This window comes from Hakea prostrata, chromosome 1, assembly GCF_041222555.1.
Source record: "Hakea prostrata isolate BN-2017 chromosome 1, UWA_Hpros_2, whole genome shotgun sequence".
NCBI classification, from domain to species: domain Eukaryota; kingdom Viridiplantae; phylum Streptophyta; class Magnoliopsida; order Proteales; family Proteaceae; genus Hakea; species Hakea prostrata.
This window is the reverse complement of record NC_142600.1, coordinates 72793493-72865414: the sequence shown is the minus strand read 5'-3', so window position 1 is coordinate 72865414 and position 71922 is coordinate 72793493. Positions and strand designations below refer to the sequence as shown.

Here is a 71922-nt window from a genome sequence, read left to right as displayed (position 1 = left end):
AAAATTCATTTGTCATCTATTGAAGAACTAGAAAATTCTTCAATTAAGTAGATTTTCTTGTATTGCTTGTTCTCAAGGGAATCTATTATTAGATATTCACTAGCTAAAGTTGATAATGAACATTCTGTGTTTTTGAAACATATACAGGGTGAAATATATTAGCCTATTCACCCATCATGTGGATCATTCATATAATATATGGTTTAGTAGATGCATCTATTAAATTGTCACATGTATGTTCATTATGAACTCGTATTTGATATTTGTGATATTGTTTGCTCAAATAATTAGATTAAGAGCACAATTTATGGATCATAAGATAAAGACAATTTGTCTTGATAATGCTGGTGAATTTAAATCTCAGGCTTTATAATTCTTATATAACAACTAAGATTACAGTTGAATAGTATGGTTTGGCAAAATCATTTATTAAATGTCTCCAATTAATAGTTAAATCATTGTTTATGAGAACAAAGCATTATTTATACGAATCAAGCCAAAAGGTTGTCATGAATTCTCCCTATTATAATTGACTTATGGTCAAAAGCCAAATATTTCTCATCTTAGAATTTTTTGATGTGCAGTTTATGTTCCAATTGCTCCACCACAACGCACAAAGATGAGTCCGAAAATAAAGTTGGGAATATATGTTAGATATAAATCTCCTTATAGGAAATTTATTTAAATCAAGACTTATTGATTATTATTTTGATGAATTAGTTTTTCTAACATGAGAGATAGAGAATAAAACAGTTGGAAAAAGAGATTAATTGGAATGCATTATCATTATCTCATTTAGATTCTCGCACAGAGTAATGTGAACTTGAAGTTCAAAAGATAATACATTTACAAAATATTAATGAATCAACTGCCAGATTTGCTGATTTGCTAAGAGTTACTAAATCTCATATTCCATCTGCAAATGCTCCAATTAGGATTGATGTCCCAGCAGGAGAATCTATCAATGCAGATGAAATTAAATCACGTTTAAGACGTGAAAAATCAATCGATTCTAAGGATAAAATCCTAGAAAAAAATAAGAAAGGAGTAATTGATCAAGATAAAGTCATAATATGGAGACAATTGATCATGAAAATCTTGAAGACATAACTTTTCATAAAACCCCAGAAGAGGTTCAAGTACCTGAAAATAATGAAGAGATCTCGATTAGTTATGTAATTACAGGAAAAAGACGAAACCGAAAATATAAAGTTGTCAACAACATTTTTGCATATTATGTTATTGTTGAAATAATGCAATAAGACGAGAATCTTGAAAACAAATTCGTTGATGAATATAAATGAAGAAATGATTGGCCAAAACATAAAGACGTAATTCAAGCAATATTGAATTCGCTTGAAAAATTAAAGTTTTTGGACATGTAGTCTAACATATGAAGGTATAAAGCCAGTTGGGGTACAAATGAGTTTTCGTGGAAAAATGAAATTAGAAGAATAATGAAATTGTAATATATAAAGCATGAATTATGGTACAAGAATTTTCGCAGAGGCTTGGCATTGATTACATGGAAACATGTTTCCTTGTGGTGGATGCAATCACATTCATATATTTTATTAGTCTGGCCGTATATGAAAATTTTGGCATGCGTCTAATAGATATTATTACAGCCTATTTATATGGCTCACTCAAGTGTGAAATATATATGAAAATTCCTGAAGAATTCAAAATGCCTGAAGCACATAAAAATTCCTAGAAAATTTGTTCAATAAGACTTCAGAGATGATCAGGGCATATATAGTATAATTTCCTTAGTGGATATTTACTAAATGAAAGGTATAAAAATGATCCAATTTATTATTTTGTATTTATTAAAGGATATGGGTTTAATTTTAATAAGTGTATATGCTAATATCATCGAAATTCCTGAAGAGTTTTCAAAAGCATTAAATTATTTTAAGAAAGTTGAAACGGAAAAATTTGAAAAGACAATTTATTATCTTGACTTATAAATTAAGCATTTGAAGGATGAAATATTCGTTCATCAATCAATTTATATAGAGAATATTTTGAAATGATTTTACACAGATAAAGTACATCTATTGAGTACCTTAATGGTTGTATTCATTTTGACCCCAAGAAAACAATGAAGAATTTCTTGATTCTAAAGTATCATATCTCAATGCAATTGACATTATGTATATATTTCAGTACATTCGAGGAATAATTGACATTAGTTATTTTATAAATATAAACATCAACTCACTTGTTATGCAGATGCAGGATATTTATCTGATCTACATAAAAATAGATCTCAAATATGCTATTTATTCACAAGTGAAGATTAGCTATTCCATAGCGTTCAACAAAACAAACTATACTATCACTTCTTCAAATAATGCAGAGATAATAGTGATTCATGAAGTAAATCGACAATATATTTGGTTAAAATCAATGATACAATACATTCAGGAAGCATGTAATCTTCTACTAGAAAAATGGTTTTCAACAATATTATATGAAGATTATGCTGCATGTATAGCTCAATTGAAGATATGATACATCAAAAGAGATAGAACGAAATATATTTCACCAAAATTCTTCTTCCCTCATGATCTTCAACAAAATGGTGAAATCGATGTTCATTGAATTTGTGCAATTGATAATTTGACAGACTTATTTACTGAGGCATTGCTTACTTCAAAGTTTGAGAAGTTGGTACATGATATTGGAATGTGCGTATTCAAAGATACTCAATGATGTTATCATCGGGGGAGTAAAATACATGCTGCACTCTTTTTCCCTTCATCAAGGTTTTGTCCCACTGGGTTTTCCTAGTAAGGTTTTTAATGAGGCAGCTACCAATACGTATTATTTAGATATATATACTATTTTTCTTTCACTAAGATTTTTTCTCACATGGTTTTTTCTTAGTAAGGTTTTAATGAGGTACATTATCTATTGATAGACATCTAAGGGGAAGTGTTATAAATAATATTTATTTATGGATGTTCATTACACCAAAGAGATTGTACTTTCAATTGAAGATCTCAATTACCTCAGGATGCAATCTTGGTGATTTATATTCCCATATTATTGAAGATCACAGACATCTCATTACACAATATTAGCAATCAAGGTCTGTGCACCTTCTATCTTGGGCGACAATCTATCATTCCATATCGAGATTATCTTATTGTGTGTAAGAACCATATATTGTATTTCTTTGTATACTCTTCTATTACCATATCAGAGAAGATGATAGTTATATATAACTATGTAATGACTAACTCAATAGATGAGTTGAATTCATCTTGTCTTTCTTCTTTGTATTCAATATATCTATTTATTTTATAACAATAACAAGATTTATGATTATTTTAGAGTTTTAATAAATTACCAAAGGTAACATGATTAGTTAACTAAACTATAACATAAAAACAATAAATATTCTTATATTTTTCTTGACAATCTTGAGCAAATTACTTTGAATAATAAAAATATAATTCACTAAAAAATTGAGCTGTCACACGCAGTTGACTTCTTAATTACACATGCTCAAAAGGAGTTGGATGACAACTATCTTTTCAGAAACTGAAATAAAAAAGGCCATCAGAGAGTTAACAACTCAGCAACAAATCTGAAAATAATAAGATTAAAAGATTACTTTAACTTAAGAGGTATCCTAGGAAAAAAAAAAAGATGTGATCTTTGTCCACCACGACTCATGAACACCATTGACTCAAAGAATCACTTATTTTGAGTCTTACTAAAAAAAAAACATCACTTCTTTTGAATAAAATTCGACAATGAAATAATGTGCAGTTGGCGAGGACTTTGGTGATTATTTTGTATATCACATTACACAAGCTAATGGGTCGGTAGTCTGACAATTTTTTTTATAGAAACCGATAGTAAATCAACTTTTATTTTATTTTTTACATTATTATTATTATTATTTTTTTGTAAATTAAAATTTCTAATTAACTTTAACGAATCTCTCAAAATAAAATGTAAAATTAAATCAAACAATTGGGGAAGTAATCATAGCAAGACTAAAGGCTTGACTTCAGCGAATCAACAGTGGAGTGTGGATCATCTCCCACATAGAACACTCTGACAACATTACAATCACAAATTACGTAGAACCTATAAGTAAAAAATAATATAATATTAAAAAAAATTCAATGGGGGAGCAAAACGATTCGGACACATATATAAATTGGGAGAAATTTCCACACGCTACCCTTCCCAACTGATGACTTCACATTAATCATAAACAAAATTAAATTAAATTGAAGATAAGTACTGAACTGACTTGACTTCAACATTTTGTCCCCACTAACTCAGATTGTTGTATAAATTCGGAATGAAGATCTTCATGTCTAAATCACAAAGAAACATTGCTTAGTTCTCAATTCTCTTTCTTGGCGTCTCTTTGTACTTTCTTCATCTTGTTTTCCTTGTTTTCCCGGTTAGAAATCTGAAATCTGGCCGGATGGAAACTAAGGTTAGTGTTTCTTTTGCCTTTTAATTCGCCATAAAATTTTCTGTTCAGATCCTTATTCCTTTGATTAATTCCTTTTAGATACATTCCTTTCTCTGTTTTTAATTAAGTGAATTTGTTACTTCGTTTTCCCTTTTCTGCTTCTATTATTTCAATCTTCTCAATTCTGCTTGTATTTTGTTACAGAAAGTGGTGGTGAAGCTTTGCGTACATGATGGCAGGGATAAGAAAAAGGCCATGAAAGCAGTCACTGCTCTTCCAGGTATCCATTAGGTTTTCCAAAATTCAACTTCTATGCATGAACTGAAATAAGGAAAAACTGGTTTTATTTAATAAGTTTTGGTCTATTTAATTTCTTGTAGGAATCGATTCCATCTCCATGGATATGAAGGAGCAGCAAATGACAGTGATCGGAGATATGGATCCTCTGGCTGTGGTTGAGAAGTTGCGGAAGTTTTTGCGAGCAGAAATGGTCTTTGTTGGGCCACCAAAAGAGCCTGAGCCGGAGAAGGAAGAAGAAGCCAAGAAACCAGAAGAGAAAGCCGATGGCGTTAATGTATGTGAGCTTTATCAAAAACCAGAGTGGATACATTACTTACCACCACCGAGGTTTTTCGTTGAATACGAAGAGCACCCCAGCTCTTGTGTGATATGTTAACATGGAGATCCTCCGTACGCTCTGGTTCCTGAAGATGTTAGGTTTGTCAGATTTGTTCTTCACTGTTGTTCCATGTTTTAGGGTTTGTGACGTGATGCATGGGAAAGACAGACTATTTGAATTGGAAGAAAGAGAAAGGGACACATTTGATTGCATTGTCACAAGTTCTCACACTTTTTGGAAGAAATTTTTTCACTAGTGGGATCCATTGGTTTTGTGGGGGGGGGGGGGGGGCCCCCCGCGGGGGGGTTGGTTTCTTTCTTTGGTGGGTTGGTGGCTGTGGGTCGGAATCTCGGCCGTGATTTCGATCTCGACCGCTCTCAACAGGAGATGATCCGGATTCCATTCTGGGCCCGCCCCCCCCGGCGGCGCCGCCGACCCCCATGGGGGTGGGGTAGGAATTTTGCTTCGAGTCAGCATAATAAATATGTTAAATTATTCAGCGAGACATTGTGGATCATTAGATCGAGATCACCATTGAGATTTTGATCTCAACCACTCGTTTCACAATGGTGGAGATCAAAATCTCAACGGTCGTGGCGATCTGACAGCCCACAATGTCTTGTTGAATGATTTTAGTGCATTTATTACAACCTAAGCAAAATCATTCATAGGATATGGTAGTTATTTAATATAGTCCTTTGTCTTAGACTTGAGTAATTTTTAAATAATAGTCACCGAAAAGTTAATAAAATAATCCGGTGAATATGGGGTTCAGATACATTATACATGTGCATGCTAAAACGAAGGCCTTTCTTGCATTTGTTGGCCATAGTTTTTTTTTGGGTGGTAATATGCAAATTTGTAGGCCATAGTCAAAATCGAGTAAACTACTCGATAGACAAGTTAGCTGTCCAGCCAGTTTTTAATACCGGATTGAACTTGATATAAGTTCTGTAATACCCATTTCCCATCAAAATTGTCTGATTAATCGAAAAACTCAAAGGTAGGGTTTGCCTTTGTCATATGAATTCGATTTTTCTTTTCTTTTTTCTTTGGGTAAATTCAAAATTTTTTTTTGAGGCTATCGATTTCTAAAAGGGCGGTTGGTTTCCTTTGTTTTTATTCAAGGGTCTTTTCAATATTTCCATTCTATACATATGTTAAATATCATGGATGGTTTTGGTTTCTAGGCTTAATTAATTGCCACCCTTGAACTTGGGTGACAAGTCTAGTAGAAAACAAATAAACTTTGATATGATTACTTGAAAAAGACAAAATAAATAATAAATAGTCTCCACATGAATTTGGATTTTTCCACCCTTACCCTAATTTTTTGAAAATTTTTTTTGGTGAAAATGTGCTTTATATTAAATGGGGAAAGAAAAGAAAAAAATTACAAACGTTGGTAGCGTTTCCCACCAGCATCCTAGTGAACAAGTAGATCCATTTGATGGAAGATCGCTAGTGCACAAGTGAGTTTCCCCAAGGGAGTTCGCATAGCTTGCTAAAAAATCAGCACAAAAGTTGGATTCTCTTACATGATGCATGAATACACACCAATGAAATCCCAATTTGATATCAAGAATATCTTCTACAATACCTCTTGCTACCTATGGGCTTTGCATGCTCCCAATGAGGATTTGAATTACAAGCTGTGAATCAGATTGGACCTGTATTTGGGGTATGAGGGTATCTATGATATGCTGCCCTTTGTAGCCCACATAATATTGCATTTAGCTCCATGCGTAGAACATTAAAATCCTCACATTTCCCTGCCGTAGCAAATAGGAGTTGACCATCAATATTTCTTCCAATCACACTATATCCACCATAGGTTCCCACAACTGAACCATCGCAATTTATTGAGATCCAATTATCTGGAGGTTTAGTACACTTATGCATCTTTCTCCTCTTTAATTTTTTGAAATCTTCCCTTTGATCCTTTTTCAATATATGAACTATTAGGATTCTCCTTCTTAATTTTTGGGAAAATTACATGATTAACTACTTTTGAATTTTTCTTTACAAAAGTAATCACTCAATGTTTTTACTTAACAAAATTAGCTAAAATTGTGTTTGCATTTACAAAACTAATCAAAATAGTGATTTTTCATTTTTTTTGACATTTTTAACCTCTAAATTTATTCACATAGAAGAGAAAATCACTATTTTATCCAAAAGAAAAAAAAAATCAATAATTTTCTTTATCCCTTGATATTTTCACCCCATACTGGTGTGGTCAATTTAAAGGGTAAAAATGTTCAAAAAGAAAAACATTACTGGTTAGTTTTGTAAATGCAAAATCAATTTTAGCTTGTTTTGTTAAATAAAATATTAAGTGGTTATTTTTGTAATGAAAAATTCAAAAGTAGCTAATCACGTAATTTTCCCCCAATTTTTTACAATTACTTCTTTAACCCACTTTGGATGTGTGAAATATGAGGTAGTGTATCTAAACTTGCCTGGAATAATTTTTCCTAAAGGTAAAGACAACAAAATAGACAACTGGGTAATAGAAAAATCATTATTTTTATTTAAAATATATATATATATATATATATATATATTTTTTTTTTTTTTTTTTTTTTTTTTTTTTTTTTTTTTTTTTTTTTTTATATATATATATTTTTTTGTAAAGATCCATTCATTCAAAAGACTAGGAAAGGACTTAGCAGGCTGGACATGAAAGACCCAAATATTAACACTTGTTACTATATCAAATCCTGACTCCCACCCATATACAAGATGCATCAAATAAGAAAAACTTCTTGAAGATGACTTATCAAAATTACTCACAAACTTAGGAAAATAGTTGAAAAATTACTACCAGACTACGTGAAAGAGTGAGAAATTCTGACAATACAATCAGAAGTGTCCTTTCCTCTTTCACCCAATTCAAATATCCCTATCTTTCCCATGCATCACAAACCTGTAATACGAGGAAACAACACTGAAGAACTATCTACACACCTAAAATCTTCAGGAACCACTAGAGACTGACTGTACAATTACAAAGGATGTTCGAATTAACATATAATACAACCACCGTTGGGATATTCTTGTTATTCAGTGTAGATCCTCGGGGATGGGTAGTAATTTGGCCAATACTCGGTGGTCACTTTCACTTCTGGTTTCTTGGTTTCTTGTTTCTTCTCAGGCTGTTTTGGTGGCCCAACAGAGACCATGTCTGCATGCCAAAGCTTCCGCAACTTCCCCAACACATCTACAGGATCCACTTCTCCGATTACTGTCATTTTCTGCTCCTTCATATCGATGGAGATGGAGTCGATTCCTACAAGAAATTAAAAAAAGACCAAAAACTTATTAATAAAAATGTACTGACTTGACTTGACTTCGACATTTTGTCCCTATTAACCGAGCTTCTTATATAAATTCGGAATGAAGATCTTCATTTCTAATTGCAGAGAAACGTTGCTTAGTTTTCAATTCCCTTTCTTCGCGTCTCTTTGTATTTTCTTCGTCTTGTTTTCCTTGTTTTCCAGGTCGGAAATCTGAAATCTGAAATCTGACCGGATGGAAACTAAGGTTAGTGTTTCTTTTGCCTCTTAATTCGCCATAAAATTTTCTGTTCAGATCCTTATTCGTTTGATTAATTCCTTTTAGATACATTCCTTTCTCTGTTTTTAATTAAGTGAATTTGTTACTTCGTTTTCCCTTTTCTGCTTCTATTATTTCAGTCTTCTCAACTCTGCTTGTATTTTGTTACAGAAAGTGGTGGTGAAGCTTTGCGTACATAATGACAGGGATAAGAAAAAGGCCATGAAAGCAGTCACTGCTGTTCCAGGTATCAATTAGGTTTTCCAAGATTCAACTTCTATACATGACCTGAAATAAGGAAAAACTGGTTTTATTTAATAAGTTTTGGTCTTTTTAAATTTCTTGTGGGAATCGATTCCATCTCCATGGATATGAAGGAGCAGCAAATGACAGTGATCGGAGATATGGATACTCTGGCTGTGGTTGAGAAGTTGCGGAAGTTTTTGCGAGCAGAAATGGTCTCTGTTGGGCCACCAAAAGAGCCTGAGCCGGAGAAGGAAGAAGAAGCCAAGAAACCAGCTGAAGAGAAAGAGAAAGAGAAAGAGAAAGAGAAAGCCGATGGCGTTAATGTATGTTGGCTTTATCAAAAACCAGAGTGGATACATTACTTACCCCCACGGAGGTCTTTCGCTGAATACGAAGAGCACCCCAGCCCTTGTGTGATATGTTAATATGAAAATCCTCCGTATACTCTGGTTCCTGAAGATGTTAGGTTTGTCAGATTTGTTCTTCACTGTTGTTCCATGTTTTAGGGTTTGTACCGGGGAGAATAATTTCTGATAATATCTTAATGGCTCATGAAGTGTTTCATTTCTTGAAAAAGAAGAAGGGGAAGAAAAAGTTTGTAGCTCTTAAATTGGACATGCAAAAAGCATATGATAGGCTAGAGTAGGTCTTCATCAAAAGAATGTTGAGCAAATTGGGTTTCAGTGATAGGTGGATATCTCTGGTGATGGAATGTATTACTTCAGCTAACTTCAAATTGTTGTTTAACGGTTCAGTTGAAGGAGAGATAGAGCCATCAAGGGGCATCCGGCAAGGAGACCCGTTGTCACCGGCATTATTTATCCTTTACTCTCAAGCCCTATCCGCTGTGATAAAAAAGGCTGAAGATATGCAAGATGTGATTGGGCTACAAATAAGGAATAGAGGTCCTAAAATGACTCACCTGATGTTTGCCTTTTATTCTCAGAAGTGAAGTTGGAGGAGTTGTGCAACTTGAGAACATGTTTGGATGTTTACTGTCATGCAAGTGGACAACACATTAATTTGAAGAAATCCAGATTGACATTTAGTACTAACACTCCGAATAAATTTAGGAAGTGGTTTTCGAGGGTTTCGAAAGTACCTTATGGGGAAGGCCATTCGAAGTATCTTGGGTTGCCATCAGAATTTGGGGATTCAAAGAAGCAGGTGTCAAAGAGGTGATGGAGAGGGTGGAATCAAAGCTACAAAGTTGGAAGAACAAATTACTCTCACAATCCGGTAAAGAGGTCTTACTTAAGTCAGTAGCCTTTGCCATGCCCAATTTTGCTTGCTCTCACTTCAAACTACCAAAGTCAATTCACAAAGAATTAAGGTCAGAGGCTGCAAATTTCTATTGGGGAAGATAGGAATTTAGCGATAGCATTCATTGGACCAGCTGGGAGAGAATGTGCTTGCCTAAATCTAAAGGTGGATTAGGATTTAAAGATCCAGACTTTCAAAATTCTGCATTACTGACCAAAGTAGCTTGGAGAATATGGTCCAATCCCAATTCATTGTGGGCACCATTGATGAAGAGTATCTATTTTTCCAATAGCACATTCATGGAGGCTAAGATGGGGCAAAGCCCTTCGTGGGCATGGAGAAGCTTGATGGAAGGTAGGAATGGTCTAAGAGCTGGTTTGTGTTGGAAGATTGGCACAGGTGAATTGATCAATCCATGGGAAGACAATTGGGTTCCCACACTTCAAACATTCAAATTGGTATCCAAGAGACCTGAAAGCTGTCAAGTTCTCAAAGTGGCAGACCTCATTGATCAAGTGAACAGAGTATGGAAAAAAGACTTGGTTATGTCAATAATGTCAAAAGATGAAGCTGAGGAGGTTTTAAAGATTAATTTGGGTCTGTTCCCACCACAAGACGCTCAATTTTGGGCAGCATCACCTAATGGCAAATTCACAGTCAAATCGGCATATGAAATCCTCTCCAAACTGAAGCTAGAAGAGTTAAAGGAAAAAGACTCCTCCTCTCGACAAAGTGCTTGGCTTCAGGTGGATGATAAAGTCTGGGACTCAATTTGGTCTTGTAAAGCCCCCCCAAAAATGAAGCAACTAATATGGAGAGCTTGTGCAAAAGGATTAGCAACAGCAGAAGGTTTGAGGTTTAGACATGTCGATGTTGATCCTGGTTGTCTCCGGTGTGGTGCAGAGTCTGAATCTGAAAATCACATTTTCCTGGCATGTCCCTTCTCTCGGGTAGTTTGGTTTGGCTCCCCCTTGTCTTTTGTAGTTCCTCCTGGTGAGTCTGTGGAACTACATGATGGATTCAATCTTGGAGTACCATGGAGAATGTAGCAGGGAAGGATTGTGATCAGATTTCCAGTCTCGCAACTTTTCTCATGTGGTAGATCTGGACATCGAGGAATGAGCTCATATTTAATAACAAAGTTATTTCCCCGATGGAGGCCATTGAAAGTGCAGTGCGACAATTTGGGGATTTCTTTGAAGCTAATAAACCGCCAAATAGAGATTTAGTGTTGCATCAGAGGGAGAGAAAGTCAGATTGGAAACCTCCACCTCGTGGTTGGGTAAAACTAAACTCAGATGCTGCAATGAAAGGAAGTAGAGGTAGTTGTGGGTTCGGCTTTATAATCAGAAATGCAGATGGGCAATGTGTAATGGCTGTTTCAAAACCAGCCTAGGCCCAATCCGTCTTAATAGCCGAAGCCCTGGCACTGAGAGATGGTATGCTTTATACTCTGGGGGAAGGTATGATATGGTGATTTTAGATTCAGACTGTGCTGATTTGATCAATGCAGTGAATGACCATGAAACACAAGGTCCAAGTAACAAACTTTCAATTTTAGATGATATCTACTATTTAAAGTCTAAATTTATCAATTGTAAAGCCCAACACATTTATAGGGAAAGCAACTCGTGGGCAGACACCCTATCCCGGAAGGCGCTATCTTTGACGAGTGAGTTAGTCTGGCCTATTTCCTCTCCTTGGATCCTCTCAATGATTGAGTTGGACTCTTCGGCTATAACTCGTTGTTTTCTTGATTGAATGAAGTTTATTACCAAAAAAAAAAAGATGTGATGCATGGGAAAGATAGAATATTTGAATTGGGAGAAAGAGAAAGGGACACTTTTTTTATTGTATTGTCAGAAGTTTTCACTCTTTCATTCATTGGGTGGGGTAGTGTGTGGGGCCGATTGAATCCCCGGCGGCACCCATCTAGCAGCTTGCCGAGGATGAGCGACACGTGGCAAATAAAAGATTATGGCCGTTGGTTGATGTCTATCTTGATATCTTAGTATACAGTGTACCATGTTTTGGATTCCAAATTGAATAGTTTGGAATCCAAGCCAAGAATGCAACAAGACCTCGTCTCACCCGTGACTCACTTTGGAAGGGAAGAAAAACAAAATAGATAGAGACGAGTAGGTGTTTCTCTGTATCTTAACAAGTTCTCTTCACAAGAAAACTAGAAACAAATCGTTCCCAAGGTACTTCTCAGATGACAACATTCTCAACGATGTTAATTTAGCACCACTGTCCCTGCTCAATGGATCATCAAAGCTCAACAGGATTCTACCCAAAACAAAACCAAAAAGATCAACAGGATCAGGACATGTAGGACAGAAAAATCTAGAAAGCAGAGAAATGTTAAGAAAGGATCACAATCCTCACCTTGAATGTTTCAGCTTTAAAGAGCAGCATAAACTGTCAAATTCTATGCCATCATGGAATAAATTCTTACAATGTTCACAGATTAATAGAAAATCGGAGAATCTTATGATCTTCGAAGAAAGGGATGAAATCGACCAAGCAGCATCAAAGCGAAAATTGAAAACCTATTGTTTGTGAAATTTAAAAGTAACCGCAAGCGCACGGTATCATGTAGCTAACAGGTCGATCTCAAGGAGATATGCCACTTAGAATTCAACTTCTTAATCGTAATGCAAGAGTGGAATGATTCAATTTTTGTTAATTAATTAACTAAACTAAACGATCCTAATCTATACATCTAATGCAATCGAATTGAAACGAAAAATAAATTAAACACAATCAATGCATAAATAAAAGATAGGAAAAAAATGCGAACAATAAAAATAAAAGGAAAAGGGAAGTGATCCGAGGGTCAGCTCTGGATCGAGGGAAGGGGAGTATAATAATAATGACTTTAACCGTGGATCATTTGCCATAGCTTATAGTCCACTGATCGGGGGAATGAATATTAAAGAAAAAAAACAGTGCAAAAAGTAAATAACAGAAAGTAAATAACAAAGCAATAAACAAAGCAATAAAAGGAAAATGAAGCCTTAACCAAAGAGAGGCACAACTGTAGACATCTCTGACCAAGGATCCAGAGGAAGGGAGAACAATAAATAAATGCTGAAAGTAAATTGCAGAAAGTAAATAACAGAAAATAAATTGCAGAAAGTAAAATGGAAACCTTAACAAAAGATAGGCATGACTGTAGGCATCTCTGATCAAGGATCCAGGGGAAGGGAGAACAATAAATAAATGCTGAAAGTAAATCCTAAATTAAGAATATAGAGGGGTAGATAGAAGCGGGAATGGAGGGAGGAGAGAAGATTAATAAAGAAGGTTATTTACTTGTGAATCGAACAAACGATTCAAATCTCAACCAACCCTAACAGCAGATCTAGATCTAGAATGATCTAAATTAATCTGCAATTGCTAGACCCAGAGAAAAACGAATCTAAAAACTTGAAACTTGAACTTGAATTGCATTACATAAAAAAAAAATTAAACCTAAACATTCAATCTAGAAATTAAAATCTCACAAATGCAAGCAAAGAAAACTAGAGAAAGCCTAAAAAAACTGAAGAGAGAAGAAATAGTGCTTCTACTAAGCTCTAAAACATGTTCTCCTTTAATGGAGTATGCTCTCCTTTTATAGAGTTTACATGAGATGTGAGGCACGGCTGAATTTGAATAAAAATCAGGGTTCCTATCTGACTCAGCCAATTAGGGTTTTTACGTACTAATTGGACCGACTTAGAGAAATCAGATGCACAATTCCACCGTTGGATTTGAAGATCAAGAAGTCGTGAAGCTCTCCTCCAAAAATCAGCTTCATCGGACATCGTATGATCGTTTGTGAATGGCATGATTGAAACTGGACAGAGACATTCAAAAACGGGATTTTTGCCTCTTCCTTCTCTAAATATAATTCTTTTTTCTATTTTTCTTTCTTTAATCAAATCACAAATAGGAAATAAGATATTGAGGTATGCAAGGACTCTTTTCTCCATTTGGACTCTCTCAATAATATCTCTGCAGTTTTGGTTGATAATTTATAATCTCAGCCATAGATCAAATTTGCCTTCTTTATCTCTTAAATATTTCGGAGTTGGCCCATAATCACATCTCTAGCCCATCATGCTCCAGATCAGTCCCATTTTCACATTTGAGAATTCAAATGGACCTCTTGACATGTAAAATTGCATGATTCATGCCTAAAACTCCAAATATTTGCTTAAATATCGAAAAGTCTTCAAATCTGCAAAAATAACATAAAACTCAAGGTAGCTCCACTCTAAGTGTGTAAAATGCATGCTTCATGCCCTAAGATTTCACACATGAATGTGCTCATCACCTATTACCCACTAGGAATTTCTTTGGAGAGAGAGACAAATGCTTTTTTCTCTTTATCGAGGTGTCAGAGATTCACAAGTTGAAGATGTAGAGAGCCTCGTCTTTGTCGATTTTTTGCTTTTTTTCCCCCCTTCCAAAGTAAGTTGTGGGTGAGAGGTATTGTTACTTTGTTGGTTTAATTCGTTTCGAAATCCGGTTCATTTAACGCGATTTATTGAGAAATCAGGATAGACACAGCCAATGGCCGCGATCTTTTGTTTGCCACGCGTCGCTCATCCTCTGCAAGCCATTGGATGGCCGTTACGAATGGCGCCACCGAAGATTTCAACCTGTGGGTGGAGGATTTTGCTTTGATTCTGCACAATAAATACCCTAAACCATTCAGCGAGACATTGTGGGCCATTAGATTGAGATCACCATTGAGATTTTGATCTCAGCCGCTCGTTTCGCAACAATTGAGATCAAAATCTCGACCTTGATCTCAATTTGACAGCCCACAATGTCTCGTTGAATGGTTTAGCGCATTTATTGCAACCTAAGCAAAATCATTCATAAGATGTGGTAGTTATTTGATATAGTCCTTTGTTTAGAGTCAAGAGTATTTTTGAACTATTGTCCAAAGTATTGTAAGCGATTTTGATATGCAACTTTAAAGAAGCTTCTCTCTCTTCTTCTTCTTCTTCTTTCTTTACTTTTTTTTTTTTAACGTAATAATTTAGTAATACTATTGTGTATAACACTTGGAGGGCAAAATACCCAACAACCAGAGAGTGGAATGTAGTCAAACAGTCATACACAAAATAGACCAGACTCTCCAAACTAGGGAGTCTATTACTCTCCAAACTAGGGAGTCTATTAGACACCTTTGGAACATGATTAGAAACACAAAGATCGAACAGTACAATAACATGTTTTACATGAACTAAATGTTGCACATCCATTGGAAGATAAATTTGAGTAATCACTTTCAACTTATCCTTCATCAAAAACGTTGCTAAAAGTTGGAAAATAATCCCAAATGTCGAGGGAAGTTATAACCACCCCAACTCCAATGACTCCTATTTTTCGAATTTAAATTAAAAAATTGAACAATCATTTGACCTTGGGAATCCGCCACGTCAACATCATCATCAACTGAGAGGACCAATGAAGATGTTGTTGCATGCAGTGGTGGTTGAGAGAACTGTTCTGCCATTGCCAGGATCCATGGGTACACAATATTCACCGTCTTTGTTGAAAGTGAGGTCTCGCGTCGCCTATCCTTTTCCAATCCTTGATACCAATATTTAATGATGGAGAACTAGAAGAAACACAAATATAAAGAAATGAACGTAGAAACACTTAAGGCCACTGGTTTCAGAAATTAAGAAGGAACGAGAGAGTCTCATGGAATTAGGGGCCCATAGGCCCAAGGGATGGGTAAAAGGGAAATGGGCCCAAAGGATGGGTAGAAGGGAAAAGTTATGAAGAGATGAATGTTTGAATCTAAAACCTTTTTGGCTTTACTATCTTTGCATAAGAGACTCAACATTATGCTAGAAGCATACCACTTTAATGAGAATTGAATTGCTTGAATATTGCAATGGGACCAAAAGTATACTAGGAGAGTTCTTTTATTAGCGAAAAAAGGATTGTGTTCTTCTTTTAGAGAGAAAAGACTTCCTTGAATGGTGTATCTATACACATTTTTTAGGGGGGGGGTCTATAGATATGCTAGGCAAATTATATCTAGCCAATCAGGAAATGATCTTCTGCACATGGCATGTCATTTTTTTATTTTTTAAATGGTCATTTGTACTAAGAATAGAATAAAGAAAAAATTACATTTGCAAAGCATTGATCCTTGCCCTTGCCATACCCCTTTGAATATAATATTTTCATACAAAATCTTAAAATAGAAAAACCCCTTCCCTACCAGAAGAGTCAATACTTTGTTCAACCCACGTTTTCCTTTTTCCACCAGGAGTCGGCCAATTTTTGCAATTTCCTCAAAAGTAATCTCAATCCGCTCAGTTGATGATATAGTATAGCTTTTGATGTTTGAGATCTCCCTCTCTTCATTTAGATCAGCATACTTTGAGTGAGGCTAATTCCTTCTACCTCTCTCATCACATTGCCATGTTTTTTTTTTTTTTTTTTCACACTGATTAATCCCATAATCTACACTGGAATGCCTCAGCCTCACCCCAACTCCCAAATGAACCATTGGATCAAACCTTAAATCTTGAGACACTTTATCATCCAATAGAGCTTGAGCAACAGACTCAACTACAGGGATCGATCTGACCTCATCAACTGAATCTCTAGAATCACTAGACTAGGCAAACCCTAAAGGTGGGACTCTCAGATTCGTCTGGTCCACCATATTCAAAGTTGAAGGAGTTTTCCAAGTTCAAATGAGAACTCAAATTTTCCACGTTCAAGCAGACTCCTATTTCCCTTTCACTTGCAAACAACTCTTTCAACCCCAACAAGGCAACCTCAAGGGAATTATTCTCCATCATATTCAAATTCTTTACATAAAATCCTACTTCCCTTTCATTCTCCAACATCTCTTTGAACCCCAACATGGCAATCTCATGGGCATTAATGGTGATTAATATTAGGTGTTTGAATTTGAGTTGATTCTATTTCAGGGTTTTGCAAAATGAGTCCAACCCCAACCATCCTTGACAAGTTTCAATCGTCCAAGGGAGACCTACCACATAAAGGAGAAAGAGCATCAGTTGTGGCTGCATCAGAATCCCTTCCCCTTCCCGTTGCACTAAGCAGCAGAATGTCCCTTTCTATAATAGACAAAAGACTTCAAGATACCATCTTAATAAATAATTTGCTGGATGAAACTGTATACCCGAGTAAAGCCAAGTTCTAATCTCTCAATCTGAATCTCTTTCACAAAGTTCATCCCCTTCCTCTAGTTCCATGGGCACTCAAGCATAATGCCCCAGAACACCACTACGAGTGTGTTTGTCTAAAGAGGCCAGCTTACTAATAATCTTTGCATGGATAACAAAACTCTTTCGTGCTAGTTTTCTAACGGCAATTCCTAAAAACGAACCCAAACCAGTTTTAGAGGCTTGATGTGGGTCATTAACATTGAAGTATGCCCGTCAACTCTGAAATATGATGAATTGGGTAGCGACCTTCTACCATCTGCGACACCAGATTTCTGCCATATGACCTTCGCACTTGAACTGAAAGATAATGAACCTGGCCTCTTTCCCTAATGAGTGTGACACCACTCCTTGGATTAACTTTCAGGAATTCCTCGCACGCGACTCATCCATTGATATGGTTATCATTTATATCCTTGTTGGGGTATAACAATAAGCCTGTAAGACCCAACCTAAATCAGACTTGGTAGTGAATCAATTGCCGGCATCGACACCCTACCAACTACATTTTCATATGTGTTCTTGTTCACTTCTGAATATTTAGTGTCATGGATTCAAATGCAAGCTTGTGTACATTTCACCCTTCCAAACCTTGCTAAATCAGTGAGACTTTTTTGGATCAATCATAGCCATCCAAATATCATTGTCACATCTTTAATTAATTTTAGAACATCATAAATATTTTTTGATTGCTTTTACTTATTTTTCATTCTATAATTAATTTGGGACAAAGGTTATCAAGTCATTTTTCATTTTTCACAAAAATAGAATCTTGTATTTGTCCCCAGCCTTTAATATTTTATTTGTTAATTTTTTGTGAAAATTTTAAAACTTTAGTCCAAGTAATTATAATTGTTTCCTAAAGAATCCAATGAGTGAAGGTGATCATAGTCATCTCTATTCAATTCTCCACCATCGCAACAAAACAGTAACACTATGACCAATTGCATCAGCAGCGGCAACAAATGAATTCATTCACTCCTCAGATGAGTCAAGGTATGAAAAGCGACCATATTAAGTAGGTGGTAGTCAACTTTCTCTCCGCCCTCCGGCGTGTTGTTTTGTCCTTTTGTGATGTTGAGTTAATATCCCTACGTCTCCATTGATCCTTATTAGCAAGTGCTCTGATTCTTTTCATTCTTGAAGATGTCTTCAGCTGAACAACACCCTAATCCTCCAGGAACCCTTATTCCGATACAATCTCAGGGGGCAAGACCTGACTCTCCTCCCCCATCCTCCTCCAACACTAGTACGCCAAGAGCAAAGTATATGCTCTGAGGATTCGGATGATGAGGTAACGCTTGATGCTGCGGATGAGCTGAGAGTCGCAAAGTCTTGGGAAAACACTCTAGCAGGGTATGTGTTGGAAGGTAAGGCTTTCAAGAAGCAAGCACTAACTGAAGGGCTCCTTGGTGCTTGGAATATTTGTCATAAAGTAGAAACCACAACTCTTGAAAATAGGAAATTATTCTTGTTCCAATTTCAGCATCCTCTAGACAAAGATAATGTGTTGAAGGAAGGTCCTTGGACGGTCGCTGGTAATCTTCTCATTTTGAGAATTCAAATTCTACGACTTTTGGATCCAAATACACTCGCTAGCTATTGAACTTTTAGACCCTGTGATTATCATGAAGTTAGTCAGGAAGATGGGGGAGACCAGTTCGGTTATGTTGATAGACGGCATGCAGTTTGGCACTAAGATTTCCTACTTAAGAGCAAAAGTGCGAATCAACATAATCAAACCTCTCCGGGTCTGCATCAAAGTCACTAGCTCTCAGGGGCTCTCAGTGGATACATTAGTCAAATATGAACATCTGCCCATGTATTGCGCCTTCTGCAGAAGAATCGGACATGAGGAGGGACATTGCATTAAAAAGTTTGAAGATCTCAAATTGCATCGCAATAGCCATGGTTGTAGTGAGTTTAGTCTCTGCAGGGAAAGACTGAAACCAAAATGTGTGGAGGAGATAACGGGCATGACCACTGAATCAAGGCTAATCAAATCGGCCAAGAACATCTTTTCAAAGCAGTACTCTATTGAAAATGAAGGATCCAACTCTGAAGTTACCCCTGAGAGAGGGTTTCCGGCGACCGGAAATAGTAGGGATGATCGGTTCCCGATGGCCAACTACGAAGAATCAGAGAGAGAAGATGAAGGTACGCTGAGGAGCATACTAGTGTTTACTGCGACCAATGCTAGAAACCAAGTTGCAGTAGGCATGACCTCCAGTAAGACTTCTTAGCCTCTTTTCCATTTTGGTGATAGGCTTGAAAAAGCTATTTCTGAAAGTTCTTCCTGCTACTTTCCTAATCCAAACCCCTAACCCAAAAGCTTCCTTGCTTATGGTGGACAACCAGGACCAGCTACCCTTACCTATTCAGGATTATCTACGCAGCTACCTAGATCATTCTCCAGCTATATTATCCATTTTAAACCACTTGGCAAGTTGCAACCTCACCCAGCAAAGAGATTCAGTCTCTCAAATGTCAACTTTACCTCCATGTGTCGTGGCCCAACAGCACTGAGCTCCATCGCAATTAGCAATCACTTCTTCCCAAAATTGCACTCAATTACAAACTTCACCTTTGTCGAGTTATGGGCCTCTATTGCCTCAAGCCCAATCAATTCTAGTTTGAATAACTGTCCACAAGTCAAGCCCATATGTCTCTCAGCCCATCAGTTATCTCAGCCCACTTTTGATAATCTGAACCCGCCTCCTCAAAGATATTTCAGAAGCCTAGTGAACCTAGAAAACCTCACTTGGATGCTGCATTTCGGATTTTACGCTATTCAAAATCTTGTCCAGGGAAAGGCATTTTGTTATCTTCTGCTAGCGACCTACACATCAATGCCTATTGTGACTTAGATTGGGCAAGTTGTGCCACTTCTCGTCGTTCTACTACTGGGTATTGTGTTTTCATTCTTGGAAGAGTAAAAATTAAGCAGTCAACTGTTTCTCGATCTTCTGCTGAAGTAGAATACAGATCCATGGCCACGACAACTTGTGAATTGACTTGGCTGCGCTATTTACTTAAGAATTTAGGAGTTTTGTATCCAGAACCTATGGATCTATTTTGTGACAATAAAACGGCTATACACATTGCTGCAAATCCAGTCTTCCATGAGCGAACAAAGCATATTGGGATCGATTGTCATGTGATTCGTGAAAAACTTTAGGCTCGGCAAATTCAAACAATTTATGTTTCTTATAAGCATCAAGTGGTAGATATTTTTACTAAAGCTTTGAGTCAAGAATAATATCATTTTCTTCTTATCAAGTTGGGCATTCATGATGTCCATGCTCCAACTTGAGGGGGAGTGTTAAATTGTATTGAGTAGGGTCATAACCTGTATCCAGGAAGAGAGGGTAAGGCGGTGGGAATAAACCTATAAATTGTGAATCATTGTAAAACCCTAGTATTAATGAAAACTAAAGCAGCCTCATTTCTCCCGTGGACGTAGGCCTCTAGCCGAACCACGTTATCTCCTCTTGTTTTTTTTAGATCTTACATATTTTTCCTTGATTATACAATTAACATAAAATAGATTTCATTTCGAAGAAAACCTTATCACTTTAATCCTATGGGCTCCCTATAATTCGTGGTCGACTGCGGTCCGAGGATGACTTCACATTTATCATAAAGAAAATAAAATTATAAATTGAAGAAAAGTACCGACTTGACTTGACTTCAACATTTTGTCCCTACTAACTCAGTCTCTTATATAAATTCGGAATGAAGATCTTCATTTCTTATTGCAGAGAAACATTGCTTAGTTCTCAATTCCCTTTCTTCGTGTTTCTTTCTATTTTCTTCATCTTGTTTTCCTTGTTTTCCCGGTCGGAAATCTGAAATCTGGCCGGATGGAAACTAAGGTTAGTGTTTCTTTTGCCTCTTAATTCGCCGTAAAATTTTCTGTTCAGATGCTTCGTTTGATTAATTCCTGTTAGATACATTCCTTTCTCTGTTTTTAATTGAGTGGATTTTGTTACTTCTTTTCTCGGTTTTCCTTTTGCTGCTTCTCTTATTCCAATCTTCTCAACTCTGCTTGTACGTATTTTGTTACAGAAAGTGGTGGTGAAGCTTGGCGTACATAATGACAGGGATAAGAAAAAGGCCATGAAAGCAGTCACTGCTCTTCGAGGTATTAATTACGTTTTCCAAGATTCAACTTCTATACATGACCTGGAATAAGGAAAAACTGGTTTTATTTAATAAGTTTTGGTCTTTTTAAATTTCTTGTAGGAATCGATTCCATCTCCATGAATATGAAGGAGCAGCAAATGACAGTGATCGGAGATATGGATCCTCTGGCTGTGGTTGAGAAGTTGCGGAAGTTTTTGCGAGCAGAAATGGTCTCTGTTGGGCCACCAAAAGAGCCTGAGAAGAAAGGAGAAGCCAGGAAATCAGCTGAAGAGAAAGTGAATGTATGTGAGCTTTATCCAAAACCAGAATGGACATATTACTTACCCCCACCGAGGATTTTGGTTGAATGCGAAGAGTACCCCAGCCGATGTGTGATATGTTGATATGGAGATCATCTGTACGCTCTGGTTCCTGAAGATGTTAGGTTTGTCAGATTTGTTCTTCACTGTTGTTCCATGTTTTAGGGTTTGTTATGTGATGCATGGGAAAGATAGAAGATTTGGATTGGGAGAAAGAGAAAGGAACATTTTTTTTTTTATTGTATTATGAGAAACTTTCACTCTTTCATTCATTGGGTGGGGAAGGGGGTGGGGGATTTTGCTTCGATTCACCACAATAAGTATGCTAAACCATTCAATGTGACATCGTGAGCCGTCAGATCAAGATCATCCTTGAGATTTTGATCCCAATCACTCTTTTCGCAATGGTTGATATCAAAATCTTGAAAGTGATCTGAATTTGACAGCCCACAATGTCTCGTTAAATGATTTAGCACATTTATTTGCATTTATTGCAACCTAAGAAAAACCATTTATAAGATGTGGTGTTATTTGATATAGTCCTTTGTTTAGACTAGAGTAATTTTTGAATAATATTCACTGAAAAGCTAATATAATAATTTTGTCTTAGAAAAGAAAAATGGTGGAGATGGGGTACTAATACATGTACATGCTAAAAAAAAAGGCCTTTCTTGCATTTGTAGGCCAATGTCAAAATCGATAAACTACTCGATAGACAGTTTACCCGTTGAGCCAGTTTCCTAATGCTAGATTGAACCTAATAAAAGTTCATGTAATACCCATTTGTCATCAAAAATTGTCTGATTAATTGAAATGATTCTAATGTAACATTTGTGTCATAACTTTATTTTATTAGAAATTATTTGTGCCATGTTTATAAATATAATTTAAAAAACTCAAAGGGTAGGGTGTGTATATAATTTGCACAATAAATAAATAACAACCCAACCACCTTGTACTTTTTCTTAGGTTTTTAGTTGAACCGCCTTGTAGACTAAGTATGCGTTTAGTAACGTTTCTGTTCTGAAAAATCAGTTTTTATGTAAAATCGTTTTTTCATGTTTCTGTGTTAAAAGACCGTTCTTTGCTTGAAATTGGGAGTTTGATAAATCCTTGCTGAAAATATTTTTAAAACACTAATAGAATATGTTAGTTTTTTTTTTTTTTTTTTGAATTGAAAAATAAGTTGGTGTTTGATAAACTTGTTCTAAGGCTTCAATTTGAACAAATTTTTATCACTTTCGTTTCTGTTCTTTGGTAAAAACATCTTTTTTATGTTCTGCAAAAAATATTCTTTAGAACACTTTTCTGACTGGTCCGTTCTTAAAGAACAGAAGAACGAACCGTTTTATCAAACGCCTCTAACCCGTTCTTCCGTTCCCAAAGAACAGAAGAACGCCAGAAACGTTTTTTAAGAATGTTATCAAACGCACCTCTAACCCGTTCTTCCGTTCCCAAAGAACAGAAGAACTCCAGAAACGTTTTTTAAGTAATAACACCTCATTTTTTGAATGAAAAGTTTTTTTTTTTTTTTTAAGGTCTTGGTTGCCTTTGTCATATGAATTGGAAAATTTTCTAAAAGGGCGGCTGGTTTCTTTGTTTTTATGTAAGGGTCTTTTGAATATTCTCATTCTATAGATATTTTAAATATCATGGACGGTTTTTGTCTTGTAGGCTTGATTAATTGCAACCCTTGAACTTGGGGACAAATCTAGTAGAAAACAAATAAACTTCGATAGGACTACTTGAAAAAAACAAATATATATATATAAATAATCTCTACATGACATTGAATTTTTTTCACCATCACCCCAAATTTTTGAAAATTTTCTTTCTCCACCCTAATTTTTTGAGAATTTACCTTTGATCCTCTTTCAATGTATGAACTATTAGAGTACTCCCTCCCAAATTTTGAGAAAATTACATGATTAACTACTATTGGATTTTTCTTTACAAAATAATCACTCAATGCTTCACTTAACAAAACTAATTAAAATAATAAATTTTCATCCTTTTGGACATTTTTAACTTTTAAATCTAGTCACACTAAAGAGAGAAAATCACTATTTTATCAAAAAGAAAAAAAATCATTAATTTTTCTCATCCATTGACATTTTCACCCCATACTAGTGTAGTCAATTTTAAGGGTAAAAATGTTAAAAATGATTGAAATAAAAAAAAATCACTATTTTGATTAGTTTTGTAAATACAGACTCAATTTTAGTTAGTTCTATTAAATAAAGTATTGAATAGTTATTTTTGTAATTAAAAATTTAAAAGTAACTAATCACGTAATCTCCCCCAATTTTGTACGATTACTTCTTTAACCCTATGTAAAATATGAGGTAGCGTGTCTAAACTTGCCTGGAATAATTTTTTCTAAAGGTAAAGACAACAAGTAGACAACTGGGTAATAGACAAATCATTATTTTTATTTGAATATTAACACTTGTGACTATATCAAATCCTGACTCCTACCCATATACAAGATGCATCAAATAAGAAAAACTTCTTGAAGAAGACTTATCAAAATTACTCACAAACTTAGAAAAATAGTTGAAAAATTACTACCAGACTACGTAAAAGAGTGAGAAATTCTGACAATACAATCAGAAGTCTCCTTTAATCTTTCACCCAATTCAAATATTCAATCTTTCCCATGCATCACAAACCTGTAACAAGAGGAAACAACACTGAAGAACTATCTACAGACCTAAAATCTTCAGGAACCACCAGAGACTGTACAGGGGATGTTCGAATTAACATATAATACAACCACCGTTGGGATACTCTTGGTATTCAGTGTAGATCTTCGGGGGTGGGTAGTAATTTGGCCAATACACGGTGGTCACTTCTGGTTTCTTGGTTTCTTCTTTCTTCTCAGGCTGTTTTGGTGGCCCAACAGAGACCATGTCTGCATGCCAAAGCTTCCGCAACTTACCCACCACATCTACAGGATCCACTTCTCCGATTACTGTCATTTTCTGCTCCTTCATATCGATGGAGATGGAGTCGATTCCTACAAGAAATTAAAAAGAACAAAAACTTATTAATAAAAATAACCAATTTTTCCTGTTTCAGGTCAGGAATTTTTGAAAGTTGAATTTTGGAAAACTCAATCGATACCTGTAAGAGTTGAGACTGCTTTCATGGCCTTTCTCTTTTCCCTGTCGTCATGTACGTCGACCTTCACCACAACTTTCTGTAAAAAATAATACCAGCCGTGATCAGAAGAAATTCAATCAATTAAGACTCATCGAAGAAGTGGGTTTGAAGTATATATGAACTGAAATATTGAAAAATTATTAATAAAAAAAAAAGAGGACTAACCTTCATTTCTCTCTGAGGATTTCAGATATCTCACGGGAAAACAAGGAAACAAGCAAGGATTTCAGAATTGGAAATAGAGAAGAAGAAAAACACAGAGAGCGAATTGAGCACTCTCTCTGCAATTAGATATGAAGATCTCTATCCCAATTTATATAAAAAACTGAGAACCCAGCCGTTTACCCCAAAAAAAATAGAGAACCCAGTCAACACGGAGTTAGTGAGGGACAAGAGTTGAGGTCAGTCATTAAAGAAAAAGAAAGAAGGTGAAGTCATCAGGCGGGCTACGGAAGCCCGTAGAAATTTCTGCTTTGGTATCCTTATCTCCATCGTTGAGACGTTGAAGCCCTGTGATGGAAATGTAACAATCCAGATTTTTATTAGCGTCATGATAATTATTTAAAAAATTAAAGAAAGAAAAAAACTTGATAAAATTAAATAAAAACACCCTCTCTCTCTCATACTCTCTCTCCAACACCTTCTTTATGTGATTCTGAGATTCTCTACCATAATTCTAAAAATGTATCACCTTTACATGAAAGAAAGATAAAAAAGACCATGACTTTTTCTTCGGTTTGGGATTTGTTGATCCACCCAATTGGTAGAAGTCACATTTCTTCAGCTTCTTTCCTTCCATAGCTTTTTCACTAAAAGCAGGTGGTTTTATTTTGTGATGTAAAGTTTGGGTAAACTCAAGGGTTTTATTTTGTGAATTTATAAAATATGAAGGACTTTAATGTAAAAATAAAAAATTATATTTATGTATATATATTCTTGTCAATTTATTGGTAAAATAATATGTACTCCCTTCTTTATTGAACAATAATAATAATGTCTTCATCTCTTGCAGGAATACATAATGAATGGCTAGGGAGTGCAGGATGGAGCATGGGGATACATAATAATAGTCATCCTCAGTATTACAGCAATGGAAAAATTGACAATGTAAGGGAGAAATAGAGGTGATTTTGGTAGCAATTCAAAAGGGCGTGGAAAAGACTACCTTAATAAATATAGAGATCAAGAAAATATGGTGCAACATTTCTGAACCGTTAACTTTGTGGTCCAGTTTGCTCTTGTGGGTTGTTAGATTGTTATACACATATAACATTCTAGTCTTAAAGATAATAATTCAAGACAAAGTAACCACAACCACAAAAATCAAAGAAAGTGACGTTTAGGGGACACATTCTAATTCTAAAATTGAGGAATGGGTTGTTGCGATCGTTGAAGTCTTTGATGTGGTTGATGCTACAACGTCATCTAGGACCTCCCCCTTGTCCCCCATCGTTGCCAAATCAAAGGGTAGTAGCAAGCGATACTCTGATGGACGACAATCCTACGCCATGGTCGAGTTTGTTTGTAGCAGGGAGACGAAGTACAGGCTTAATGAACTTGACCTATACTCCTCCGGTGGTGGTAAATGGCATAAATAGGGTCAAGTGCCAAGAAGATGACTATTCTAACGGGATTATGAGGTGGGAAAGCGCTCTTGTTGGTTAAGTATTCGGTGCAAAACCACCCTTCAGTGTGGTGCAACAGTTTGTTCAAGAGTGAACCTACATCATTGGGAGCCTTCAGCTTTAAGCAAGATTGCAAGTAGAATTGGTGCATGTACCCATTTGTATTGATCGATGCACTCAAAACGAGAAAGGAAGGCTTGCCTTTGCTCGGTTTTGTGCGATGGTGGATGCAAAAGATGGACTTCCCAATGCCGTCGAGATAGAGGATGAGGATGGTGATGTCTATACTCAAGAAGTCGAGTATGATTGGGCGCCAGCAATTTGTTCTCATTGTTGCATTTTTGGTCACTTCGACCAATCTTGTCTGAAGAGGTTTCCTACTCCAATAGAAGCAATTAATCAGCCAACGCAGAGTTGTTCTAGTAGTTGAAACCAACACCTCTTAGTGAAGAGGTTGTGGGTTTGAATCTCGCTAACACATATTAATAATATTCTCATCTTTTTTCCAAAAACTCACGAATCCGTAATTGTGTTGTTTTTGGAGAGTTGGACGATTACCAAATTATAACACTATATTTTATAACCGTTGCCCTTGGGCATATTATTATTAATAAATGCCAACAGAACACAATCAAGAAGAAGGATCAGAGAAGTGAAGCAAACCAGACAGCATTGTAAAAGAGAGATGAAGCAAACCAGACAACACTGTCTGTTGCATCCTTGCCCACCTTCTGTCGCTGCCATGTTCTTCCTTTTATTCTCTTGGTAAGAAGGGTGGTAAGCAGCCATGTAATCCTTTTGGTTGCTTACATACTTACTTCCATCTCATTTATCCCTTAACGGAAGTTGCTGAAAAATAAGATTTTTGGGATCAAACTGAGTGCTCTTCGAAATCGACAATCTTTAAAATCGAAGACAACAAAGAGTAAAAAAGAAAAAAAGGAAAACAAAGAAGAGAAGTCAAAGATTGCAACTCTGGTTCTGTCATTTTTTTTTTAAACAGAAAAATGGAATGGGAAAGAATGTCTGAAGTTTTCAGGTGATTAGAGTACGTAAAAATGAATGGAAGGGTTTATTGTTACGAACAGAGGGAGAAAGAAAAAGAGAGATTGATGAAGGGATGAGGCCATGGATAGAGAGGATGGACGATGAGATAGCATGTGATGGTGGTGACGGGTTCGACCATTGCCAGAGTTGAAGAGGAATGAGGCGGTGGTGATGGTGACACCGGTGCTGTCAAAATCGAAGATGGAAAAGATGGAGGAAAGGAGAGTCGAGTGAGGAGAGAGAATCGGTTAAAGAGATAACCTTGGTTAAAGGTGGCTTACTTAGCGTTGAATTATGACCTTAGGATTAGAATATTAGACGTGTCTCTATACACATGAAGAAAGTGGATAGTGGTGAAAGAAACTACTAGTTGCATAATATTAGAAAGGATATATGACAGCCTCCAAGAAAATTATATGATGAGTTGCAATCAGGTTTATTTCTAAGAAATAGCTACTCAATGTTTCAAGTACTAAAACTAGCTAAAATTAATTTTGGGTTTACAAAACTAATCAAAATATTTTTTTACTTTTTCCTTAAATTCCAAAATGATAAATTGTTTGGTTGTTGGAGTGAGGAAAGTGAGACAAGGAAACTTGTTTGGTGATGTGGCAACCCAACTTTCTCACCCCAAGCCATCATTATCACTATCACTTTTCCACAAAATCATTTCATTTCCCTTACTTCTCCCTCACCCCACTACACGTGGGATCCACATGTTTTTTTTCTCACCCCTTTTTTCCACCCTACCTTTGCAAACAAACAAACGCAATCTTAGGGGTAGGAAGAAAAAAAATGAATAATCATGTAGTTTTCCTCTTTTTTTTTTTTTTTTTCAATTGTTTGTTTTAACTTTTACATTTTATTTTGACTGGAAGTGAAATAAAAATTTTAATTGACCCAAAAAAAACAAACCTAGACTTTTTTATGCCAAAATAAAAGTAAGATTTGATTTACTGTAAGTCTCTAAAGAAAATATTCATAAGATCGTCAATGATGGGTTAGTAAAGCGGTTAAAGGCTCATCTTCCTTAGGGGAGGTATTGAGTTTGCACCTATTTGGCAGCATTAATTATATGAAAGCTCCCTTGATAATGTAATCGTGGTACGCACAAACTGACCCGAATGAACCTCAATCAATAATACATCCATACATATATTTTTTTTTTTTTTTTTTTTTTTTTTTTTTTTTTTTTTTTGTATATATATATATTCATAAAATCGGATTGGGATACTTTTGGGATATGTCTAAGTTAAAGCAATCTTTTATTTTATCATTTTCAAATTTGTCCATAGTAGTGGGTAGAGAGTGGCTAATTCCTTATCTCGATTGGCTCTTTCATCTGAGTTTCTAGAAAGTTTGATCATCATCCAACTCTTGGTCTTTGAATCTGTATATTTAAAATGTAAATGTTTGTAAGAATTCAATTTCCCAATGGAATTGTATTTTATCAAAAAATAAAATAAAATACATTCTTTTGCCGATGGTTTCATCACATTGGTTATAAACAAATTTTTGGAATGTAAACTTTAATTTTATTTGGAAGAAATAACAACAGTTAGGATGACCAAAAAAGAAAGTGGGAGAAGATCTCAGCAAAGAAGATTTGTCAACCTTTTACCTCTAAATCCAATAAAGTATTTGTCACATTATTGCTTTCCAAGAAATTGTATTTTTTTTTAAACAAACGTTTTTATTTATAGGGGTGGGAATATTACATATATTGTCCGCAAGATCTTACCTATATAGATCTTAAGAAGTATAAATCTTACCTGTAGACCAACCCTACGTTGGCAAGAGATTGTATTAGAATCTAACGGAATCAAAGTTATTGCTCAAGAATATTTAGAATAATGCTGAAATAGTTACTACTTCTATACTATAGCTTAATCACTATATTTTTTTTCTTATATTTTTTGAAATTATTAATCTAATCTTAGATTTTGTCATCTGATGTTTCCTGTCATTTAATTAACTAATAATATTATATATTTGTGTTATTTTAGAATGCAAAATAACTCTAAAGTTTTTATTATTTATTTATCTCACTAAGATTTAATTCTTTGAAATCCAAATGACAAGAATATAAAGAAAAAAGATTGATATTACATATGTTTCTTTAGATAAAGGTAATATTTTTTTTTTACTTATTAATTCTAATGAAGAGTAAAATAGACCTTCCAAAGGTAGTATGTTAAAGCGGTTAAAGACCCAACTTTCCTAAGGGAGGTCTTGAATTCGCACTCATTCGGCGGTATTAATATAAAATTTTCCTTGAGAAAGTAAATCGTAGTGAACGCAAGCTGACCCGATGAACATCAGTTCCAAAAAAAAACAGAAACCTTACTTGTTTCTTGTTTCTTTTAACTTCTTCATTTGTTACCCCACTCGAATCACATCCACATCAAAGTGAGCAAGTCTAAAAACATAACAAAGCTAGTTGACTGACTTCTCTTTTGGATTAGAGTGCATCATTAACTTTAAATTCAACTTTTGTGCCAAACAAGTAAATGGAGAAAAGCACAAGTAACTGTGAAACTGTGAAAATTTCGAGGATAGTCATGATGAGATCTTTTTGTAGAACATTCCGAACTCGATTCCAATCGCCTCTTTTGTTTTAAATGCACAAGTTTGTCATCACGTCACTTTGAAAAACTATGCCAATGGGAGTTCAGGTGCTATGCTAGATGACATGATCATCCTCACTCATTGGCTTCTTCTTTAAAAAATTAAGTATAAATTCTTGGACTAAAGTTTTAAAACTTTTACAAAAATAAAAAAATAAAATATTAAAGAGAGATAAAAAATTATTTGATAACTTTTACCCCAAGTTACTTATGGAATGAATAAATAGTAAAGGATGATATGAAATGATGAGATGACAATTATAAAAATTTGGTGATTATGATTGATAAGAACAAATTTCACTTGGGTTAGAAAAGTTTGGAAGGGATTTTTATTTGCTACAGCAGCTGAAGGATATAGCCAACGATGTACATGACTCCCAGTTTCGATAGATGCACCTTAGGCTACATTTAGATAAACCTTGTAGCACATTTCTAGCTATCTTGATAGTAATAAGTGATTTCAAGGTTTCAAATCTTTTCAAGACCACTTTTGCATATTAGAATATACCAATATGTCATCCAATACGAAGGAGTTGAATGAGTTTCAATCATTTTTAATTTTTTTAGAGGTAGATCACACTTGATTGTGTAGTGGTTGAGGTAAAGATAATGTTAATTTGTTATTTTTTTGTTAGAAGTGTAGAAAAAGATAACGTTAATTTATATTCCATGCTCAAGATAAAATGTTCTTAATTTTTTTTATTTTATTTTTGGAGAGGTCATCGGTTTGACCTTTGCAGACGACAAAGCTCCCCCCTGAGGGTATAAGAGAAGTGCGCACAAACTGACCGGATGAACCTCAGATACTAAAAATGATCTTATTTTTCAATTCACGGTATATCAAATGGGAATAGTGGGTCCCAATTTTAAAGTGTAGGTTCCGAAGTATGTTGAATAATTTGTGACCACTTGATCAGAACTACCGATAAACGGACAGGAATGAGCCACCTTGACAAGTGTCAATATTTAATATTGACTCATTGAGTCAAAGGTCTTCGAGAGTAACAAAAACGCGTTTCCTTTTGGTTCTCTTTTTTGCTCGGTCTCCATCTCTTTGTAATGACTCGGTCTATAAATACAGCATTAGAACTCACTTCTTTCAAGTCCAGAGAAGCATAGCAGAGTACACAATTCTCACTCTTTGCCTGTCTCTTTCAGTCTTCTTCCTTCTCTTGTGAATCATCCTTGTTTCCGTTTTTAATCTGTACTTGAATTGGTTACTCAGTTCTCTTGAAGTATTTGAATTACAAACCAGAAAATGGTGGTGAGTTTTTTCTCTTTGGCTCGAATTCTCAGTTTTAGTTGGACTTTAAAATTTCGAGATTTCCCTTTCCATGCTTTACTTTTGAAGAGCCAATCTCAGAATCTGGCTGGGTTTTTATTCGTATTCTGATTCTATTCTTCTATGCAGAAAATAGTGGTGAAAGTTGAAGTACATGACGACAGAGCAAAGCGAAAGGCCATGAAAGCAGTCTCTACTCTTTCAGGTAATAATGGGTTTCACAAAATTTTAGCCTTTTCCGATTTGATCAGCCAAGACAAGAAAGTCAATTTAACAATTATTTTCTTGGGTTTTGAATAGGAATCGATTCTATCTCCATGGATATGAAGGATAAGAAAATGACAGTAATCGGAGAAGTGGATCCTGTGGATGTGGTGTGCAAATTGCGGAAACTTTGGCACACAGAGATGGTCTCTGTTGGGCCATCAAAAGAGACCGAGAAGAAGGAAGAAGCCCCTAAGAAAACAGAAACAGAGAAGAGCATCGATCATGTAGCTAACCTCGCTAAGGCATATGAGGCTTTCTATGAACCCTACAGGACACATTACTATATCCCGACCGTATATCATGTTCCAGTACAGGAGAACCCCAACCCCTTTGGACTCTGGTGGTGATGTGCCTTGCTTGATTCCTCTTTTCTGTTCTCTGTTAAATTGGATTTCCAAATGAAATTATAAATTTTGAGCTTCCCTAATGATGGATTGCTTTTACAAGCTTCTCAAATATTTTTTCCATTATCAATGTTTACTGTATAGTTGCTTTGTCAGCCTTGAAGAGCTCCAAACCCGTTACTTCTTCCTTAAAAGGAGCGGTCATTACCAACTAAACAATCCTTCGATATTTGGAACTTAAGTAAATTTTGTATAATCTTTTTTATATAGTCATGTCAAGGCATATGTTGAGCTCCCAAGTGGGAAAATGGGAGGGTTTTCCCAAGTAAGTTTGGATTTTACTCAGATTTTGTGGGTTTCAAGTAAGGCGAAAATCATTAATTCAGTTTATTACCCATGGCAACTTCTCATATCTCAATGAGCACTTCTTGGGAGATTTACTCAAGGAGTAGAGTGAAACCCATTTTTAGTGGAAATCATGAGTCATATTGGATTTATATCACGTGGAAATAATAGATCCCCTTTTCCCAAAAGTGTAGGCCCTTATTTTTTGCTACACAGTGTATTGTCGTATTAGAACCAAAAGAAGTATTAAAACCAAAAGAAGGAGAATAAGCCACCATGATAAATATCAATTTCACGGGATTGAAACAATTGATAAAAGTTCAATCTCATAGTATGAGATAAAACCCCATAGTTAAATGGTTATAAAGCTACTTGAATCTCGCTTCAAAAGAAATATTTAAGGAAAATTTCAAAGATGCTCTAAAATAATTGGTGAAAAATACATACACCCTAATACTCTTCTAAATTAGTAATGACCAATCAAAATGTCTCTTAAATTTGTATAATATAATATAAGTCATAATTAAATAATTTCAATATTGTTCTTAATATCTTATGACTTCACAATATTGTCCTTAGTAAATAAAATCCCAAATTTCATCTTCTTTTTTCTACGATAGAGAATAATATGAACTAAGAATATATTTACCATTTCCTATAACCGAGTAATGGTCCTAATGGAGAAAAGTACAATTGCCAATTTGACATAGTATTGGGATGTCTAATGGATAGCCACTTAATCTATTTGGATGGGATGGTTGAGAAAAACAAATTTTGAATTGGAATTTTGTTTTTACCGTTATTTTCTCTTCTCTATTTCTACGTAGGGATTCATTTTCTATGGTCTTTGTTATAAATTCAGTATTCTACTAAAAAAATATTATAAGTTCAACTGCTGATATCGTCTAAAAAATCTACCCTACCCTGTGAAAAATTAACAGGCATTAGATATTATATCTATTAGGTTTAACTAGTATATTAAGACTGAATATGGACAATGTCTAACAGTTGTAAAATTTAATTTTAATTTTTGAATTCATGTTCGAACAAAGTTATTCAGATTATTCAAAAAGATTCAATTATGAATAATAATAATAATATATTCACATGTTCATGTGAAAATATTATAAATATCATACCATATAAGAAACAACGAGCCGCCATGCTTGACCTTCTTCTTTAAACTAAAAAAAAAAAAACATCTCCTTGTCTAATAAAAACTATTCTAAAGCAATCCAATTTAAAATTCATGAGTTGAGATCTGTTACCTTTGAGGAATGAAGGAATCCAACCAAGCTAAGTCAAGTTAAGTCAACTGTACAATATAGATTATAACACTAAAATGCGTGACTCACACTTGATATAATAACCAAGAAAATTCTACCATGTAATCCCAAATGAATACTAGATTTTGAATTGAATTTCCATTCCTTATCTTTCTTCATCAAAAATTATGGAAGTCTGTAAATATTCAAGACATACAAGAACAATCATGCTTACAAAAACCAGAGGTGAAAACAAATGTCAATCAATTTCAATTCTTACATACTTCATCAATTTTATTTTAATGCAATTGGTAGCTAGGTCATGTAACCAACATGCATGGTGTATATTCATATTTTAAAAATCGTTTGGATAGAAAATAAAAATTCATAATCCCTTTGAAAAACAAAATCACCCTTCCATTTCCATAGTTTCATATATTTATGAATGGTCCACTCCCCTTCCTTGCCATGTATGAATCCCTTCTTGTGACCACAATCCTGACAAAGAAGTATTTTCAACTTTCAACCCTAAAATTGTCTATAAAATTTATTTAAACCACTAAATTTATGCATGTTGATATTATATTTGTTAAATATTGGATAGTCAGTTTAAATGATGACTTGCTGATAATGCGGATGTATTCCGTTTCACACTAGTTTAAACCCACCCACCCCCACCCCCAACCAGAAAAGAAAATTTTCCCAGTACTTGAATTTGAATTATATGAAAAGTTGAATGTTGACTTGAAAGGACTATGATTAATATGAGCACTAACATGACGGTTAATCATAATAACAATGAATGAAATTTCGATGTTAGCCTTTCACTGGAGTATTCTTAGGAGTTCTAACCAGGAACGATAGTTCGCTAGATATCGTTGGTTCGCTATCCAGTGAACCTGACGATATGGCAAAATTTCACCGAATATCGGCAAGATGGTGATCAAGGGTTTCCTCCTCCTGGGCTTCTTGTTCCATTGTTTGATGGGTCATGGATTCTAGCGGGTTTACTGTGGTGGTGATGGAAGGGAAATGGGTTTAAATCTTTGAATCTGTAGCAGTAGAGATTGATGGATTTGAGTCGTTCCAGAACGGAAGGAGCTTGAGCTAATGGAGGTGGTTTCACTTCTCTGGCTTGATTTTGATTGTGCTTGGTTCCAAACCCAGAAGAGACAGCACTAGTGCCGATCATCAGGTTGAATAGAACGAAGAGCACAACTGGGGTATAGGGTACATCAAATATACAAAGAAGCCCAAATCGATCGCTGGGAGTGATTCTTCAAGCATTTTCACTCTTGGGTTGGCAAAATCTGGGCTCTACCCTACCTAGTGGAATGCAGAGTTGCAAAACTCTGGAGAGGCTCAAGGGTGTGGCTTGTAGTTGCAGAGACTGAAGGGCTTTGAAAGGTCGTATAAGTTCTCCTTCTTCTTCTCATTCATATCAGGCCATTTTCTTCCTAGGTCAGTCTAATGACATGATACATATGTAATTGAGTGTGATTACATGTGGGTGTATGAGACTGTCTTCGTCTTTGTCTTAAATTTTCTATAAAAACTCCCTTGTTCTGGATTCACTTCCCCCCCCCGGCCACCCGGCAAGACGAAAGTCTCGCTAGATTTCACGAAATTGGGCTTAGAGATTTCCCCAAAAAGCTTTTTTATTCTGAGTTCTGAGTCAAATACTCTAGGTGGTAGTCAAAACAGCATTAAATGCTTGTCTCCCCATTAATGTAAATAAACAAAACCCTCCAACGTGATGTATTTAAAATAATAAACTCTATTCTACCTGCACTTCAGGTTTTGAATTTTTTGAATGAAATTTCTAAATTTATCCTAAAAAATATTTATTGAATTATGTTCAAATCTTTAACTCTTTGATAGTATGGGTGAAATCTCGATTTTCCGGATTTCCCGCACCATTTAAACACTCGGATAACCAAATTTCTTTCCATGCTAAAAAGTAAAAACATAACAAAGCTAGTTGACTTGAATTCAGCTTTGGGATGAGAGTACATGATTTATTTTAAAGTCAACTTTTCTGCCAAACCAGTAAATGGAGAAAGAATCACAAAGTACAAGTACGTGTGAAACTGTGGATTTGGTAAGGAAAATTTCGAGGATAGTCATGATGAGATCTTTTCGAAGAACATTCCGAACTCTATTCCAATCACCTCTTTTGTTTTAAATGCAGAAGTTTCTCATCACGTCACTTTGAAAGCTATGTCAAAGGGAGTTTAGGTGCTATGCTAGATGACATGATCATCCTCACTCATTGTTTTCTTCTTTACCAAATAAGGATAATTTCTTGGACTAAAGTTTTAAAATTTTCACAAAAATTAACAAATAAAATAGGGTAATTTTCATTTGGACCCCCTGAGGTTTGGTCCATGTCATTTTTAGTCCAAACAAATGAAAACTTTGCATCTGCCTCCCCTGAAGTATCCAATAAGATCAATTAAGAACAAAGTGTGATTGTTATGACCAAAATACATTCACATCTATTTAACCGATAAAAATAAAAAAGTGGAATATTTACTCCATTAAACACGATACATTTTTATCCCACTCTGTCTCTCACCACCATTTCTGTTTCCCTCTGCAACCAAAACTGATAATACATAGCATAACAGAAATAATTTTCATGGCTATTGAAGTGCGGTATCTCAATCTCTTCCCTTCCCAACTAATAGGGAACAGGTAATCCATCTTCTTCTTAGTGTTATCCTTTTCTTTTCTCTCTGTTTATTTTTATTTTTTTCACTTTTTTATTTCTCCATTTGATTGAATTTACAGAGAACTGATGAACACAATTTGAAACAACCCCATTCTTTACAATACCATATGGGTTTGGGTGGTATTCCACTCTCTACAGCCAACACAACTCCAAAAATGCTTCTTTCTTTCTACACCTCCTCTTGTTATGGCTGATCTAGTTCCTGCGACAACCACCACCTTGAAAGCTGATAGTGGACTCACTCACAACAATCTCCCCAACACTCTCCAGAGATTCATCCATGGTTGTCATGAAAGACAACATCATTAACAATAGCCGCAATACTTGTAGCAGCGTTGCTCCTCTGTCCTTCTTTAGGGAAGACATTACGTTTTAGATCTAGCAACAACTACAATCCCTTGGGGAAGACATTACGTTTCAAATCCAACAACAACAACAATTAGAAATCGATCAACTCATTGTCCAATATGTAAGTCACACTCAATTCTTTTTTTTTTTTCTTCTTCTTCTTCTTTTTCTCCCCTTCTTAAATCTGTTTTTCAATAATTGTGTTAACTGATTCGTGTGTAAATGATTGGCAGACAAAGAAGGTCGATCAGAACTTGCAAAACGCAGAAAACGGCATTCGGGAAGAAGAAAGGATTTCAAAGAGATTGAGAGCGAAAGACAACAAGATGGAGAAAATTAGAAAACTGAATTGGGTTCTTGATAAAGAAAGAGTGAAGAGTCTTTGTTAAGAGAATCAGATATTGAAAGATTTGGCACAAACAAACGAAGCTATCTTGAACAGGTGTTGGAGCAAGTAAACGATGAGTGTCACCGTGGTGCAGGAGAAGATAAGGCAGCAACAACAGTTGGAGTAGTGGCTGACGATGTCGCTTCGTGCTGTGGGAGTAGTGGTTTCTAGTGTGTAAGACGAAGAGGACGCGCCGCGGCAAGCGGAGGAGATAGAACAAATTACGGTGGTTGTTGGAGTAAGAGTAGCAGTGGGATGAGTGCCAATAGGTTATTTTTTTAAGCCACCATAGCTGAGGATTTGGAGGTTTTGTGTTAAACAATAATATCCCACTCTTTTTATTTTAACTGTTGGATTTTATTGTGAAGACCTAATACAAATCTTATGGTAGAATATATGTAAGGGTATTTTGGTTATAAAAATCACAATTTATCTTTAATTGATTTTATTGGATATTTCAGGAGAGGCAAATGCAAAATTTTCATTTATTTGGAATAAAGATGACATGGACCAAACCTCGGGGTTCCAGATGAAAATTACCCAATAAAATATTAAAGAGAGAAAAATGGTTTGATAACTTTTGTCCCAACTTAGTTATAGAATGAAAAATAAGTAAAGGCAATCAAGAGTATTTATGATGTCCTAAACTTATTTATATGATATGAAATGATGATGTGAAAATTATAAAATTCCGGTGGTTATGATTGATCTAAAAAACTTCTCTTGGGTTAACAAGGTTTGGAAGGGATTTTTTATTTGTTGCAACCGCTAAAGGCTACAGCCAACGATGTAGATTTCATCATGTATGAACCCCAGTTTCCGTAGATGCACCCTAGGTTCCACTTGATTGTGTGTATTAACTAAAAATACTTCTTTTTTCCTCTGTTTTGATCGTAGAAGAAGATAATGTTTACTTATACTCTATGCTCAAGATAAAATGATCTTAATTTTTTATTTTTGGAAAGGTCATGACTTTAACTTTTGCAGACGACAAAGCTCCATGCTCAAAATGTAAGAGAGGTGCGCACAAGCTGCCTGGATGAACCTCAGATACCAAAATAATCTTAGTTTTCAATTCACGAATTTACGGTATATCACATGGGAATAGTGGGTCCCAATTCTAAAGTGTAGGTCCCGAAGTGTGATGAATAATTTGTGACCACTTGATCAGAACTGCCGATAAACGGACAGGAATGAGCCACCTTGACAAGTGTCAATATTTAATATTGACTTATTGAGTCAAAGGTCTTGGAGAGTAACAAAAACGCGTTTCCTTTTGATTCTCTTTTTTGCTCGGTCTCCATCTCTTTGTAATGACTCGGTTTTTGGTGTTTGCTATAAATACAGCATTAGAACTCACCTCTTTCAAGTCCAGAAAAGCATTGCAGGGTACACAGTTCTCACTCTTTGCCTATCTCTTTCAGTCTTCTTCCTTCTGTTGTGAATCAGAATCCCTTGTTTCCGTTTTTAATCTGTACTTGAATTGGTTACTCTGTTCTCTTGAAGTACTTGAATTACAAACCAGAAATGGTGGTGAGTTTTTTCTCTTTGGCTCGAATTCTCAGTTTTAGTTGGACTTTAAAATTTTGAGATATCCCTTTCCATGTTTTACTTTTGAAGAGCAATTTCAGAATCTGGCTGGGTTTTTATTCGTATTCTGATTCTATTCTCTTATGCAGAAAGTAGTGGTGAAAGTTGAAGTACATGACGACAGAGCAAAGCGAAAGGCCATGAAAGCAGTCTCTACTCTTTCAGGTAATAATGGGTTTCACAAAATTTTAGCCTTTTCCGATTTGATCAACCAAGACAAGCAAGTCAATTTAACAATTATTTTCTGGGGTTTTGAACAGGAATCGATTCTATCTCCATGGATATGAAGGATAAGAAAATGACAGTAATCGGAGAAGTGGATCCTGTGGATGTGGTGTGCAAATTGCGGAAACTTTGGCACACAGAGATGGTCTCTGTTGGGCCATCAAAAGAGACCGAGAAGAAGGAAGAAGCCCCTAAGAAAACAGAAACAGAGAAGAGCATCGATCATGTAGCTAACCTCGCTAAGGCATATGAGGCTTTCTATGAACCCTACAGGACACATTACTATATCCCGAGCGTATATCATGTTCCAGTACAGGAGAACCCCAACCCCTTTGGACTCTGGTGGTGATGTGCCTTGCTTGATTCCTCTTCGCTGTTCCTTGTTAAATGGTATTTCCAAATGAAATTATAAATTTTGAGCTTCCCTAATGATGGATTGCTTTTACAAGCTTCTCAAATTTTTTTTTCTATTATCAATGTTTACTGTATAGTTGCTTTGTCATCCTTGGAGAGCTCCAACCCGTTACCTCTTTCTTAAGAAGAGCAGATCATTACCAACTTAAACAATCCTTTGATATTTGGAACTTGAGTAAATTTTTAATAATTCTTTTTATATAGTCATGTCAATGCATATGTTGAGCTCCCAAGTGAGAAAATGTGAGGGTTTTTCCAAGTAGGTTTGGGTTTTACTCAGATTTTGTGGATTTCAAGTAAGGCGAAAATCATTAAGTCAGCTTATTACGGATGGCAACTTCTCATATCTCAATGAGCACTTCTTGGGGGATTTACTCAAGGAGTGGAGTGAAACCCATTTTAAGTGGAGATCGTGAATCATATTCGATTTATATCACGTGGAAATAATAGATCCCATTTCCCAAAAGTGTAGGCCTTATTTTTTGCCACACAGTGTACTGTTGTATCATAACCAAAAGGAGGAGAATAAGCCACCATGATAAATATCAATTTCACAGGATTGACATAATTGATAAAAGATCAACCTCATAGTATGAGGTAAAGAGTTTGGATATTCTTTAGACCAATAATAGAACCCTATATTTAAATAGGTATAAAGCTACTCAATCTCACTTTCCAAAGAAATTTTTAAGGAACAAAATATACATACACCCCAATACTCTTCTAAATTGGTAATAACCACCCAAAATGTCTCTTAAATTTGCATAATAGAATATAAGTCATGATTAAATAATTTCAATATTGTTCTTAATATCTTATGACTTCACAATATTGTCCTTAGTAAATAAAATCCCAAATTTCATCTTCTTTTTTTCTACTATAGTTTCATTTTTCTTCCACCACTCCTTGTTTTATAATATAAGATATAGAATAATATGAACTAAGAATATAATTACCATTTCCTATAACAAAGTAATGGTTCTAATGGAGAAAAGCACAATTGCCAATTTGACATAGTATTGGGATGTCTAATGGATAGCCACTTAATCTGTTTGGATGGGATGGTTGAGAAAAACAAATTTTGAATTGGAAATTTTTTTACCGTTCTTGTCTCTTCTCTATTTCTACGTAGGGGTTCATTTTCTATGGTCTTTGTTATAAATTCAGTATTCTACTAAAAAAAATGTTATAAGTTCAACTGCTGATATCGTCTAAAAAATTTACCCTACCTTGTGAAAAAATTAACAGGCATGGATATCTATTAGGTTTAACTAGTATATTAAGACTGAATATGGACAATGTCTAACAGTTCTAAATTTTAATTTTAATTTTTGAATTCATGTTCGAACAAAGTTATTCAGATTATTCAAAAATATTCAATTATGAATAATAATAATATATTCACATGTTCATGTGAAAATATTATAAATATCATATCATATAAGAAATAACGAGCCGCCATGCTTGACCTTCTTCTTTAAACTAAAAAAATCAACATCTCCTTGTCTAATAAATACTATTCAAAAGCATTCCAATTTAAAATTCACAAGTTGGAGATCTGTTACCTTTGAGGAATGAAGGGATCCAACCAAGCTAAGTCAAGTTAAGTCAACTATAGAATATAGATTATACCACTAAAATGCGTGACTCACACTTGATATACTAACCAATAAAAATCTACTATGTAATCCAAATGAATGCTAGATTTTGAATTGAATTTACATTCTTTATCTTTCTTCATAAAAAATTATGGAAGTCAGTAAATATTCAAGACATACAAGAACAATCATGTTTACAAAAACCAGAGGTGAAAACAAACGTCAATCAATTTCAATTCTTACATACTTCATCAATTTTATTTTAATGCAATTGGTAGCTAGGTCATGTAACCAACATGCATGGTGTATGTTCATATTTTAAAAATCGTTTGGATAGAAAATAAAAATTCATAATCTCTTTGAAAAGCAAAATCACCCTTCCATTTCCATAGTTTCATATATTTATGAATGGTCCACTCCCTCTTCCTTGCCATGTATGAATAATCTCATCCCTTCTTGTGACCACAATCCTGACAAAGAAGTAGTTTCAACTTTCAACCCTAAAATTGTCTTATAAAATTTATTTAAACCACTAAATTTATGCATGTTAATATTATATTTATTAAATATTGGATAGTCAATTTAAATGATGACTTGCTGATGATGGGGATGCATGTCGTTTCACACTAGTTTAAACCCCCCAAAAACCAAAAAGAAAAAAAAAGAAAACTTTCCCGGTAGTTGAATTTTAATATCTGTATAAACCTGTTGACTTGAAGAGATTATGATTAATATGAGCACTAACGTGCCGTTAATCATAATAATAATGAATGGAATTTGGACGTTAGCCTTTGACTGGAGTATCCTTAGGAGTTCTTACCTTACAATCGCATGGATTGGTCATAGGACTGAATGAGAATCATCTAGTTTTTATTAAAAACATTAAACGATACCACGGTTGGTCCGGCGCCCGGTTGCAGATTACCCACCACCCTGAAATTGGCAACCTGAACCGGGGTGGCATCAAAAACATTAAACGATGCCAAGCGCTTGGAAGTCCAGATCCTTTATTTCGACTATTTTTTACTATACATTTTAAGAGGGTTTATCTATGATTGTTAATGGTATATTTTATCGATTTTGGATTAGTTCACTTGTGAATTAACTACACAATAGGGCGTGGGGTCGACAAGAGACCCACTAAAATTTTCACCTATGACTTTTTTCAATATATATTGGTGAAGCCCCATTATTATTGTATAGTTCAAAAGTATTAAGGAAGCACAGTGTTCTTGACTAACGGGTAGACGATCCAAATTCTACTTTATCAATATTCAAATCAAACTCTTTCTTAAATATGTAGTGGAAATGTGGGATCATGTGAGGGTACCACAATCATTTATCCCAAGAGGTAAAAGATCACAATTCAGTGCTCGATATCATGACTCTGAAAATATAAGAAGTCAAACTCAAGAACTCGCACTTCTTAAGTGATCTCTCTTCTGAACCCAAGAACTCATACTTCTTAAGTGATCTCCCAATTAAGAGGTGTTGATTTATCAAAACGACAAGATTAATTAAATAAATAAGCCTTAACATATTTTCTGGGAGAACTTTTAAGACAACGCAAAATAATGGATGAAAAGCATAAACACGTAAAAACTATGCCAAATTAGCAATGACCCTCAAAAACAACTCTTAAATTTGCATAACAATATATTCTATTTAGCAAATTTTAGTAAGTCATGGTGACAATTTCATAATTTTTGAATTACTCTTATTTTTTTTAATTATATAGTATTTCTCTTAGTAAAATAGAACAACGAATAACATAACCAAGGGTATGTTTATCATTTCATCTCCCAAAGCGTCTGGCACACAGAGAGAGAGAGAGAGAGAGAGATTAAGACGCCTTGTTGATTTAACAGACCTCTTTGTCTTCCTCATTTTTGTAGTCTTGTGTTGTGTTGTGTTGGGTTTATAAATCCAGAAGAACATACACTCCTTTTCTTGTTCAGAAAGATAGTACTTGTGGTTCTCAGTCTTCTCCCAATTTTGGTTTCTCATCGTCTCTGTGTTTCACTTTTGATCGGTCGAATTACATATATGATATATTGTAAACTCAGAAGAAAAAACATGAAGTCAGTTTGTTTCAATAATTTAGTTCTCTCATCTACTTAGTTTGGAAAAAATCGTCTGCTGTGCACATCTCTCTGCTGTGCACAGCAGTGCACCACTAGAATGTGACATGTGGATTATACTAATAAATGGTTGAGATCAAACTTGTAATTTTTAAGTGATTTGAACCCAATTGTAATACCCATTTTGACTATACCCACCCATTTCTGAACCCGATTAATGAGCAATTCCTTGTTTTCCCTCTTCCTCTTCTCGAGACTAGGTTTTTTGATCTCTTGTTCCCCCCTCCTCTGGTTTGCAAACCCTGTTTTTATTTTTTACACCTTCAATTGAATTATTTTAAACACTTTCACAGTAACGAAAGAACCACAAGTTCTATACACTACTAAAACATCATTCAACAATTCCTTTACAGAGTTAAGATACAACTATTGGAAGAAAGTTCTATACACTACTAAAACATGATTCAACAATTCCTTTACAGAGTTAAGATACAACTATTGGAAGAGTAGCCGGAGCTTCCTGTTTACGAGGGGTTGGAATCGTCTTGTCAAGGAGAAAGAATTGAAACCCCTGACCAAAAAAAGAAAGAGCAGGAATTCCACCAAAGCGTCTGAGCCTCTGAAGCAATAAATCAAGCAAGTGGATGCCGCCGTCGATCCAGAGTAGGGTTCGTGACCTCTGAGTCTCTCTAATCTAATTGTTCGATTGTTTTCTTTAAGAACACATTCATAGCTTCACTTCCGTCTTCATCACTCCATCGAATTGAAGTGTTTTGGCACGAAGGAATGCTTAATCATAATGCAGGAAAAGGCGTTTTGCGATACCGCCGTCGATTCAGAGTAGGGTTCTTGGATGTATTGGAAAAACATCCTTACAACTCTGATCGGGTGAAGAACATGGTTTCTATTCACAAAAAAAGGGTCCTATCTCTGCCTACATCTCCTTATTAAAATGCCACAATCACCAACACCGCCTCCTTCTCCACAGAGGTCTGATGAGAAATCCAGAGATAGAGCCCGGAGAACAATCTCGGGGGGAACTATTAGAAATAATGAATTTTTCATTAATCGGGTTTGGGCGGGTGTAGTCAAAATGGTTATTAAAACTGGGTTTAAATCACTTAAAAATTACAAGTTTGATCTCAACCATTTATTAGGTATAATCCACTTGTCATCTTCTAGTGGTGCACTTCTACTTAGTTTAGCTACCCAATTTTATTGGATATCTGATTGAATCTTCTGGTCTCTGCTTTTATTCGTTGCAGAAAGTAGTGTTGCAAATAGATTTATATGGTGGCAAAGAAAAACAAAAGGCCATGAAAGAAGTCTTCGATTTCAGGTATTGAATTTAATGTGTTTTTTGAAACTTCTATAGCTCTTTTGTCACCTGAAGCAAGAAAATGACAATTTTTATGGGCGAGTGCAGGAATTAATTCTATGTCAATGGATATGAATGAGAGAAAAATGACACTAATAGAAGTGAATCCTGTTGACATTATGGAGAAATTGCTGTAACACTGGCATACAATAGTTTCTGAGAAAAGCCTCATAAGAAGGAAGAAGCCAAAAAAAAGAAAAAAAAAAGAAGATGAGTAAAGAAGACATGACCCAGTTGGTTAGGGCAGCAGTAGAGCTCGCAGGTTTTTTCTTTTGGGTTCTGTAGGAGTTGTGATGATGACCTGCAAGCTCTACTGCTATCCTAACCAACTGGATCATGTCTTCTTCTTTGTTGAAGAAGGCTATCCACCCAACGCTTGTGTTATTTTGTGGAACACACATTACTATGTTGAAGAAGACTACCCACCCAATGCTTGTGTTATCCTGTGGTGGAACTAATCACGCAAAAGAAACCTAGTGTGTTTTTGATATAGTCATCACCAACTGAATTTATAAGAACAAAAGTTAGCGGCTTATCAATTGAAACCATCAAAACCATCAAGTACTTCAATTGATATAATATTCAGAAGTGAGCAGTTAAGGTGACGACATGCATAAAATAGATATAATTTGTTTAATATATCCGTAGACCTGCATAAAATATATGTATATAGATGCACCTAATTCAAGAACTCTTACCAAAAAAAAGAAAATATATATTTTTTTTTCCCAGAAAAAAATGAATACAAAACTCAGAAAATGATCGAGCAAAAGAAATCGGCCTACTTTAAAAATTAGATTTGCATCTTCTAAGCTTTTGACTGAGAAAATGATGGGTTGTTACTTGGTCTATTATGAAGAATAAGGTGGTTGGGTCGTCATTTCTTTGTTGAACAAATTATATATATACATTATTATAAAATAATATTTAATAAAACAAAATCCAGATAAAAAAAATTATATATGATCATTGTGAACCATTAGACTAATTTGAGTGGGAAACAAGTATTACATGGATAAGTATGCTGACTCAATTTAGACCCTGAGACTAGAATGCAAGAAAGGCTTTATTTGGAAGTACAAGCACTTTGACCTTATCTCTATCTTCATTTTTTGAGTGTAGATCATCTCTCTGACGTTTGTGCTCCTCCGACAGGGATTACAACCACAAATTATGTAAGATTCATAAATAAAAAATAATAAAATATATTTTTAAAAATAAATCTCATCACCTAATCCTATGGGTCCTCCTGTAATTTACAGTCAACAGCCGTCGAAGGAGATGATCCAGAGACTTTTTTTCCTCTTTGACCAACAAAAGGCCTTCTTTGGATGTAGATGCACTTTAACTCTATCTCTACCTTCTTTCTTTTTTTTTTAACTATTTGACCAACGAATTTTTACTTAGAGGCAGGCTCTAAGTGTAGGGGCATGGAAATCTACGCTTACCAGGTAGGGGGTGGGGAGAACCACCATACTCAGACTCAACTTAAACTTCTCTGCCTCTCTTGCTAAATTATAGCACATGCACAAACTGTTTAATCTATTTATAAAACCAAACCACAAAAATTGGAAAATAAATCTTTAATCTAACTATTTCTCCCAAAATGCTACTACTTGCCCACTCTAAGGATTTGACTAACCCATTAAGGGCTGCAACTTGGTCATAATGTTATACTCAACCCTAAAAGTAGGGTATGTAATATCGCTGAATTTCAATGGCGAACCGAAACCGAGACTGAACCGCGACTTGGCGAGATATTGCCGAATTTCGGCGATATCTCGCCATTTTATAGCCACACTGGCGATATATCGTCGATTCGCTGAAACTGCAGCCACCGCCAACCCTTTTGCATTCTTTCTTGACTCTCTCTCTCTTTTACGTTTCTCCATGATAACACGCCAGCTAAGAATCTGCAGAGTCGCTTTTGCTTTGCTAACAAGTTTTAGGGTTTCTCTTCCCCCCCCCCCCTCTTGCTCATCGACCCCTTCTCTCCCCCTCTACTTCCCTTTTGATTTGTTAATCAATTACTAGGGTTTTCGGTAGATCCATCGATCAATTCGATTCTCTGTCTTTGTTGTTTCCCCCTTCCAATATTGTTTATTTCTAAAAATTCTGTTTTCCGTTTGTCTTCCTTTGCAATTTTTATTTGATTTTGGTATATTTTATTCGTTTCATCCTGTTCTTGTTGGTCTTAAACTTGCGATCACATATGGGAATGCCATTGTAGATGGTTTTAGGGTTTCTTTTAGCGATTGATAATCATCCAGCCCTTTTCGATTTGGTTCCAGTTCTATCTTTTTGTGAAACTGGTTGTTTTCCCCGAGATTCAATCCTTCTTTCACGTTGCTAATTCCTTAGCAATTTTATTTCCTTCTATTATTCTCACACCTCAGACAGGCCCTCCTCTTTGACTAGCGAATTTCGTCATATCGCCCAATTCGTTGGGCAGCAAACCAGCGATATCCAACGAACTTTCGCACCCTGCCAAAAAGGGAAATTATCTTACTTTTCAATTCAAGTTTATCACGTTGGAACAGTGGGTCCCGATTCTAAAGTGTAGGTCCCCAAGTATGATGAATAATTTGTGAGAAGTACAAATACACGGATTGGTAAATATTAACTTTTAATATTGACTTACTGAGTCAAGGTCTTGAGGAGTCTCCCTGGTAGACCGGAAAGAGAAAAAAACGCGGTTACTTTTAGTTATCTTTTTCAGCGTCTCTGTCCCTTTGTAAATTGTAATGACTCGGTGTCTGGTGTTTTCTATAAATACAGCATTAGAACTCACCTCTTTTAAGTCCAGAGAAGCATTGCAGAGTAAACAACTCTCACTCTTTGCCTATCTCTTTCAGTCTCCTTCCTTCTGTTGTGAATCACCCCTGTTTCCGTTTTAAATCTCTACTTGAATAAGTTACTCTGTTTTCTTTAAGTAGTTGAATTACAAGCTAGAAATGGTGGTAAGTTTTCTCTCTCTGACTCGAATTCTCAGTTAAGATGGACTTTAAAGTTTTGAGATTTTCCTTTCCATGTTTTACTTTTGGAGAGCAATCTCAGAATCTTTCTGGGTTTTCACTCGAATTCTGATTCTATTCTTCCATGCAGAAAGTAGTGGTGAAAGTTGAAGTACATGACGACAGAGCAAAGCAAAAGGCCATGAAAACAGTCTCTACTCTTTCAGGTAATGATCAGGTTTCACAAAATTTTAGCTTTTTCCGATTTGATCAACCAAGACAAGCAAGTAAATTTAACAATTTTTTTTGGGTTTTGAATAGGAATCGATTCTATCTCCATGGATATGAAGGATAAGAAAATGACAGTAATCGGAGAAGTGGATCCTGTGGATGTGGTGCGCAAATTGAGGAAAGTTTGGCGGACAGAGATGGTCTCTGTTGGGCCATCAAAAGAGACCGAGAAGAAAGAAACAGAGAAGAGCATCGATGATGTAGCTAACCTCGCTAAGGCATATCAGGCTTTCTATGAACCCTACAGGACACATTACTATCATGCTGCAGCACAGGAGTACCCCAACCCCTTTGCTGGACACTGGTGGTGATGTGCTTTGTTTGATTCCTCTTTGCTGTTCTCTGTTAATGGTTTTTGCAAGGGAAATTGGAAACGTCGAAGTGAGCTGTGGCTTATAAATAGCAAGAAGAGGGGTCATAAATTTTGAGCTTCCCTATAGTAATGATGGATTGCTTTTACAAGCTTTTTTTTTTTTTTTTTTTTTTTGGTCCAAATTCCAATATCAATATTCACTAAATGATTGCTTTGTCACTCTCAGAGAGTTTCAAACTTGTGACCTCTTCCTAAGAGTGGCGGTGGTTACCAACTAAGTAACCCTTGAATATTTATGATTGAAATAAATTTTGTGTTGTCCTTTTTTATACAGTTATAGCCATGTATACATTGAGCTCCTTCAAGTGGGAAGTTGGGAGGGTTTTCCAAAATAGGTTTCATGACTAACAAAAAAAAAGATAAAAGATAAAAAAATAAAAAAGAAAGAAAAGTTGGTGAAAATCAGGGTTTTAACTCAGCCTTTAAATCAGTTATTACGTGCATGGCAAATTCTCAGATCTCAATGGCCACTTCTTGGGAGAATTCCTCAAGGAGTGGAGTGAAACCTATTTTAAGTGGAAATCGTGAATTGTATTGGATTTATATCACGTAGAAATAATAGGTCCCATTTCCCAAAAGTGTAGGACCTTATTTTTTGCTATGTAGTGTATCGTTGGATCGGAACCAAAGTGAAGAGAATAAGCCATCATGATGAATATAATTAATTAATATTTGATATCAATCTCAAGGGATTGGCTCAATTGATAAAGATAAACCTCAAAGTATGAGATCAATAGTTTGGATTTTCTTAAGGCCAAGGGTAAAATCCTATATTTAAATAATTATAAAGCTATTCGAATTTTACTTTCAAAAGAAACATTTAAGGAAAATTTTAGGCATACCCCAACATAATTGGTGAAAAGCACATATATCTCAATATTATGCCAAATTGGCAATGACTACTCAAAATGTCTCTTAAATTTGCATAACAACATACAATTTATGGTTAAATAATTTCATAATTTCGAAATGAGTCTTTAGTCTAATTATTTCTCCCAAAATGCTGCTACTTGCCCAATTTGAAGAGTAGCCTATCCCATTAAGGGCTGAAATTGCAGCTTGAGAGTCTGAATAGATTGCAAACATGAGAGAGGTTAAGAGACAAATACAAGGTGATGAGAGTTTTGAATAGCTTTGAACTCCAATGCAAGGGGAGAGAATGGTTAGAAGCAGTAACTAGTTCTTCCTCGAGAGAAACTGGAAGCAAGAAACGTACTAAGTCTTTTTTTTCTTTATTTGCTGGGAAATATGGCTTGCCAGAAATGACTTTATCTTCAGCTTGGGAAAAATATCTCCATTGGAGGTGGTTTCTAGAGCACTTGAGCTGCATCGTCAATTCTGGAAAATGAAAGAGACTGAAATCAATAGGACACCTGTGCAAAGATCTAATGTATCTCAGCAAGTGGAGGCCGTCTCTTCTCATACTATTCCTATGGGCTGCTATTTGATTCAAAGTGATGCTTCCTTTCTTCTGGCTCAGCGTCATATGGGCTTGGGCTTTGTTTTTTTACAATGCTGTTGAAGTCATGATGAAAGCTGTATCCACAAGAGCTCATTTTGAATCTGCCATAGTGGGTGAAGCATTAGCACTACGATCGGCTATGCTGGATGCAATCGGAGAGTGCATTGATCGTGTAGTCTTTCAATCGGATTGTGCTGAGCTCATTAGGTTTGTTAATACTCCGTTGGGTGGGATTCCCTTGTGCCTGGATCCTATCATAACGGATATTAGACATCTCCAAACCGCCTTCATTGAATGTCGGTTTGATGTTATCTCTAGGTTGAACAATATAATTGCTCATGTCCTAGCAAGGAATGCCCTGTCGATTGTGGGCTCGACAGTATGGCCTGTTACCACTCCTTAGCTCCAATCTTCAGCCTCGGCCTTTGCCCAACCTTAATGAAAGTGTTTACCAAAAAATATACAAGGGGAGAGAATATTCATGGCTAGCCATTGACTTTGCTTTTTGGTGATGGCCTCCTAGATCCAGATGATACTACTATGATCCCAGCTTCCAAAGATGCACCCTAGGCTACATCAAGATAAATCTTGTAGCACATTTATAGCTATTCTGGTGGTGGTAGGGAGCGAGTTAAAGGTTACAAATCTTCTCAAGACTAGTGTTGCATACGAGAGTCCACTACCATACAATAGGAGGAGTTGGATGAGTTCCATCAGTTCTGTTTTCTCTAGAAACAAAGAAAATGTTCTATTCTATGCTCAAAGATAAAATGATATTAGTTTCCAATATATCACGTGGGAATAGTGGGTCCCAATTCTAAAGTATAGGTCCCAAGTATGATGAATAATTTGTGACCACTTGATCAAAACTGCCGAAAAACGTACAGGATTGAGCGACGACGTTGACAGATGTCAATATTTAATATTGACTCATTGACTCATTGACTCATTGACTCAAGGTCTTGGAGAGTCGCCCGTGGGGACTGGAAAGAAACAAAAACGCGTTTCCTTTTGATTCTCTTTTTTGCTCGGTCTCCATCTCTTTGTAATGACTGGGTCTATAAATACAGCATTAGAACTCACCTCTTTCAAGTCCAGAGAAGGATTGCAGAGTAAACAATTCTCACTCTTTGCCTATCTCTTTCAGTCTTCTTCCTTCTGTTGTGAATCAACCTTGTTTCCGTTTTTAATCTGTACTTGAATTTGTTACTCTGTTCTCTTGAAGTAATTGAATTACAAACCAGAAATGGTGGTGAGTTTTTTGTGTTTGGCTCGAATTCTCAGTTTTAGTTGGACTTTAAAATTTTGAGATTTCCCTTTCCATGTTTTACTTTTGAAGAGCAATCTCAGAATCTGGCTGGGTTTTTATTCGTGTTCTGATTCTATTCTTCTATGCAGAAAGTAGTGGTGAAAGTTGAAGTACATGACGACAGAGCAAAGCAAAAGGCCATGAAAACAGTCTCTACTCTTTCAGGTAATGATTGGGTTTCACAAAATTTCAGCTTTTTATGAGTTGATCAACCAAGACAAGCAAGTCAATTTAACAATTATTCTTTTGGGTTTTGAACAGGAATCGATTCTATCTCCATGGATATGAAGGATAAGAAAATGACAGTAATCGGAGAAGTGGATCCTGTGACTGTGGTGCGCAAATTGCGGAAAGTTTGGCGGACAGAGATGGTCTCTGTTGGGCCATCAAAAGAGACCGAGAAGAAAGAAACAGAGAAGAGCATCGATGATGTAGCTAACCTCGCTAAGGCATATCAGGCTTTCAGTGAACCCTACAGGACACATTACTACATCCCGAGCGTATATCATGTTCCAGTACAGGAGAACCCCAACCCCTTTGGACACTACTGGAGTTGGTGATGTGACTTGCTTTATTCCTCTTTGCTGTTCTATGTTAAATGGTATTTCCAAATGGGATTATAAATTTTGTGCTTCCCTAGTAATGATGGATTGCTTTTACAAGCTTCTCAATGTTTTTTTTTTTCTTTTCTTTCCAATATCAATGTTTACTGTATGGTTGCTTTGTCACCCTTGGAGAGCTCCGAATCCATGATCTCTTCCTCTTCCCTATTAAGGATAGTCAATTACCATCTGAGCAATCCTGCGATATTTAAGACTGAAGTAAATTTTGTGTAGTCGTTTTTATGTAGTCATGTCCACGCATATATTGAGTTCCTCCAAGTGAGAATATGAGAGGGTATTTCAAAGTAAGTTTGGATTCTAGTCAGATTTTGTGGTTTCAAGTAGAGCGAAAATCAGGGTTTTAACATAGCACTTAAATCAGTTTACTATATATTACGCATGGAAACTTCTCAGATCTCAACGAGCACATCTTGGGGGTTTCCTAAACGAGCGAGTGAAACCCATTTTAAGTGGAAATCGTGAATTGTATTGGATTTATGTCACGTAGAAATAATATAGGTCCCATTTCCCTAAAGTGTAAGACATTACTTTTTGCTAAGCAACGTACCACATTATCAAAACCAAAAGGAGAATCGAAAATAAGCCACCATGATAAATATCAATTTCAAGCGATAGAAACAATTGATAAAAGATCAACTTCGTAATATAAGGTAAAGAGTTTGGATCTTCTTAAGATCAAGAGTAAAACCCTATATTTAAATAGTTATAAAGCTACTCGAATCTCACTTTCAAAAGAAATATTTAAGGAAAATTTCAAAGATGCCCCATAATAATTGGTGAAAAACACATATACTCCAATACTCTTCTAGATTGGTATGACCACCAAAAACGTCTTTTAAATTTGCATAATAGAATATAAATCATGATTGAATAATTTCAATATTATCCTTAATATCTTGTGACTTCACAATATTGTTCTTAGTAAATAAAATTCCAAATTTTATAAGATATAGAATAATACGAACTAAGGATATATTTACCGTTTCCCATAACCGATTAATGGTTCTAATGGAGAAAAACACAATTGCCAATTTGACATAGTATTGGGATGTCCAATGGATAGTCACTTAGTCTGTTTAGTTGGGATGGTTGAAAAAAACACATTTTTAATTAGATTTTTTTTGCTTTTCCAGTTCTTGTCTCTTCTGTATTTCTACATAGGGGTTCATTTTCTATGGTTTTTGTTATAAATTCATGTATTCTAGTAAAAAAATGTTGTAAGTTCAACTGCTGATATCGTCTAAAAAATTTACCCTACCCTGTGAAAGAATTAACAGGCATAAATATCAATTGGGTTTAACTAGTATGTTAAGACTGGACAATGTCTACCAATTCTAAAATTTTCTTTTTTAATTCATATTCGAACAAAGTTATTCATATTATTCAAAAAAATTCAATTTAGAATAATAATAATATTTTAACATGTTCATGTAAAAATATTATAAATATCCTATCATATAAGAAACAATGAGCCGCCATGCTTGACCTTCTTCTTTAAACTTAAAAAATCAACATCTCCTTGTTTAATAAACACTTTCCAAAAACATTTCAATTTAAAATTCATGAGTTGAGATCTGTTATCTTCGAGGAAAGAGGGGGATCGAATCAAACTAAGTCATGTTAAGTCAACTATAAAATATAGGTTATATAAGGAACTTAATTTCGCCGAAATTCGGTGATTTTGCCCCCTAGCCAACCGAAACTAGGGGGCGATATAAGATTGGTTTAATATCGGCGAATCACAAGAAAATGGCCGGATCGTTGAAGGAGAAGAAGAAGAAGAAAGAAAGAAAGAGAAAGAAATCTGGTGAAATCCATGCTCTCTGTTTTTTTTCTTGTTATTGTCTTACTTGCAAGTAGAACTTTGCCAGAACCATCGTCCCAAAACACCGAACTTCATCCCTGCAACAAAATGAAGAAAATGTGCATTTTGCCTTTTCTTTTGATCCATCACACGCAAGGTGTCATCTCTCAAGTCTAAAGTCTGACTCTAAAGTTCAGATAAGTTTTTATGTTTTTGGTTTTTCACATTGAGCAACACAAGTGATTTATGGAGAACCACTGATTGTAAAAGTAAAAGGATAAAAAATATTAAACTAAACATGAGTATTGATTGAGACGTTTTGCAGGATATTTCATCTTACTTTATTAATTTTTAAAATTTATTTTGCAAGCGTGTAATAATGTAAGTGAAACGTGTGTGTGTGTGATGTGACTTTTGGTTCCTTGAGTTAGAAGGTATTTCAAAAATTTCAAAGAGGAAATTGGGATTGCGTGTCATAAAAGTAAGAGGGTATTTTAATTAGGGACTCGAGACTCGAGAATTAAGTTAAATCGGCGATATTCGGCGAGATTTCGCTGGGTATCACCGGTTTGCTGGGTAGCGAGCCGACGATATTCGGCGAGATTTCGCTGGGTGTAACGCCAGTTTGCTGGGTAGTGAACCAGCGATACCCAGCAAAATCTCGTTCCTTGCCTTATATCACTACAGTGCATGACTCACACTTGATATATAGACTAACAAAAATCTGCTATGTAACCCCAAATGAATGCTAGATACTGAAGTGAATATCTCTTTCAGTATTCATCCTTCTGTTGTGAATCACCCTTGTTTCTGTTTTTAATCTGTACTTGAATTGGTTACTTTGTTCTCTTGAAGTATTTGAATTACAAGGTAGAAATGGTGGTGAGTTTTTTCTCTCCGACTCAAATTCTCAGTTCAGATGGAATTTAAAAGTTTTAAGATTTCCCTTGCCATGTTTTACTTTTGGAAAGCAATCTCATAATCCCTGATGATGGATTGCTTTGACAAGCTTCTCAATGTTTCTTTTGTTTTTGTCCAATATCAATGTTTACTGTATAGTTGCTTTGTCACCATTGGAGAGCTCCGAGCCTGTGACCTTTCCCTAATAGGGGGTCCATGCATATGTTGAGCTCCTCAAAGTGAGACAATGGGAGGGTTTTCCAAAGTAGGTTTGGATTCTACTCAGATTTTGTGTGTTTCAAGTAGGGTGAAAATCAAGGTTTTTACTTAGCCTACTTGTGCTTTATCAGATATATACTAAAACTTAGTCATATGCTATTGTCATTTTTTCAAGTAGAATATGCCCTTATAATTTACTATTTTGATAATCCTAGTATAATCTGAGCTTTCTTATGCATACACCCTTATTTATACTAATTTATAGCAGGCATTTTATAAAATAGTTCATTTTCTTTAGAAGATTAGTTATATAATGCTAAAGGGATGGTAGTACTGTAGTTTTTGTGAATTGCATTGGACATAGAAAATTCAGAGATATCGCCCATTGAAGATAATTATGCTGATTATAAGCCACGGATCGGTTTGACTTTCACTTTAGGGAATAAGGCATAAGATTTTTACAACTAGTATGGAAGAATAGTTGGTTTTAGTATTAAAAGAGATTATACACATAAAAGTAAGAAAGATAAAACAATTGTAAAACAGAGGAGATTTTCATGTAATATGGTGGAAGCTTTGAAAATCGTTAGTGCAGGTTCCCGGCCACTAGAAGTAGTTGAAGCAGTAGTGAATGAAATTGGAGCTGAGAGAGTTGGAATAAGGCTTTCTCCCTTTGCTGGTTACAAGGAGTGTGGAGACTCAAACCCAGAAGCTTTTGGTCTTTACATGGCGCAACAACTAAGCAAATTTGGGCTTTCTTATTGCCATGTGGTTGAGCCAAGGATGGTAACTTCTGAAGAAAAACATGTAGTTCCTCATAGTCTTCTACCCATGAGAAAGGCTTTCAATGGTACTTTTATTGCTGCTGGTGGTTCTGACAGAGAAGAGGGTAACATAGCTATTGCCACAGGTTATATAGATCTTATTGCTTATGGTCATTTGTTCCTGGCAAATCCTGATTTGCCGATCGAAGAGATTCTTGCTTAATGCTCCACTCAATAAGTTTATTCGAGAGACAAACTTATATACAGGACCTTGTTCTTGGTTATGTTGATTATCCTTTCCTTGAAGATACCACTTCCATTAGAGACTTGATTCACTGCCTTGGATATCTTAGGAAATTGTTTCTTAAAAATCATTTTTTTTTCTATGTATTTGTTATAATGCCTGGATTTTATTCTGTAGAAGTTTTTGATGCCTTGTTATCAGTAACTGTTATAGTGTTATGCTATTCTTATAAATAAAGACTTCCTTTTCCCCTTTGAAGTTGGGGATTATCAAGAGCTTTCTCTTGAATTGGGCTTGTATCAATTGGAACTGGATGGAAGGTCTTTCAGACCCTAGACCACCTGGGATTTCCAAGAGAGCAGCCATATAGTTTTCAAATCACTTCCCTTATTCTTCCTGGACTTGAAGTAGTTGTTTTAATTGATTCTGGACAGTGATAATAAATCTTCAATCTCTATTACCACTGCCTTTATCACCATCGCTTGCATGTATCTTTGATGGTCATGCTTCCAATTTCTTTCATACCACATTGAACAGTTATGAGAAGGATCAAAGCTCACCAAGCTTGCCACATATTGACAACCAAAGATTTTCTTTTCCACTAAGAGAAGAGTTCTTCAAGGCTGCGTTTGTTTGCTGGAATAAAGGTTGGGTTGGAAAATTCTTGAAAAAAGCAAAATTTTCCTACTTTTCTTTTAAATCTTAAAAGTGTAGCTTGTTTGGTTGCTTGGGGTGGGAAAGTTAAAGACTACTCAAAATTACAGATGAAATTCACTGAGCTGGATAATGCTTGCTCTTGGACATTCTACCAAAACAAAAACCTGCTCTTGCATATATATCTATTGAAAACATAAAACTTGCTCTTGGACATTCTATCAAAAGAAAAAATCCTGCTCTTGCATATCTGTTGAAAAGATAAAACCTGCTCTTGCATATCTCCTCATGAATCTTATGTTTAGCTCAGTAGGAATAATTTCCCAATTCTAATAAATTTTCTGTTTATTGTTGATTCTTTTGAGTAATATATCTGGAATTCCTCTTTAGGGATTTTTTATCTTTATCAACACTGACTTGGGTGTAATTGGTACACTCCAAAGGCCTCTAACATGTTTTACACTCAGGCATGAACTTTCTTCCTTTCAGATTTTATTCACAAAACTCATCATCTTTTAAGCAAACCAAAGAAGAGCTAAAATTAATATTAAAACAAATATAATGACTTTGCAACCATACAAATCTTTTAATCTCAAAAGACAATCAAACATTAAAAATGAAAGTCAGTCAATAGGAGTGGCCATGTGGGTAAATGTAAAAAATATTACTGTGAACTTCAACCATATAGAACTTGCTAATATAAAACAAGGAAGCTATACAATAACATGTTTCAAAAGACACTACACAAATAACTATAGCAGTACTAATAACTAAAACTTTAATTTCCCACTACAAATCAAGATTTCCATCTCATCAAACCTATCATACCTAAGGCAAGCAACAAAACTGCATCCTTTCTATATGCATATAAGGACAAAGGGAGTAATAAGGGAAGAGTGAAGGCAATCACCCAAGCTTATTCTGAGCAACAACATGGCATAACTCATCTTCATAGAACAGGACCCTATTAGAAGCCACAGATTTGCATAGGGATTCATTCTAATTGATTACAGAACCTAAGGAAACAGACATGAGTAGGGTATTTTATTCAAATACAATGACATGAGCAGGGTTCTCCAAGAAAATGAACAAAAAATAAAAAGAGAACAATAATTTACAAATCCTGGTGGAGTCAAACCACCGTACCCTAGTTTATCTCCAGGTGCTCTTACATTTTGAGCTAAGAACTCGGAATCAACAATGGAAAAAAAAATCCACAAAATACTATTGTCAATCTTTACATATGACTCAAGTTGTGTAAAAACATTTCATCAAACGCTTCATAGGCATCCAAGCTAATATCCACACAATTTCACAAGAAGTATCCTCAAATGAAAGATCATTTTAGGCTGTGTAAAAACAATCAAATTGAATGCAATGCAAATTTAAAGTTCTTCTATTCATTCATTTATGAATTAAACAAGAGTACAGAAGAAGATGCATCTATAAAATTGAAAGATGTTGGAGAATAATACTTACCAATTCAGGAAGTTTGGTTTTCTCCATCGTGTTGTCATAATCATTCATTGTGTCGTCTTAGTCACAATACTTTGCCAGAGTCTTCGTTGATATTGGCCGGCATGAGCTCAAATAGAACAATGGACTATAGAAGAAGACATAGAGAAGTTAGATCTCAAATTAGATTGAAGAAGAAATCAATTTGCAGTCGAGATGGAAGACGATGTAGAGAAATATTTTCAGCATTATCATTCATTGTGCCGTCATGGTCGCAATCATTCGCTTGAGAAGACGATGTTAGGCTTAGGTTTTCCGTCGAGATGAATGAATAGAAGAGGATGTTGGGTTTAAATTGATAACTTATTATTTTATTTTGAAAAATGAAAGAAACAATGGATTGGTTTGGTTTAACCATATCGGTCCATTATTCTGACCGTTTCATTGTTATTGATTCGTTTGAGAAATAACCAATTAAAAGCTAGCAGCTGAAATTTCAGCCTCTGACACCTGGTCGCCATCCAGAGCGGCCGCTTGATAGCCGCTGGGTTTTGGGCCGCAGAAGATTAAGATCCCCCAAGGATGGTCCCACCTGTTGAGTTAATTGATTAATATTAGGGGTTTTATTTGAGTTGATTCTATTTCAGGGTTTTGCAAAAGAGTCCAACCCCAACCATCCTTTTTCAATTGTCCAAGGGAGACCTACCACCTGAAGGAGAAAGAGCATCCTTTGTGGCTGCATCAAAATACTTTGCCTTCCCCTTCCCGTTGCACTAAGAGCAAAATGTCCCTTTCTATAATGGACAAAAGAGTTCGAGATACCATTTTAATAAATAATTCACTGGATGAAACTGTATACCCGAGTAAAGCCAAGTTCTAAACTCTTTTTTTTTGGTTGAAGCCAAGTTCATATCTCTTGATCTGAATCTCTTTCACAAATTTCATCCCCTTCCTTCAGTTCCATAAGCACTCAAGCATAATGCCTCAGAACACCACTACGACTGTATTTGTCTAAGGAGACCACCCTACTAATAATCTTTGCAATGGACAACAAAACTTTCTCATGCTAGTATTCTAACAGCTATTTTTGAAAACGAATCCAAACCAGTTTAGAACATTATAAATATTTTTTTATTGTGTTTACTTATTTTTTTATTCTATAACTAATTCGGGACAAAAGTTATCGAGCCATTTTTTCGTTTTTCACAAAAATGAAATCTTGTATTTGTTCCCAACCTTCAATATATATATATATATATATATATATTTGTGAAAATTTTAAAACTTTAGTCCAAGAAATTGTAATTGTTTACTAAAAATAATCCAGTGAGTGAGTGAGGATGATGATCATGCTGTCTCACATGAAACCTGAGCTCCATTGGCATAGTTTTCCAAGTACATAATGAGAACTTCTACATTAAAAATAATAATAATAAATAAATAAATAAATTGATTGGAATAGAATTTAGACAGTACTTAAGAAAGATCTCATCATGACTATCGAAAAAAGATCTCATTATGACTATCCTGGAAATTTTCCTTTTCAAGTGCATGGCTTTGCTTGCTTTGTGCTTTCGACAATCATATCCCTTCATCTGAAAAATGTCAATCACATAGCTTTGTTATGTTTTTACTTTTTTGGGTAAATTAGACTTGATCCCTTTGTTCTATTATTAAGATAATTAGACTTGATCCCTTTGATCCCTTATTTAGTGGGGTTTAATCACTTTGTTCTATTATTAAGATAATTATTGTTGCCCTATGTAGCATCCATCAACTAGAGTCTTGTTTTTTTGAAATTATTATTGTCTTTTTCATTTTTATTTTTTTTTTGGACACAAAGACGGGGCTAAACAACCCAAAGGAACAAAAAGAAAACTTAACTTAAACAAGACTCTCTATCCACCATGAGAATTCCTTCTAATCCAGTTGGAGGATCTGGGAAGAAAGCCCATGGGTCTAAGGGACAAAGTTGCACCCTAGACATCCAATCAGCAGCTTTGTTTGCTTATCTACCAAGATGAACAAACATCACCCTTCCATTAACACCTGAAAGGGTTTTTATTTCCTCAATGAGTTGAACAATACTCTCTTGTGCATGCCTACAAGGGTCGAGGAGAGCAACAGCTTCCTTAGAATTAGATTCGACTTGAATCTGACAAAACCCCAAACGCCAAGCCAACCTAAGGCCTTCGATGATCGCTATTAATTCTGTTTCAAGGACTGAACACAAAGGAAACTTCCTTGCAAAACCTCCCTTGAACAACCCCTCTTGATCCCGCAAAACACCCCCACCTGCATATAGTTCTTCTTTCTATTAAGAGAAATATTCACATTGCACTTTATCTGGTCACCAATAGGGGCTTTCCACACATCCAAAACCTTTGAATTCTTCTTGTTTGGCTGCATTGATGAGCACATTGACCAAGCAGCAACCACCGTTCTCACATAGTCCTTGATCAACTTCAACCCAGCACTTGGTCGAACAAAGATATAACAAGAAGCTATTAAGGTTTATTTTACCCTTCATTAGAATTAAGAAGCCAAAATGCAATATTACCTTTATTTAAAGAAAACCTATATATGAAATATGAATCTTTTGCCCTTATATTTTTGTCATGTAAATTTCAAAGAAACAAATCTTAATGATATCAAGCTTTAGGATTATTTTGGAGTTTTAAAAAGAATACAAAAATATAATATATATATTTTTTTCTTTTGGTATCTGAGGTTTATCCGGGCTAGCTTTTTTTGCACACCTCGATTACATCCTCAAAGGGTGCTTTATCATCCGCAAGGATCAAATCCATGACCTCTCCACTAAGAAGTATGGATCTTACTACTCTATCCATCCTGCATTGACATACAAAGATATAACATTATTAGTTAACTAAATGATAGGAGACATCGGCCTAGCAAAATCTAAGATTAGACTAGTAATTTCAAAAAAAAAATAAAAATTAAGATAGCAACTAAGCTATAATATATAACAATAACTTTTCCTACATTATTCTTGACACTCTTGAGCAACTACTTTTATTCCAATCCTATATTATTCTAGACACACTCTTGAGCAACTACTTTGATTCCAAAAAACAAAAATCATTAATTTATAAATAATGTGATGAAAACGTGGGTAAAATAATGTCATTTATTTCTATTTTTAAATAAAATATAATTCATTAGGAAATTGGGCTGCCACATGCAGTTGACTTCTATAATTAGAAAGTCTCAAAACCAGGTGGATGACAACTAACTTTCCAGAAACTGAAATAAAGGACCAACCGAAAGTTAACACTCACTTGATTTTCCTGACAACAAATCTGAAAATAATAGAATTAAAAGATTGCTTCAATATAAAAATATTTTAAAGGGAAAAGAATGTCATTTATCTACACCAACAAAACATGAACACTATTGATTTAAATAATCATTTTTTAAAAATTAAATTTGACAGTGAGATTATGAATATTTTCTATAGAAACATGCAAAAAATCAACTTTTATTTTATTTCTTACATTAAATTTTTTTTTTTGTAAATAAAATTTTTAATTTACTCTAATGAGTCTCTCAGAATAAAATGTAAAAATTAAAACAAACAGTTTTCAAAGAGGGAAAAAGAAAAAAAAAAAAAAAAGTAATAATAGCAATATTGAAGTCAACATATGAGATATGAATACCTAAGTTCACATCTTCTACAATTTCTATCTCTGAAATTTCTTATAATTTTTAGGGTAAATATCACTTATCTCCCCTCTTAGTTGGACAAATAGCACTTACACCTCATTTTAGTTGGATAATATCATTTATCTCCCATCTTACCTAGCAAATATATTAAACACCTCCTCTATGTTAACTTTCTCGGTTAAATTTAACTTTTATTGTTAAATATTTTTCTAAAACCCCAAACTACCCTTAACTAAAAATATATTTTTATTTTAAACCTTAAATTAGCGTAATCACCCTAACAATTAAAATACTAAATTATAATTAATTAAAATAATTATTAAAAACCAAAACACCATAGTTAAAACCTAAATTATCTGTAATTATTAAAAGTCCAACATACCCTTTTTGAAGATAAGTGATATTATCCAACTAAGAGGGGGTGTAAGTGCTATTTGTCCAGTTAAGAAGGGAGATAAGTGATATTTACTCTAATTTTTATTTAGAATTGTAACAAGAAACAGTTAATTATAATCCAACTAAGAACTGAATTTAATAAATTTGTAAACTTTCTATTTCGTCTCTTTGTTTTTTTTTGAGATTTAATTTTAGAAATTTATTAAAATTAATTCTTAATTAAATTCTAATTTTGATCCTTTCATAAGTATTACCAAAGGAATATTTCTACACGTATTCCCTTCCCGGATTGATGACGTCACATTTATCATAAACAAAATAAAATAAAATAAAAATTAAAAAATGTAGTGACTTGACTTGACTTCGACATGTTGTCCCCCTCCAAGTCAGTTTCTTGTATAAATTTGGAGTAAAGATCTTCGTTTCTAATTGCAGACAAACAAACATTGCTTAGTTCTCAATTCCCTTTGGTCGCGTCTCTTTGTATTTTCTTCATCTTTATTTTCTTGTTTTCCCGGTCAGAAACCTGAAATCCGGCCAGATGGGAATTATGGTTAGTGTTTCTTTTGCCTCTTAATTCGCCATAAAATTTTTCAGTTCAGTTCAGATGCTTGGTTTGATTAATTCATTTTAGATACATTCCTTTCTCTGTTTTTAATTGAGTGAATTTGTTACTTTTTTTTTTCTTCTCGCTTTTCCCTTTTCTGCTTCTATTATTCGATTCGAAACTAATTTCAATCTTCTCGCTCTGCTTGTATTTTGTTATAGGAAGTGGTGGTGAAGATTTGCGTACATGACGACGTGGATAAGAGAAACGCCATGAAAGCAGTCACTACTCTTCCAGGTATCAATTAGGTTTTCCAAAATTCAACTTCTATTCATGACCACCTGAAATAAAGAAAAATTGGTTTTATTTAAGAAATGTTAAGTTGGTCTTTTTAATTTCTCGTAGGAATCGATTCCATCTCCATGGATATAAAGGAGCAGAAAATGACAGTGATCGGAAACGTGGATCCTACGGATGTGTTGAAGAAGCTGCGGAAGCTTATGCGAGCAGATATAGTCACTGCTGGGCCACCAAAAAAGCCAGAGAAGAAAGAAGAAGCCAAGAAACCAGCTGAAGAGAAAGTGAAAGAGAAAGCCGATGGCGTTAATGTATGTGGGCTCTATCAAAAACCAGAGTGGATACATTACTCACCCTCACGGAGGTTTTTCGTTGAATACGAAGAGCACCCCAGCCCTTGTGTGATATGTTAATATGGAGATCCTCCGTACGCTCTGGTTCCTGAAGATGTTAGGTTTGTCAGATTTGTTCTTGTTCTTCACTGTTGTTCCATGTTTTAGGGTTTGTGATGTGATGCATGGGAAAGATTGAATATTTGAATTGGGAGAAAGAGAATGCTTTTTCCTTATTTCTTTCACTTCACATATGAAATATATTATTTCCTCGCCCCTTAAAAAAAAAAAAAAATTAAGATAAAAATAATGGCTATGGATGTCATTCTTAATCATTATCTAAACAAATTCATGATATATGAATTTCTTCTTATTTATTCTCTCCTGAATCTCCTATGTATTTTCTATTTTTTTTTTCACACCTCTCACAAAATATTGGAATAGTTAACCGACATTGGAGTTTTCCTAAATCTTCTTCACAATTATTAGGTATTCACTTTCTCTTTCTCAAATTATTCTTCTCTTTCACAATTTTGCTAGTATGCTTTTCAGTAATTGAATATTTTGCGTTAATCTTTTCAAAAAGCATAATTGAATTTTTAATTATTATTTTATTTTGTTATTCTTTTTTTCTCCTAAAATTTTGATTATACTAATAGTGATTTAAATCTCGTCAAAATTTATCCATTGATTTTATCATATCATAATCATTGATTTTTTTTTAATCCTTAAACTTTCTCTTAAAATTTCAATTTCTATTCATAGAAATTTAAATATTGTTTAAAATGTCATAATTTTATTTTTGAATCCCTAAACTTTCTTCTCAAGTTTCGATTCTTACAAATAACAATTTAAATCTTAAGTTTTATCCATATCCCTTGCAAATCATGTAACTCTTGATCACCCTGAAGCAGAAGTACTTGTTTTCCTATCTGCCAGCCAAAGATCATCTCAAATATTTCAATAAATAGACTTATGGGTGCAATGTTACGGGCAAAGATCAGAACCTTCTCTATCTTCATGATGCACCTCTGCACAAGTCTCACAATAAATCTAACATTTAAGCCTTTCATCATATCAAGTTTATGTTTCTCAAGATTCTGTAGTTCTCAAGGATGTATGGACACAAGAACAATCAACAATTCCAGTTCTAGAGGATATCCCTTGTAACCAACTTTTTGATTTTGTAATCTGGTTTAAGTGAAGATCATGTTGGATAACTGTAGATTTCATCAGAAGTGTGTAACTTTGTAATCCTGACAATGAGTCTTGAACTGTACTTTCATATACTTCTATGATCCTTTTGTAATTTTCCCCAACATGTCAGACCATGCCTTCTTTCTTCCACTACTTCAGATTTGATTTTTTCGCAAACTTCTCTATGAACAACTTTCTAAGCTAATTTCTCAGTAGAAGTGTTAGAGCAATTCCTCCCTTTCCGAATATTCCACATTTGGGTCCAGTTTCCTTGACACCTCATAGATAAAGACTGCTCTAGCCAAACAGAGAGTATTAAATCAAATTTATCCTGGAACAGTATCACTGAAAACAAAATTCTCAAATCTGTCTTCACTTTCATTGAAGCTTTTCTTAAGCTAGATTTGGTACTCGGATATGTATGGTAAATATGTCAGTCGTCCTAGCTGTCTTTTTTATATCCTATGAAAAACAGTTTATTAATGTTTTTCCCACCATGACTTCTCTGAACCTAGAGAGCTGTATTTTGATCTACTCTTACTTTAACCAGGGTCAAGGTAGTCTAACCATGGTTAGAGTTAAAACCAATATGCCTTAGTATTTTACAACAAATAACATAGCAAGATTGAGATTACTTGTTTTATACATCTACTGGAAGGGGAGACATATTAGAAAGACTGAATCACAGGAACTGCAGCAGCCTTCAATTGATGGGTAACAGCTCTGATTGCCTTGGGAACCAACTGAGCATGGCTTCTTATTTTATTTTGAAGACTCAAACTGTAGTTGCAGTAAGGTTTGCTTTAGCAGGATAGGGAAAAGATAAGAGAATTTGTCTTTGGGAATCTCCTTATCTCAAGATGTTCTAAGGCATCTTTGTAGTCTTATTGCATATTTACTGGACAACTCTACTTTATGAATCTTTAGCTCAATTGGTAGAGCACTTGGAACATGAAAATGTTTCAAGGGGATAGTGATTTAAATCCACCAAGATTCTTTTGATTCAATGATGAATTTGAATTATACATGACAAAGATTAAGTGTTAGTTAATGTCGTAATGTTAATATTCTATTTCACTTCTACTTATTGTATAGTTTGATAAAAGGTGAAGGATCAACGTGTCCATATGGACAAGGTGAGATGGTACTGTGAATGTCTTGCATCGGATGAAACCTAGAAGATAGTTTTTCAAGTGCCCTACTTGGGAAGAAAATGTGGGAAGCTTATTTCAATAGACGATCATATTCTAACTTAATTATTTAGATTCAACACATGGATTATCTAGCATTTGGCCATTTCATTTTTTTTTTTTTTCATATTTAATAGGTACATCTAAAATATGTTACAGACTAATATTTAATTAATTAGTATTTAACTACATTGTATGTATTTTGTTAAAGTTTAAACAAAAGTGTTTAACTTTAGCCCTTCTTTTTCTTTCACAATTGTTTAAACAAAAATTCGGTGAATAGCGGACAGGAGTCACCGGCATTTGCGGTTGCAGCGTAAAGGGCACCGATACTCGTTCTTATGAGAATGTCGAAGAAATCGACAATATAAGATTATGAATCTCCAATTTTGACTTAGATCTGATTTTCTATATGGATTAAGGCTACTCTAGTTGTAATGCCTTTTGTTTGATGCATTTTTCTTATAATTAATCATTGTTATTATTTTGATTAATCGAAATTTTTTTGTTTAATTTTTCATTATCATTTTTCAACAAATTTTCATTTTAAAATACCAAACTTATTTTTCATTCCATAATTTATTTACAAAAGTCACCAAACCATTTTTCGTTTTTAACAAAAAAATGAATTCTTATACCCATTCTTTTAAATAGGAAAATAATAGAGAATGAAAATTGATACAAAAAAATATACTTAGTCTTAGTTAACTTTTATTATCTATTTCCAATATTGTCCTCATATTTTAAATTTAAAAGTACTATCCATGAACCATATCTCCCAAATAATGTGTGGATTAATGATCAAGAGAGAGACGGAAAAAATCATCAATGATAAAGGGAAATAAAGAAATGAGTTGAGTATAGAGTTTTCAATTCAATGTTATTCTTATTTATGATTTCTTAACAGCAATAAGCGTCTTTGATATATTCCACCCTGTAAGGGGTCTGATTGGTTAATATGAAAACTTCATGGGCTAGCATTAATTTTAAGCGGTAACTTAGGGGATGGTCTTGAAAATTTTTCTTGAACTTATAAGAAAAAAATTAAAAGCTCTTCAATAGAAAGTTAGAAACCAATTCGTTGACATTTTGTCTTCCAAATCATGTTTTAGACGGATGGTGAGGACCTACAGTTCATCCTCTCATACTCACAAAGGCACAAACCCTAGCTACCACGGTCAAGTTTCTTTGTTAGGGTTGGCGAACAAGGACAGGATTACAAAGAACCCAAGACCTTATGCCTTTAGCCCATTAATTTGCTGGAAGTCAAAGATGGGAAGGGACCATTCACCCACCCACCATGGCTTCTCTTTTTTTTTTTTTGGGGTGGGGAGGGGTGGCCGGTGGAGCGGCGGTAGGGTTAATGTACCTACGCCCATGTTGAATAAGAGAAGGTGACAAATCCAAAAAGCAGTCCTCTTGCACAGGCGACCAACTGCTTATGTAATTAAATGACGTCACCCTTAGCAACAGCCTGTCATCTTGGACAGGGAGAAAGAACCTAAGAGGAATGTTTTTTTTTTTTGTTTTTTTTTATACTAGCGTTATATTGTTTCCGCATTTTACGCGTGCGATCGTACATAATTGAGATTTCGATCTTAACCGTTTGTTATGTAAAAAGTCTAAATTAAAATCTCAATTGAGATCTCAATACGGGCATCTAGAATATGTCCCTAAATGCATTGAACCCAACCACTTTCTTTGTGGTCTTAGGATTATAAATTCTGAGATAGATCAATCAGCTCGATCTAGGTAAGTGATTCACCTTAATTAGCAGTCTCTCCTACTTTTTGTTTCTCTTCCTCTGCAATATTTAATACTCAAATGAAGGTCAGTTTCTCTCTCTCTTTCTCTCACTCACACTGGATCAAATTCAGTTTAATTGCTCCGTTATTTTTGCTGCGTTGAAGAATGGAATCTTCTGTGATGAATATAGTATTTCGATTATTTTATTCCTTCTTGTGCTTATTGGGCACCCACTTTGAATTTCTAATTGTTTATTCTAATCTCAGCTACCATTTGCTGCAGAAAGTAGTGCTGGAAATTTGTCTGTACGGAGACAAAGAAAAACAGAAGGCCATGAACGTAGCTTCTTCTATTCCAGGTATCCATCCAACAAATAGGTTTTCTGAAACTTCTCTCTCAGCTGAAGCAGAAAATAACAAGTTTTCTCTCTCTCTCTCTCTCTCCCTTCTTATTTATTTATTTATTTTTCTTCTTCTGGGTAGGAATTGATTCCATATCAGTGGATCTAAATGAGAAGAAAATGACAGTGATAGGAGAAGCCGATCCTATTCATATTGTGGGGAAATTGCGGAAACGTTGGCACACACAAATAGTCTCCTTCGGGCCACCAGAAGATCCTAAGAAGAAAGAAGATGAGAAGAAGAAGAAGAAGAAAGAAGAGCAGAAGCAGAAAGAAGAGATGGCCCCGCCGGATAGGCTTGCTGCAGGTTATAACTGCCCAATAATTTACCATGTTGTGGAAGAAGTTTATCCCAACAGTACTTGTGTTATCTTATAATTTGGACTTGGAGGACCAATCAAATCAAAACCATCTAAGCAAGCTCCTTTGTTTTAAGGTATATTTTGTACATGTTCAATGCAACATGTTAAGTGCTTTGTTGGGTTCAATTTAATGTATGGGTCTAGACTGTGCCAACCTAATATGCAATAAGTTAAGGATTTACAGAGTTAGATTCAATTTCTTTCATCAACTTTGAAGCTTTTGGCGCTTTCATCAAGTACTACCACAATATTACCCTACATATTAATACTCAGTACTTGGGGATGGGAGCTGTTGGATGGGTTGGAGAGTGCTCTAATGTTCTACTGAGAGTGTATAATCATTTTACTCCACGTCAAAATGCTGAAAGAAAGTTTTATGAACCCTACAGGACACACTACTATCTCCAGAATGCCTAACTGACACTACTATCTCCAGAATGCCTAACTGACCATTGGTGGTGACATGCCTTAGGTTAATTTCTCCTTATTTTTAGGAAAATCTCTACTAAATAAGGGTAATTTGGCCATTTTGAAATATTAGAGACAGGAAATTAAAAGTAAAACTTTTTTTAGGGGGTAAGAATAAATAGAAAGTAAATATAAGGAGATAGAAATTTCTTCTTATTTAATATTGACTTATTGAGTCAAGTTCTTCGCTTTGAGAAACCAGCTCTAGTTTGTAATTGATTGGGGGTGGATGAGAAAATCACATTCTCAGTCAATTTCAATCTGCATGGCAACTTATTTTCTATGGTCTTGTTGTAAGTTCAGCATAAGAGATCACCTCTTTGAAGAATTTAACCCCACCCTCTAAAAGGGTTAATATGCATGATTATTTACGGGTTTAATTGGGATATTAGGAATGAACAAGGACAATGTCCAACAATTTTTATTTTTTAATTCATGTTTAAACAAAATTATTTATATGACCAAAAAGATTCGAAAAGTAGTTTTTTCACATGTACATGTGAAAATATTATAAGCATTACATCATATAAGAAAGAATGGGCCGACATGCTTGACCTCCCCCTCCTTCCAACTAAGAAATCAACATCCCCTTGTCTAATAAACACTTCCCAAAGCATTCAAACCCCCCCCCCCCCCACACATTTTCTTTCTCCTCTTTTTTATCATTTCAAACCAATCATGAGGACTGTGGCCTACAAGCACAAGAGATAGGAAGGGGGCATGGAGGGACAAAGCTTCAAACCTAAGACCTCATTAAACTTACTAGTTCTATCTATGAGATTGTCATTATTGTACTAGAATCTGTGAATTAATTGGGATCTACTAGTCTTGCGCGCACCATGACTACATCCTCAGGGGAGCTTTTATATAATTAATATAGGCAGGGCTGCGCCCCTGGCCCCAAGGGGATTCAAACTCTGACCTCCTATGTGGAAACGTTGGTCTTTTGCCAACTGAGCCACCCTTTGGGATTATGTCTCTAAGATTTGGAATTGAATTCTCATTGAAGAAGCCCCACTGCACTTAATTTTTTTTTACCAGAATTCAGATTTGGGTCCCTCTTCTAATATATGATAGAGAAGTATAAGAAGAACATTGGTCTCTACAATGAGTAAAGGATTTCAACTCTCCATCCTATACTTCAAAAAAGTCGTGTGAACCTAATCGTGTTTGCAAAAATCAGAAGTCAAAACAAACGGTAATCAATATCAATTTCTATAGAGTTAATCCACCTTATGTTGATGCAATTGGTACGTATCACGTAACCACCGTTCATGTTGCAGGGTCATATTTTAAAAATTCTTTTGGATTCAAAATATAGCTTATAATCCCTTTGCAAAGCAAAATCGTCCTTCCATGGTTCCATATAATTATGAATCTTCTGCTTCCCTTCCTGTACGGATCCTTCTTCTGTAGTTACGCTCTGGACAAAGAACTCATCTTTCCACTAAAATTGTTTTTCTAAAATTTATTTCAAACATAAATTTATGCGTGATAAAAATTAAACTATATTAAATATTGAATAGTCAATGGATGAAAGTTTAAAATGCTGATAATGATGATGACGAGGATGTATTTTTTCTGTGATTTCACAGATGGTGAATTCACGATTTCACACTAGTTGAAGTTAAATTACATTAAAAATTAAATCTTAAAATTTTCTCTCCCAAAGCGTCCGGCAGAGACTCGTTGATTTAAAGGATCTCTGTCTTGGTTTCTCATAGTCTCTGTATTTCGCTTTTGATCGGTTGAATTGCGTCGTGCTTTTAGTTTGTCTTCCCAGTTGCATATATTTGAAACCCAGTAGATAAAACATGAAGGTCAGTTGTTTCAATAATTTAGTTATTTCATGTACTTAGATCGAAACCCAGTTTACTTAATTAGATATCTGAATATTGAATCTTCTGGTCTTTGCTACCATTTGTTGCAGCAAGTAGTGTTGCAAATAGATTTATATGGTGGCAAAGAAAAGCAAAAAGCCATGAAGGTAGTCTCTTCAGTTTCAGGTATTGAATTGATGGGTTTTTGGAACTTTTCTCACCTGAAGCCGGAAAATAACAATTTCTTTTTGGGGAGTGCAGGAATGAATTCTATGTCGATGGATATGATTGAGAGAAAAATGACAGTAATAAGAGAAGTGGATCCTGTTGACATTGTGAGGAAATTGAGGAAATATTGGCATATATATAGTTTCTGTAGGGTCTCCAGAAGAGCATGAGATAGAAAAAACCAAGAAAGACGAAAAAGAGAACGAAGATATGACCCAAATGGTTAGGGCAGCAATTGAGCTTGCAGGTCATCACAACCCATATAGAACAACATGTTATTACGTTCAGAGTGTTGAAGAAGGCTACCCAAACAATGCTTGTGTCATCTTGTGAAATGGAGGATTCCATAAAAAATAAAAATAATAAAAAAAGGACAAAAATTTGTAGCTAGCTAGCAACCTCTTATGTACAGTTGAACAGTTGGTTGATCTATCTTACACAAATAAGGAACCTAAGGAAGATGGGTTGGCTAGGCTTCCACGTTTCAGCCTCAACCTGAAACTCCGCTGAAAGCTCTTCGTCTTCAACTTCCCTTTCCATGGCTCTTCGTTTGTTCACTGAGTTTATTTCTATCTTGCCGGTCGCAGTTGGACGAAAGATGAAGAAAGCAAGACCCTACCTACCTTGAGCCCGTAAATTTTCTGGAAGTCAACTATGAGAAGGAATAATTCACCTTCTTTCCCTTCATTTATTTCAAAATTTGGGAGATCCGCAAACCTCTTTTTCTCCTTGTTAACCAGAGAATTCAAAACTGCTGATGCAACTAGATGACGCCACTTGTTGAATCATGTTTTCTTCTTCTTTCTTTTAGGTATCAGGGCTATAAATTCAGAAGATAGACCATTCAGAGCTCGATCTAACTCATTCACCTTCTTAGCAGTCTCTAGCTCCCATTTCTGGGTTATCTCATCGTCTGCAATATGAAGGTCAGTTTTTCTTTCTCTCTCTCTGGATCAAATTCAGTTTAATTGTTTTGTCTTGAAGCATGCAATCTTCTGTGATGAATATAGTGTTTCAATTCTTTGATTCTTTCATGTAATTATTGGATACCCACCTTGAATTTCTAATTGTTTATACTGATCTCTGGTACCATTTTCTGCAGAAAGTAATCCTGAAAATAGATCTATGCGGCGACAAAGAAAGGGCGAAGACCATGGAGGCAGTTCTTCTGTTCCAGGTATTTAACAAATAGCTTTTTTGAAATTTCTATAGCTTGTTTTTTTTTCTCCCTCTCAGCTGAAGCAGAAAATAACAAATTTTCACTGTTTTTAATCTCCTGGGTAGGAATTAAATCCGTATCTACGAATCTAAATGAAAAGAAAATGACAGTGACAGGAGAAGTGGATCCCGTTGATATTGTGGGAAAATTGTGGAAATATTGGTACACATGTAGTTTCTGAAGGGCCACTAGAAGCCTAAGAAGGAACAAGCTAAAAAAGAAGATGACAAGAAAAAGGAATGTTATTTCCATTGACGCCGAGAGAGGGGGTGAATCAGTGTCTTCTAAAATTCTTTTTGATGTGATTATTCTTTAAGCTCAAGACAAGGTTGATTAAGATAATCCTATAGTTATCAATTACACAAAGGCACGTCCACCACACACCACAATGTAGCTGGGTCTACCAAACAATGCACCACCACTCTGCAACCAAAGCACTCCAATATATGCAATGAAAATAAAT

The 71922-nt window shown here is 35.1% G+C and overlaps 5 protein-coding genes and 4 pseudogenes across 7 annotated transcripts; 8 read left to right on the top strand and 1 right to left on the bottom strand.

Annotated features, from left to right (window-relative positions):
* The first annotated feature begins 4456 nt into the window (after window positions 1-4456).
* On the top strand, window positions 4457-5123 carry LOC149029893 (heavy metal-associated isoprenylated plant protein 39 pseudogene; annotated as a pseudogene).
* A 16003-nt stretch (window positions 5124-21126) lies between these two features.
* LOC149029892 (heavy metal-associated isoprenylated plant protein 39-like) lies at window positions 21127-22015 on the top strand. Its single transcript, XM_089151848.1, has 3 exons — window positions 21127-21225; window positions 21419-21494; window positions 21596-22015. Exons 1-3 carry the CDS (start codon window positions 21214-21216, stop codon window positions 21877-21879), a joined length of 372 nt encoding a protein of 123 aa, XP_089007974.1. The 5' UTR covers window positions 21127-21213; the 3' UTR covers window positions 21880-22015.
* A 2156-nt stretch (window positions 22016-24171) lies between these two features.
* Window positions 24172-25298, bottom strand: LOC149029891 (heavy metal-associated isoprenylated plant protein 39-like). Its single transcript, XM_089151837.1, has 3 exons — window positions 25126-25298; window positions 24922-24997; window positions 24172-24814 (listed from the first exon to the last, which is right to left on the bottom strand). Exons 1-3 carry the CDS (start codon window positions 25129-25131, stop codon window positions 24555-24557), a joined length of 342 nt encoding a protein of 113 aa, XP_089007963.1. The 5' UTR covers window positions 25132-25298; the 3' UTR covers window positions 24172-24554.
* A 1507-nt stretch (window positions 25299-26805) lies between these two features.
* On the top strand, window positions 26806-32155 carry LOC149029890 (heavy metal-associated isoprenylated plant protein 39 pseudogene; annotated as a pseudogene).
* Window positions 32156-36403: 4248 nt separating this feature from the next.
* LOC149029889 (putative BOI-related E3 ubiquitin-protein ligase 3) lies at window positions 36404-37403 on the top strand (annotated as a pseudogene).
* Window positions 37404-38587: 1184 nt separating this feature from the next.
* Window positions 38588-48244, top strand: LOC149029888 (heavy metal-associated isoprenylated plant protein 39-like). 3 transcript variants are annotated; one of them, XM_089142217.1, is made up of 3 exons: window positions 38588-38765; window positions 47624-47699; window positions 47794-48244. In XM_089142217.1, the coding sequence occupies exons 1-3, from the start codon at window positions 38760-38762 to the stop codon at window positions 48072-48074; spliced, it is 363 nt and encodes a 120-aa protein (XP_088998343.1). In that variant the 5' UTR covers window positions 38588-38759; the 3' UTR covers window positions 48075-48244. The 3 variants fall into 3 exon arrangements, with proteins under 3 accessions (XP_088998343.1, XP_088998341.1, XP_088998342.1); XM_089142215.1 differs by lacking the exons at window positions 47624-47699; window positions 47794-48244 and adding exons at window positions 38912-38987; window positions 39083-39560 and having other exon boundaries at window positions 38590-38765; XM_089142216.1 differs by lacking the exon at window positions 38588-38765 and adding an exon at window positions 47332-47478.
* Window positions 48245-50703: 2459 nt separating this feature from the next.
* Window positions 50704-51776, top strand: LOC149029887 (heavy metal-associated isoprenylated plant protein 39-like). Its single transcript, XM_089142219.1, has 3 exons — window positions 50704-50850; window positions 50997-51072; window positions 51169-51776. Exons 1-3 carry the CDS (start codon window positions 50845-50847, stop codon window positions 51465-51467), a joined length of 381 nt encoding a protein of 126 aa, XP_088998345.1. The 5' UTR covers window positions 50704-50844; the 3' UTR covers window positions 51468-51776.
* Window positions 51777-55017: 3241 nt separating this feature from the next.
* Window positions 55018-55440, top strand: LOC149029886 (putative 12-oxophytodienoate reductase 11 pseudogene; annotated as a pseudogene).
* Window positions 55441-62194: 6754 nt separating this feature from the next.
* On the top strand, window positions 62195-63006 carry LOC149029885 (heavy metal-associated isoprenylated plant protein 39-like). The gene is made up of 4 exons (XM_089143982.1): window positions 62195-62206; window positions 62422-62497; window positions 62606-62808; window positions 62998-63006. The coding sequence occupies exons 1-4, from the start codon at window positions 62195-62197 to the stop codon at window positions 63004-63006; spliced, it is 300 nt and encodes a 99-aa protein (XP_089000108.1).
* Window positions 63007-71922: the final 8916 nt, after the last annotated feature.

Excerpts from the sequence above, each read along its gene's own strand:
- LOC149029887 (XM_089142219.1), top strand. Across the intron at positions 51,073-51,168 it reads AACAGTCTCTACTCTTTCAG|GAATCGATTCTATCTCCATG; the intron begins GTAATGATTGGG and ends GGTTTTGAACAG.
- LOC149029891 (XM_089151837.1), bottom strand. Across the intron at positions 24,815-24,921 it reads AGCAGTCTCAACTCTTACAG|GAATCGACTCCATCTCCATC; the intron begins GTATCGATTGAG and ends AATTTCTTGTAG.
- LOC149029892 (XM_089151848.1), top strand. Across the intron at positions 21,495-21,595 it reads AGCAGTCACTGCTCTTCGAG|GAATCGATTCCATCTCCATG; the intron begins GTATTAATTACG and ends AATTTCTTGTAG.
- LOC149029888 (XM_089142215.1), top strand. Across the intron at positions 38,988-39,082 it reads AGCAGTCTCTACTCTTTCAG|GAATCGATTCTATCTCCATG; the intron begins GTAATAATGGGT and ends GGTTTTGAACAG.
- LOC149029885 (XM_089143982.1), top strand. Across the intron at positions 62,498-62,605 it reads AGCAGTCACTACTCTTCCAG|GAATCGATTCCATCTCCATG; the intron begins GTATCAATTAGG and ends AATTTCTCGTAG.